The 70,057-nt window shown below is 55.0% G+C and overlaps 2 protein-coding genes across 11 annotated transcripts; both read right to left on the bottom strand.

The window, feature by feature from the left end:
• Positions 1 to 9,770: 9,770 nt before the first annotated feature.
• On the bottom strand, positions 9,771 to 16,828 carry CRYAA (crystallin alpha A). Its single transcript, XM_008532348.2, has 3 exons — positions 13,192 to 16,828; positions 11,715 to 11,837; positions 9,771 to 10,596 (listed from the first exon to the last, which is right to left on the bottom strand). Exons 1-3 carry the CDS (start codon positions 13,378 to 13,380, stop codon positions 10,387 to 10,389), a joined length of 522 nt encoding a protein of 173 aa, XP_008530570.1. The 5' UTR covers positions 13,381 to 16,828; the 3' UTR covers positions 9,771 to 10,386.
• A 4,115-nt stretch (positions 16,829 to 20,943) lies between these two features.
• On the bottom strand, positions 20,944 to 62,036 carry LOC103545475 (cystathionine beta-synthase-like protein). 10 transcript variants are annotated; one of them, XM_070597615.1, is made up of 17 exons: positions 59,289 to 59,410; positions 57,029 to 57,245; positions 55,989 to 56,205; positions 52,499 to 52,605; positions 50,318 to 50,452; positions 48,840 to 48,919; positions 48,615 to 48,749; positions 47,993 to 48,062; positions 46,683 to 46,774; positions 45,726 to 45,851; positions 44,990 to 45,074; positions 43,244 to 43,349; positions 40,857 to 40,934; positions 40,507 to 40,641; positions 39,703 to 39,811; positions 36,181 to 36,265; positions 20,944 to 24,011 (listed from the first exon to the last, which is right to left on the bottom strand). In XM_070597615.1, coding segments are annotated over exons 3-17 (1,554 nt in total). In that variant the 5' UTR covers positions 56,198 to 56,205; positions 57,029 to 57,245; positions 59,289 to 59,410; the 3' UTR covers positions 20,944 to 24,009. The 10 variants fall into 10 exon arrangements, with proteins under 10 accessions (XP_070453716.1, XP_070453711.1, XP_070453715.1 ...); XM_070597608.1 differs by lacking the exon at positions 20,944 to 24,011 and adding an exon at positions 32,262 to 32,896; XM_070597613.1 differs by lacking the exons at positions 20,944 to 24,011; positions 59,289 to 59,410 and adding exons at positions 33,651 to 34,423; positions 59,917 to 60,042.
• Between the last annotated feature and the right edge of the window lie 8,021 nt (positions 62,037 to 70,057).

The following is a 70,057-nucleotide window of genomic DNA, read 5'->3' as shown; positions in this document are numbered from 1 at the left end:
GGCCCCCACTCCCCAGCACTTCTTGTCCCATAGGTCACTTGGGAAGGCAGATCTCCGCCCCAGTGTGGCCTCCCGTCTAAGTCTGGCTCAAGTGGTGTGACGCCAAGACGGGAGGCAGCCACAGGGTCTGAGGACGTGGGGGCTGTGAGGCTGCCCCGGGCCATTCACGCCCACTGCTCAATCCCCACAGCTGTGTCTCCTGCCCTGCATGTGGCAGTGGGGCTCAGGACAGGCGAGCCGCTCCTGGAAGGCCGCAGGACCTGAGCGTGTCGCTCTCAGGGCCACCCTGGAACCCGGCTCCTCTCGTCCCTCCGCCCTGGACCACACAGGCACAGGCTGTGCGTTCCCCACACTGTCCTCAGTGAGCCCCCGGCGGAGGGAGCCTGTGTCCCTGCCCCACGGTCAGGGGCGGAATGGGGGGTGCTCCCTCAGCCTTCGCTCACTGATCTCGCAGTGCCCTGTTCCCGCCAGACCAGAGAGACTGTGCTGGGCCCCCTGCCCCTTCCCGGCTCTGGGTGAGGATTTGCGGTTCCCTGTTTTCTAGGAAGGAAATCCTCCTCCTCCCTGAGCTGTGAACACCCTCACGGGGTGAGTTATTGGTTTGCCCTAAATTGCTTTAATTAGCAGAGGCGGGGAAGGTGTGCGAGGTTGCCTGGGTTGGGCAGAGGGAGGGGCTTAGTGAGTAGGTGGGGGTCCGGGGGATCTCAGGGAGAGGACTCCTCAGTGACCAGTGGGGGCACCCAGAAGGAAGGTCCTTGGGGCTGTGACTCAGTGTCCCCAGCTGTGGTGTCCTCACATTCAGTGTCGGGAGAGAAGTCACCCCAGCCTCATACTCACCAGGGGCTCTTCCAGCTCCCCAAGCCCCCACCTTACTCCGCCAGGCAGACCACTAAGCCCCAGGCTCTGGGATCCAGACACGTGTGGACGCTCCCTGGGGTTCCCGGGTGCAGGGGGGTGGGAAGCGCTGAGGTGGGCTGAGCCGGGGCCATGGAGAAGGAGGGAGAGCTCCCCAGCAGAGCGAGGGGGAGAACGACAGGGTGGCCCCAACCCCTCACCAAAGGGAAGCTGTGGGCACCCCACTCCCCATCTTTTTACTTCGACAGGCAGAACCACCCCTTCTGCCCTCCTGGGGCCTCCCCGAGCCACGGCCCAGTCACTGCATCCCCAGGGTGTCCGTGGCTGTCCATCCCCATGGCTATCCAGCCTGGGCTGATGTGACCCAGGCCAAAGGCAAGGACCTGGTCCTCGGTGAAGATGGGCCACGGCCTGGGGCCTGGAGGGCGTGTTCTCTGCTCTCCCACAGCAGGTCGTGACCTGCATCCTGAGATGTCCTCTCACCCCATGGGCAGATCCACCCCCCACAACGCGCCCAACCCTGCGACACCCGAGTCCTCCGGACGTGGGGAGGAAGCAGTGTCTAAGGGCACGCAGTGACTTCAGACCCCACACACACACGGACTCACAGAAACCACACACCACCCCCGCCTCCCTCTCTGCCATTCTCACCAGAAGCATGGGGCTTGAGCCCCTGTCACCCGAATTCCCACCCCAGAGGCGCCTGGTTCTGCTCTCTGAGCCACAAAGGCAGAGGGTGGAGGCGTTTCAGGAAGCTAGCTGGGCGTGTCCCACCCCCGGAGTTGGGGAGGACCCCCAGGCCTTCCCTCCCCCCCACCTCTCCTGGTGCCCAGGGCCTGGACACGACCTCCTTGGCACCTGGCCTTGGGGGCCGGGTGCCCTGAGCAAGGTTCAAGGTCCAGGACTGTCTTGCTGGCAGGGCGGGGGCCTGAACCTGTGACGGCAGCACCCCTGTTCCCTGAGTGGCCCCCGCAGCGTCTCATGGCTCCAGACAGGGGTGTTTGGGGCTCCGTGGGTGGCCCCGGGTCAGTGGCTGCCCCACGGGTCTGTTAATGGGTGAATCATTGATGGACACGAGACATGGAGTTGCCCAAGGGCAGGCATCGTGGGTTGCCATAGAAACGTCTGAAACAGAAACATGGGCCTCTGGTGACAGAATGCGGCTAGGCTCTGGGGGAGCCAGAGTGGGCCCCCAACCACCCCAAATGGGCACAGCCACAGCCAGATCTCGAGCAGAGACCCTGAGGCTGTGAGGAGCACGCGGGGACAGCCTGCTGTGGTGGCAGGTCACCAAATGCAGCACAAGCCACTCACGGTCGCTTATCCCAAAATCAAGGACTCACAAAGGGACCTCAGGCACGTTGCCGTCCACCTCGTGGGCCATGATATCAACCTGAATTTGCCCAGCCAGTGGCTGAGCGGGGCTCCCACCCAGGCCTCCCGCACTCTGGCGCTACATCTCTGAGCCTCAGTTTCTTCATCTTTAAAATGGGCTGGTGCCTGTCCTGCCAACCTCAGAGGCTTCTTTCGAGGAACAAATGCAGTGGTGTACGTGACACTGCCCCGGGGGGTAAGGGCTGTGTAACTCAGGGGTGTCAGTACCAGCTGTGGGTAGAATAGTGGTCCCCAAATGATGTGACAAAGTTCCAAACCCCAGAACCTTCACGTGACCTCATGTGGAAAAAGGGTCTTCACAGATGTCATTAAGGGGAGGACCAAGATGAGAGCATCCTGGAGTGTCTGGGTGGGTCCCAAATCCATGACTGGTGTCCTCAGGAGAAGAGAAGAGACATGCACAGGGAGAAGAAGGCCACGTGACCAGAGAGGCAGCGATGGGAGTGATGCTGCCACCAGCGGAAGATGCAGCAGCACCAGGAACCGGGAGAGGAAGGAAGAACCCTCCCCGGAGCCTTCAGAGGGAGCGCGGCCCTGTCCACACCTCCATCTCGTGCTCCTGGCCTCTGAGGGTTTCTCTGTTCGCAGCTGCCCAGCTTGTGGTCATCTGTCACAGAAGCCCCAGGACACCAACACAGCCCTGTGGGACGCGGGCTGCCCGTCCCAGGAAACACGTTGTACTGCGGCTGCAGGAACAGGCAGTGAAGAGAGTGAGGACGGGACTCAGGAGGAGACAGCTGGAAGTCACATCCTGGCACCCCCCACCCCAGAGCCACGTGTCCTCAGATCACTCAATTAAATCAGGTTTACAGGAAATGGCAGGAGAGTGGCAGCCCCCGGAGGGCCCCACTGTGAGCCCAGGCGTGGATGCTTGCACAGAACTTCACATTGACCCCAAACCTCGCCGTTATCGGCTTCGGCGAGAAACCAGCCTCGAGCCCCTCTGTTGCCCTCTGGGAGCCATTGCTGGCCAGCCTCGGCCTCCAAGTTCTTGCAGCCGTGTGGATGGCATTTGGGGGTGTCCTGTCTCCCACCTCGGTCCTCCTGGTCTGATTGGTCTCCATTGATGGTGCCCCATGTCCCCCGATAGTGATCTGCACACCCACCCTTAACTACCAGCAGGATTCTGTCTGAAGAGGCTGCTCCGGCTTTGGAAAGCTGCGCCTCTGAGCCAGATTATTATTATTTCTGATTGATTTCCTGCTCCTGGTGGGAGTCAAGGCAGAATGCTCATGGGCTCCGTCAGGGCAGCTGACAGCTCTGCGGAATAACGAGCCGCCCCTGCTCCGCACTGCTCCTTCCCGGTGACCTTGGGGTGCCCTTGAGCACGCTGCCCCACCCTCTCTCTTGCCAATCTTGAGCATCGAAGGTAATCAGGTGCTTTGAGCAACGCAAAGAATGTCAGGTGTCCCCAGAAGCCCCTCCCTGTGGAAGGGTCTGCTGACCGCACGCGAGGGAGACGGCTCCCTCGAGGCGGAGAACAGGTAGGAAATGTCTTTGTGTGATCGTGTCTTTCAAGTTCAAGTATAAATCCGACAGAGAGGGAGGCCAGGGCAATGAGAGTCAGGAAACAGAGCCTGGAGCTTGCCCGTGGCCATTGCAGGCTTGTGTGTGTGCACAAACATGTCTATATGTGTACATGTGTGTATGTGTGCATGTGTGTGTGGGTATTACGCACATGTGCATACCCGAGTGCATGTATGCAGCCTTGTGTGCGTGTGTATGCCTATATGTGTGTGCATATGTGCGTGTGTGTACTTTATGCTGTGCACATGTGTGTGTGTCTGTGTGTTTGTGTTTGAGTGTGCATGTGAGTTGCACTGTGTGTGTGTGTGTGTATGCATGTGTGCGTGTGTGCATACATCTTCCATTTTGTTCTGTCTTCCTGACAGCAGCCTGCACACCCAGGGGCCTGCCCACCTGCCCTGCTAGTGTGGACTCAGTCCCCAGATCTCGGAGGAAACCCCGTGGCAGCAGAGCTCCCGGCAGCCAGGGAGCTGGCCTGACGGGGCCCATGCGGGGGCTGCAGTGTTTGGCCAAGCCACCCCTCACCCCGCCCCCAGCGTGAGCACTGCCCCACTTTCTACGTCCCCACTTCTGTTCTGGAGGCAGAGGGGAGTGTAGGTGGCAGGCTCTGCCCCGGAAGGCAGACCCGGCTCATGCCTCTGCTCCAGGCTCTGTCGGGGGCCTGTCCCTTGCAGTGTCTGGCCAGCAGGACCTTTGACTCCGGGCCCCTGCCATTTGTGTCAAGCTCCCCGTCCCCAGGGCCGCTTCCTCCCCTGCCCCACCCCACACGGGCCTCAGGGCCTTGGCAGGAGGCGGCAGGGCAGAAGATGTTCTCGGGCTCTTCCTGGGAGAGGCCACGGGGAAGAGCAGGCGCGGGGGCTGGGGGGCAGCACAGGGCTGACCTGCCAGGCAGTGATTTCTCCTTTTGCAAATGATTTTACAAACAAGCAAATGAAACAAAAGCTGCTTATTGTAAAGAAATACCGCTGTGTGGCTTTCTCTCTCTCTCTCTGTTCCAGACTCCAGGGCTGGACACCGGCCCCCTAGGGTCAAGGTGGGGTCTCCCAGAGCTCTGCATTGCCAACCCAGCCCACAGGAGCCCAGCCCTCTGCAGCTGTGTTGCAGCTGCTTCCCGCGGTCTGTCCCCGTGAAGGTGACCTTTGAGACAAGCTCGCGCCTCCAGCCCATGAGTCCTGGAGGCCAAGGCAAGGCCTCTGCTGCCACCTGGTGTTGAGACTTGGGATTGCAGATGGTCATCTCTGGGCTAGACGCCCCCGGGGAGCGTCCAGTCCACCACCCTGAACTGACGAGGATGGGAATCTAATCCTCAGAGGGGCTGACAAATCTGCCCAAGGTCACACGGCAAGTCACCATCAGAAGAGGACCAGCCTGGCTTCCTCAGTGCCTCCTGATGTACGGGTTGTCATACCCACCCCTATAGGGGTTCAGAATGCTGCCTTAAGTCAAGCAGACAGGGTGGGTCCTGGCCAGGTCCTCACCCATGGGGAATGCTTGGAAAATGACTCAGCTTCCAAGCCCAGATCTCCTCCCTAACAGAGCAGCCCATTGCAGGCTGCTGGGCGGTCCACATGGGCATTGCCAGTGTGGCTGGCATGATGCTAACACACAATAGATGATCAGTTAATGCTTTCCCTGCTGCTGCTGCTGATGTTGATGCTGCTGCTGCTGATACTGATGATGCTCAAGATGAAAACAGGGTCCCAGGATGGGGAGGTAGGGAGGAAGACTTTTCCTCTACCTAATGTGGGTTTGTCAGGCTGGAGAACGAATTAAATTCACATGAGACAGAATAGCAGGAGAAAATTAAACAAAGCTTTATGAGGACCATGGCCCAGGGCCTTTCTTCCCAAAGGAAGAAAGGGCACCGAAGAAGTGGAATGCACAGAGTGGTTATATCCCCCCAAACAGGATATTTCACATATGATTGAAATGTCCCTCCCACAATAGTCACAAGATTGCCCTGTGGGCACAGCGCTTGATGGACACAGCAGGTAGTGGTCTGCTGTCTCAGAGGGCGCAGCAGGAGGCAAGTCTATCGTCTGGAGCTGGGTGGTCACAGGTGAGCGCAGCAATCAGTTCCTAGCCTAAGGAAAGATGCTTAATCCTTAAGGGAATGCCAACATTGGGAGGGGGACGGAAGTCAGTTACAGGAGGTTACCAGACAAGCACAATAAACAAATACAGATTTAAGTCCTTGCCTTCCCCATTGATTAAGAGTTTCTAGAGACAAGGTCATCTCCTTTCTTCTTCCTGGTACAGAGAGGGAGATATCTTTACAGATGGAGAGTTCCTTTACAATGTAAATGTCTCCTAACAAAGGGCAAGCAAGTTCCACTCCTCAGAGCCTCCTTCCCTGTCCCAATTTATCAAAAGCAATCAGCCTCAAATAATCCTCATGACAAAGAGACATATCTTGGCCAAATCCAGGTCCCCACAGGGACATGGATCATTCTTGCTCCATGTACGTACATTCAAGTCTCATTTTTGGTGGAAGAGAGGGGCCCACCTAGAGACCTAGAAGCGAGACACTGAGGCAGAAAAGGCAGCTTCAGGAGAACTTTCCCCCTTCACTCACCCACCCACCCATGGAAGCAGCCTTTGTTATTCCAGAGCTTCCCAAATTTGCCTGGTGGTAGGCACCACCTGGAGAAATGCTGAGAGCACAGACTCCTGGACTCCAGCCCTGCATACTCCGATCTGGTTGATCTGGGGTGAGGACCAGGAATCTGTATTTGCACAGCCCTCTGGCGGGGGGCGGGGGGGTCCCACGGGCCAGCAGGTTTGGGGATGCTGGCCAACCCCATCTTTATGGTTTCTGAAGTGGGGACACCCACATGTCCTAGAGTGGGCAGGGCCAGGCTACGGTTGCCCAGGACTGTCTGGGGAGTGTTCCCAAGGAGAGATGCTACCAGAGGTGGACAAGGCAAGGGTGAGGGGGGGCCGGCCGGTAGAGACACAGACGCAGGTCAGTGGAGGCTGTGCAATGGCGCAGGTGCAGAGCTCCAGGCCCTGCAATAGACAGACAGAGAGGGGCTTGAAAGGAGTGGGAAGGGAGCTGATACTCCTCTGGGTTCAGAAATTCTTCCTGCAAGAGCCTGTGGGACTCACATTGGATGGGAGTGCCACGGTCAACAGCCTCTGATGACTATCGTACCCCAGGAGCAGGAAGAGCCGATGTGTGCAGCGGAGGAGTTCGGGGAATCCTGCCATGGGGGGTTTTGGGGGGCAGGTTCTCTGACACGACCTCTCGGCCCCCTGCCTGAGCTGGGCCCCAGCGCTCCCTGCAAATCCTCAAGAAGCAGGATTCAGGGTTCCGTGAGCTACCACCGCACACCCCTGGCTGAAGGGCCCAGCCAGCCAAAGGCTGTGTCCTCAGGGCTGTCTTGGTCAGCTCAGGCGGCTGTCACAAATGCCACAGATGGGGAGGCTTAGACAACAGACGTCTGTTCTCTCACTGTCTGGAGGCTGGAACTCTGAGATCCAGGTGTCTCAGGGCTGCTTCCTCTGAGGCCTCTCTCCTTGGTGTTGTGGGGGATTGGAATTGGCTACCCCAAGATATGTCTCTTTGGCATGAGGATTATTTGAGGCTGGTTCCTTTGCAGGCAGGAAAGCAACTGAAAAGCAGAATTTACTTACCCTTTGTAAGAGACATATACATTGTAAAGGAACTCTCCATCTGTAAAGATATCTCCCTCTGTACCAGGAAGAAGGGGAGATGACCTTATGTTTAGAAACTCTTAATCAATGGGGTAGGGAAGGACTTAAATCTGCATTTGTTTATTGTGCTTGTCTGGTAACCTCCTGTAACTGACTTCCCTCCCCCTCCCAACGTTGGCATTTCTTTAAGGATTAAGCACCTTTCCTTAGGCTGGGAACTGATTGCTGCACTCACCTGTGACCACCCAGCTCCAGACAATAGACTTGCCTCCTGCTATGCCCACTGAGACAGCAGACCCACTACCTGCTGTGTCCATCAAGCGTTGTGCCGACAGGGCAATCTTGTGACTATTGTGGGAGGGACATTTCAATCATATGTGAAATATCCTGTTTGGGGGGATATAACCACTCTGTGCATTCCACTTCTTCGGTGCCCTTTCTTCCTTTTGGAAGAAAGGCCCTGGGCCATGGTCCTCATAAAGCTTTGTTTAATTTTCTCCTGCTATTCTGTCTCATGTGAATTTAATTCATTCTCTGGCCAGACGAACCCAGAGAAGGTAGAAGAAATGTCTTCCTCCCCTACAGTGTGTGGACACCGTCTTCTCCCTGTGTCCTCACACAGCCGTCCCTCTGTGTGTGTCCGTGTCCTGATCTCCTCTTCTTATTAGGGCACCAGTCAGATTGGAGTAGGACCCACCCTAATGACCTTCACTTTCCTTAATCACCCTTTAAAGACCCATCTCCAAATACCGTCAACTTCTGAGGTGCTGGTGGTTAGCTCTTCAACTTAGGGTGGACACGGCTCAGCCCATTACGAAGCCTGAGCAAGAACTGCAGTGAACACAAGACCATCAGCATCTAACCTATAAGGCTCAGTTCTGGCTGCAGCCAGACCCCACAGGACCCCAGGCCACCAGACTTCTGGTGCAATGATGCACCAGGCTGTGCGAAAGTGAGCGCCTCTTCTAAGGACAGCCGGTCTGAGGTGGATCGGGAGGGGCAGGAAGCCTCAGGGACTCTGATTTTCCAAGATATCCAGCCCTAGCCCCAAAGTGCAGGGGTCCTTCTTGCCGCCAGCCACAGAGAACCCCCAGTTCTTTTGATGTGGTTGAAATGGCAGGACAGCCCCGGGGGGCGGGAGAGGGGCTGGGGGGACTTCCTGCGGGAAGGAGATTGTGGGCGGTGGTGGGAGGGAGTCTGGGGACCTCCCACAGAGTGAGGACCCTTCTCTAGAGGGGAGCCAAACCCAGAGTGATGAAGGAGAAACACGGTGTGTGTGTGTGTGTGTGTGTGTGTGCGCGCGCGCGCGCACTGCTTGTGTGCACTGCTTTCCACTTAAATTGAAACAACGGCACACTGTTCACTGCACGTGGAGCAGGACTCACTGTCGGAAACTCTTCTCTCCTGTGTCCTCCCTTCTTGGTGTCCAGTTTCTCTCAGGAGGAGTGTGGGCGCCACCCCAAGGGCCATCTGCTGAGCTCCATCAGGGTCCCCAGCACCCTGGCCTCCATTCCACGGGAGAAAGCCCGTTACATGGCCTGACCACACCAGAAGCACCCATCCAGCCACTCCTGGAGGCCACATCTGCCCACCCACCTTGCCCTCTCCATGGTCACTGTGCAGCTGGCAGGGCCCCTGGCTGAGCCACCTGCCGGCTTCCCCGTGGAGGCTGCGGGCCTCCAGGCCTTTTCTCCTCCTCAGCTCGGGGAGTCGGGGCCGACAGTGAGAAGGCCTCCCTCTCTTGGTCAGGGATGCCCAGCCCTGGTGGCCAGAAGCTCCCAAGGGCCTGTGACATTCCAGAGAGGTGGAGGCAGCGTGCAGGGGCACCTCCCCGACGGGGAGCCCAGGGCGTGGCGCCTGATGGAGGTGGACACTTTCTGCCCACGCTTGCCCGCCCCTCCTCATCCCTTCGGAGCGATGGGGCAGCTCCTCAGCTGCAGCCCCCAAGGAGCCAGGAGAGAAGCCCCCAGAGGGAGGCCAGCAGTCAGGGTGGTGGGGCCTGGCTGGCACCCCAGTTCCCACACAGGGCTAGAGAAGGGAGCCCCGGTCTTCTGCCTCCCACTTGCTCCCGTCCTTTCCCTCCTCTCTCCATCCCTCACAGTCCAAGAAAACCTTCTCCTTCCTGCGCCTGCCCAGGTCAGGGGACGCTGGGATTGGGAGCGAGGAAGTGACCCAGTCACTTTGCAACGGCTGGGGTGGAACGGGGACAGACGCTCCCCAGTGTCCTTCCCTCCCCTCGGCGCGCCCCCCTGCACCCCCACTATGAGTGGTGTCGCCCCTTCTCCATTGTTCTCCAAACTCCCCCGATGCAGACAGCACGGCCACCAGACGGCAAGTTGCTTTTGTCACCTGCTCTTTATTGACTGCCACGGGCTGCATTCTCCTGGGTGACCAGATACCCCAAGAGCATTACTACACGGAGGAAGTGGGAGGGAAGGTGGTCTGAGAGAAGCGGGCTGCCGAGACCCAGGTGCACGCACGGAGCCTCTGCCAGATGGACCTCACGGAGCCCGGGGAATGTAGGCGGGGTGCTCTGCGCAGCCTCAAGGCAGGCGCCCGCCGCCAAGGGTCAGGATGCCCCTGGCTGGCCCTGGAGACCCAGGGCTCGTCCAGAGATGCTCAGTGAGGGGGCGTTCTTCTTCTGACCCCTCAGTAGAACCAAGACCAGCCTGCATCCCCCGGGAGGACAGGGCTGTGGTCTAAAGAAACTGGGATGGCCCTCACTTCCACAACTGGCTGGTGTTGGGACCCAAGTCTCCCTGAGGGCAAAGCACCTCAGGCAGAGGCCCCAGGATCTCTGGCTACTCCATCAAACCCTCGTTCCCTCAGAGAAGAGGAAAAGGAAATGAAAAAGAAGAAAGCAAAGGAAGACAGATGCCCCACTTTCTGGGGTCTCCCGGATGGGCGGGTGGCAGGGGCAGCAGCGAGTGGCAGCCAAGGCTGAGGCCGAGCTTAAGACGAGGGTGCAGAGCCGGGCTTCTCCTCCCGAGACACGGGGATGGCTCGCTCGCTGTGGCCGGCGTCCATGCCGGACGGGATCTTGGGGCCAGAGAAGGTGAGCATGCCATCCGCGGACACGGAACAGGAGAGCGCCGTCTGGTCCACATTGGAAGGCAGGCGGTAGCGACGGTGGAACTCACGGGAAATGTAGCCATGGTCGTCCTGGGGAGGGGACAGGGATGGCACCATCAGAGACGCCACTGCAGCGGGCGGCCACCAACCCCCCTTGGAGAAGGCCCTCCTGGACCGCACAAGGGTCAAACCCATGGCGCTCTCGAGGGTGAGGTGGGGAGGCTGGAGCTGCGGCAAGGGCTCCTCCAGGCAGGCCTCCCCCCATCCCTGTGCGGGGGATCCAGGCCTGCCCGGGGCCCTCGCTGCCGTGGAGGTGGCTCTTCAGACTAATTTCTCTCCAAAATCTTCTGAATGGTTCTGCGCCTGGGGCAGGTGTTCCTTTTACCTGGGACCTGCCCAGATTACTCAGGCTCAGGGGCCCTGTGATCCATTTAATGGGGTCAGAAAGCCACGCATGAGCAAAAGAGCGTCCCCTCCTCCTACATGGCCCTAGTCCCAGCCTCAGCCTCTGACTGGACCCAACTAACTCTGCCTCCAGGTAGAAGGTCGGAGAACGGAGAACCGAGATCAGGAGGGGTGGTCCCAGGGCTGTGCTGGATAAAACAATAGGGTCAGCTCTAGGGGGCCCAGGATGAGGGGCAGCAGACATGGAGCTGGGGTTTCACCCCCGACAAGAACAACCTCTCCAGCCACCAAAAGAAAACTCTGGCCTCTGACTGCCGGCTGAGAAGCCGCCCCACCCTGTCCTGGCTGTGGGACCTCCCTGAGCCTGGCTCTGTCACCTGCCAACTTGAGATAATAGGGATGCTTGTCTCGAAGGGCTACTGAGAGGCGGCTGTGTCAGCACACACAGAGCGTTCGGAGCATTGGTAAATGCTGGCCACACCATCGGCACGGCTCATCGTCCCAAGTTAGGTTTATGTGAAAACCTACGCTGGCTCGGAGCCCGCCACCGTGGCGCTGGGCATTTGCAGGGTCCTTCCTAATCCCACAGCCCAAGCAGTGCCCGAGTGGCGGTCCCGTCAGGCCCCCACTAGCCATTGGCCCTGCTGCCCGGGCCTGCGGAGGGCTCAGAGTGACCTCCCCGGTCACTGGGAGGTGGCCCTGCTTAAGTGGGTGTGGCTCCTCCCTCCAGGAGGAGGGGGCCAGATCTGGGGCCCCAAGAGCTTCCCTGGGCCTCCAGAAGCGGGCGCTCGCCCGGGACTCACCTGCCTCTCGTTGTGTTTGCCGTGGATCTCCACAAAATCCTCCTGCACCTTCACGGTGAGGTCCTCGGGAGAGAAGTGCTTCACATCCAGGAAGATGACGAACTTGTCCCTGTCAGACCGGACCTGAAACCCAGACGCTCGTGTGAGTGTCTCCCGGGGGCCACGGCTCTGCAGGGCTGGCCAGAGTGGCCCACATGGAGTGACCGGTAGCTCAGTCCCCAGAGATTAGAACAGAAGCTGCAGGTCACCACTCTAGCCTCTCTTTCTACATGCCCAGAAGACAGAGGCACCCACCCAGGACTCAGGACTGCGGACCAGAATCTTGGGGTTGAAGGCAGTGGGTGTCTGTTGACTGCCTGTTGGTGATGAGTTGACTGGCTGGTTATGGGTTGGCTGGATGGTTGGCAATGGGTTGATGGGCTGATTATGAGCTGGGTGGCTGGTTACAGGTTGGTTGACTAGCTGGTTATGGTTGGGAGCCTGATTATGGGTTGGTTGGCTCGCTGGTTATGGTTGGTTGGCCGGTTATAGGTTGGTTGACTAGGTAGTTATGGTTGGGAGGCTGTTTATGGGTTGGTTGGCTGTCTGGTAATGGTTGGGGGCTGACCATGGGTTAGTTGGCTGGCTGGTTATGGTTGGCGGGCAGGTTGTGGGTTGGCTGGCTGGCTGGTCAGACTGGGCACTTGGAATAACGGTGCTGCCCTCAGCTTCACCTCGTCTCTCTATAAACAACCCGGGGCCGTCTTTCCCAGGGACTGCCTGACTGCCTGCCCAGGGCTGCTGGCTGCGTTGCACACAAAGCGCTTTTGTGCTCCTCCCTGTCACTTCTCTCGCTCGGAACATTCCTTTAGGCTCCTTTGCTCCATGGAGTTGGTTGGTGTTGCATCAGCTCTGGGCAGGCCTGAGTGTTTCAGGCAGTGGTGAGAACTAGCACTCTGGCTCTCTGGACCAAGCGGCTTGGGGAGGGAAGGCTGGGGGCCTGGTTGCCTGCCCTTTGGGCCCGGCCTTGGGCACCTGGGCAAACTTGGGAGGAGCTCTCTCTGCAGCTCTGCAGGATGGGCCGGAAGGGCTTCAGATAGGAGGCCCTCCCCTGGGGCCTCGCCAGCACCGCCCAGCCCCGGCCTCCTGCTGGAGGGAAGGCCAACAGCTGCGAACACAAAGCTCACGCCTCCCGTCCAACCTGCCTTAGCGGGGTCGTTCTTGGGGTTTCCAGCAAGTGGTTGGTGCATTGTGGACCACATGCGGGTCATGATGGGAGGGAAAGACAGTGGCCAGACTCAGGCTGCTGGGGGGATGGCCACTCCGCCTCCCACCAGCGTCCAGTGGGAAAGTGGCTCCCCAGCCATCACCATCAGCTCCATGAGCTGATGAGATAAGGGCGAGCATGCAGGTGCCTTTGCTCGGGACCAGCCCTCAGAGGTCCCGCTCCCTGCCCAGCCTGACCCGGGCCCTCCCTCTGGCAGCAGCTGGGGCTTACCTCAGAGATGCCGGAGTCCAGCACGGTGCGGAAGAGGGACTGGCGGTAGTAGGGGCTGATGGTGGAGGACAGGAAGGGCAGCAGGTCATACTCAAAGAGGCCCTCGCCGAAAAACTGGTCGAAGAGCCGGCTGGGGTAGAAGGGGCCCAGGGCGCGTTTGAACCAGGGGTGCTGGATAGCGATGTCCATGTTGGGCGTTGGCTGCAGGGACCAGGGCTGGAGGGCAGTCAGGGCAGGGGCCTCTGGGCAGCGCAGTGAGGAGCTGGGATGCCGGCCCTCCCTATATACGCCTGCGACAGAATAGAGGCGTTAGGGGGATTTCTCTGGAAAGCGTGAGCTCATGAGGGAGGCTGTCCAGTCAGCAGAAACGTGGGCTGGGCTCAGCCCCCGCCCCTCCCGGCCCCGGGCAGCAGCACTGACAGGCAGGGAGCCCTGGACACAGGGAGGACAGACATCCCCAAGCAGCTTCTCTCTGCTGGCTCTGCCCCCTCAACTCGCCCAGGGGGAACGGCAAAGACTTCCATCTCCCCGTTACTGGGCGAGGGCGCTACGTGCCAGCTGTCTGCATACACGGTCCTGTGTGATCCCACGGCCACCTGACCAGTGGGCACTTGCACCCCTGTTTCACAGAAGAGGACACTGAGGCACAGAGGCTGGACGAGTGGTCCCCTAATCTCACAGGTGAGGGTGCATCGTTTTCCAAAACAGAATCGCTTTCTCTTGATTACAAAAATCACACACACTCACTGTAAAAATCTTGGGAAAGACAGAAAGTAGGAGAAGAAACTAAAAAACACTGCAGCTCCGGCTCCAGGGGAGCCCTGTTTCAGGGTCTGTGTGCGCCCACACAGGAGGCAGGGTTGCTTTCCAAACCTGGAAAACCGCACCCTGGCCTCTCCTCCGTGCGGCTCACCCTGAGCGTCGTCCCCACAACAGTCATCCTCTCCTCCATGGACGACACCGCGGTCCTTAAACCACGTGCTCCTGTCAGGCTTGCAGCTGGTCCCCGTGGTCACTGTTGTCGGCAAGGCCTGGCGACTTTTGCCCCTCTCTCTGTGGCCCCGTGCAGTTATTCGGAGGCATTTCCAGAGTGGACCTGCCACCGGTCAGGGCACTCCCAGTTTTAAGGTTTCTGATCTTTTCCAGTAGCTTGGCCTCTGGGGAGCATTATTCTAACTTCCACCGCAACTAGGAAAGCACCTCTTCCCACGGCCCTTAGGGAACGGCTTCTTTAGTGCACGATCCAGACAGCGGGAAGGTTCTTACTCACCTTTGTGCCTCCCCAGGCCCCAGAAGCACAGCTTCGAACCACATCTGCTTCGCGTTTGTGGAATGAATGCATCCTCAAAACACTCAGGGATCTTTGCAAATTTATCTCCAGCCCCTGGACTTGGTCAGGAAAGAACAGACTTCCCCGGTATTTAAGTAAGATCGTATCTGACACATCTAAAAAGGAATCAGCGTCAAAGTGGGAATTTCAGAGCCTCCCTCCCATGTCTCCTCCCTGACTAGCAGTACTGGGTATCAAATCTTTCCACCTGTGTTTCTGAGCACCTGCTCCGGGCAGAGCACCAGCCGGGTGGTAAAGGGCCCTGAAAAATCTGGAAATGCCATCCTTTGTCCTGCAGGTTTACAAATTCAAGGAGTGATTCCCCAGAGTTTCAGGAAATAAAGGCCAAATTAGGGTGCAGATAATCCCACCGCGGGGAGCAGAGGGTGCCTTCCCCGCCCAGGCCTGTGCCAGGCAGTGCTCTGCGGGTTTCCTCGCAGCCGCCCTATAGGGGATGTAGGTCCCAACATCCCCCCACTTTGTAGACCAGGAGACTGGGGCTTGGAGAGTTGAAGTTCCTTGCCCGGGTCACTCAGAGTGGAGGAAAGGGAGGGGGCTTCGACACAAGCCGCCTGCCCGGCCGGGGTTCAACATGGGAGAACAGTGGTGGGGCTGTGGGCGGGGTGGTGGGTGGCCTCACCCAGCGCTGGCTGCCTGCTCCTGGGCGTAGGGAACGGGAGGAAGCTGGCTGGGGCCTCTGTGGAGAGGGTCCCACAGGGCCAGGCGTGGTCGGGGCTAGGCAGAGCCACACAAGACCTTGAGACAGAAGGAAAGGGCAGCAGCACTGATTCTGTCTTTGTTTAAAGTTTTGATATTTTATTCATCGCAGATTTTTTGCATTCAAGTTTTTGAAACATTGCATTAAGACATGGTTTATCCTGAGGACTGCGTTCTGTGGTGTCCCCTGACGTTTGGCACCAAGGGGAGTGCCGTACTCTCCTCCCCCTACACCTGGCCCTCCATGTGGTCGTTGCAACAGGCTGGGACTGCAGGCAGGGATGAGCTGACGTGCCAATTTGGGGCTGGGCACAACCTCATCCTATGGGCCACATGGTTCAGGGCACCCAAGGGACCACCAAGGTCCTTCAGTCGTGCAGGGGTGCCCAGGCAGTCACTCAAACCCTTTACACGCCTGCCCTTATTAGGGTTGGGAACCCCATGTGCTGTGACCATGGGGAACAGGGACCTCCGTGGGGCGTGGTGGCACCAGTCGCAGAGCTGGCCGGGCCTGTAGGGGTGGCCTTCAGAGTGAGCCAGCACCAAGGCTGCAGGGATGGGAATCGGTGGGGGATGGGCTGTTTTCAACACATGTGTGCAAATTCACCCTCACCTGAACCCCTGCCTCAGCCTAGCCCCACCCCTCACCACCTGGATTCTGGAAAAACAAGACCCTTTTGCTCTGTGCCTGTGTTCCTCCTTGAATTCACTTTGAAGATGTCACTTCAAAGCCATGATGGTGCAGAAGGAGCTGTTGGCGGTGCACTGAGGGGGTGCAGTCTGCAGAGATTTAGAAACGAGAAAACCACCTAAAAGTTTGCATACTTTTCATTATCCCCAGGCACTGTCAATTCTGAGTAGGTCAGTGCAAAACATGCCTCCCCTTTTGTCAAAGTTCTAAGCAGTAGCTGCATAAACACTATTGCCGATTCTCCTTGTTCACAGTAATGTGCTACAAAGTTGCTGTGGACAAGGAGTTAGCGGCGACTGAACCATGTCGCCCATAGGAAACATGCATCAGGTTCCTGCCAGTATCTGGTTACAATACTTTTGTCAGCCCAACAATAGATGTGTATCGTTGCGTGTTTCTGTTTAAAGACACCTAGTTTCACACATGCTGTTGATTCACCAACACCGACCTCAGGCCAGCGGTCCTGTAGCTCACGTCTCAACGCAGGTCATCCAGGACACGTATTTTTTTCCTCATGCACATCACAGCCTTGTTACTCTTGCAACATGAGACGGCTCTTTCGCATTGCACCTGGGGGCCATTTTAAACAGTGGAAATCACCGAGAAAAAGCACAAAAATGAGAAAAACGTGGCACTACGTAGACTGCGCAGAGGACCCTTGTTCACAGCGGGAGCTGGAACAAGAAGGGGGAGGGTCACCTTGTCCCTCCTCAGCTGGGAACGAGCACATCGAGTGACTCAAACTCTCCACCTCTCGACCACTCTGGTCCGTGAATGACTGTGAAAGGGCCGTGAGGATCGATGTTGGGGTCACAAATAAATTTTAGCGAGTGGGTGGTGTGGGCTGGATTGTCTCTTACCCAAAATTCGCGTGTTGAAGCCCCGACCCCCAGCACCTCAGAACGTGACTGCGTTTGAAGACGGGTCTTTAGAAAGGTCGTTAGGTTAAAGGAGGCTGTTAGGGTCAGCCCTGGACCAATAGGACCGGCGTCCTTACAAGAAGGAGACACCAGGGATCCTCAAATACCGTGAAAAGACTGTGTGAGGACACAGAGCACACGGCGTCTGCACACCAAGGACTGAGGCCTCCGAGTGACCAGCCCTGAGACACCTGGATCTCGGACCTCCACCTCCAGACTGCGAGAGCAAATGTCTGTTGTCTAAGCCGCCCCGCGTGGTATGTTACAGCAGCCTGAGCCGACCGGCACAGCAGGCAAGCTCTCAGATACAGAATCCACGCACAGTGAGGAGCGACTGCATTGATGTAATCTTCAGATAGGCAGAGTTTTCTTTCTTATCCTTCTATAAACACTTGCGAGGTGGAACCCATCCAGACAGCCCCCGTCACACAGCTGGCCCCCCACCCCCACCCCGAGGCGGACTCCGCCCTGTGCGTGTTTTGGAGCGCGGCTCCGAGTCTGGGAGGGGTCTGGCTCACCGGGGCCGCGTCTCACCCCCCGCTCTTGAGGTTGGACGTATTCCTGGGCTTAAACAGGAGATTTCAAATCAACAATAGCCCACGTGAAGACTGCAAGCTGGAGTTATTTCTGTTCTTGTTCTGTGTGACTTCTTGGAGTTTTTATTGCGTGTTTAAAATTTGAAACTGTGAAACCAAGTGCAAACTGCGAGGTGCATCGTCTCAGTGCCAACGTTAGTTCACACATGAAATACTTCACTGAATTCGAATACCTCTAAGATTGAAGCATGTTCTTTTTTTACTGTTAATTGTTTGCTTTTAAGAACAAGTCAGGAAAATCGTGATTATTCCGTGATTGTACTAGAAATAATTTTGCCATGTGGAGGGTAGAGTGTGCAAAAAGGGATCTGCTCTGGGCGTCAAATGCACCAGGTATGCAGCTGGCTTGGGTTCCTCTGGGCTGCTTGTCAGCATTCCAGAAGCTTCTTGCAGCTCAGGTCTGCAAGGGTGAATTGGACTCCCTGGTTGCCCAAGGCAGACCGGAAGCCAGCCACACACACGCCCCACTCAGAAGCTGTCCAGCAAGGCCTGGGGTGGACAGCGCTCTCAGGGCCCCCTGGCTCGGATCTCAGCCCTGCCTCTGTGAGGCTTGGGCTGCAATCTGCTTGGTCACCAGCAGCTTTGGGACCCACAGGAAGAGAGGATGCATGAGGCAAGAGTCCACCCCAGGATGTCAGAAGACTGAGGTGCCACCCCTCCAGTGCCTCCCAGTGGGGTAAAGCAGCCTGGGGCCGCAGCTCCAGCCCCAGGGCCCTTAACACTCCGCACTGACTAGAACTCTGAGGACCGCCCGCTCCTGAATGTCCCTTGGCATCCACAACCCTCTGTATTGTCTTTTTTATGATTCCCACATGCAAAAGCTGACTTTTTGACAAGGAGATGCTTTTTCAAGAAGGTGTTTTGAAGTAAGTTTTTAAAAGAGCCGATGGGACCATTGACCCTGTGAATTTTATTTTCTTTTAAATAACATTTTTATTATAAAAGTGATACATTGCCATTGTTCGGAATTTGAACAAATCAAATAAATCTAAAAGTGGGGGGAAAATACCCATAATCTAACCAAATCCCGAGTATTTATTAAAGGCTGTCTCAGAGATGAGGGGTCTTCCCCGTTTTGTTTATCGGGGTCTTGGGAGCCAACCAAAAGGGGTACTTGAAAGAAGATGAAGGGACAAAATTCCAAAAGCATACTCATCAGATGATGAGGGGCGGGCCTGGCTGAGGATGCCCCCAGAGGCTGGGGTCCTGGGTGCCAGGCGTCAGGCACGGCCACTGGTCCTCTCTGTGACAAAGATGCCCCTGTCTCAGATCGGTGCCCTCTGGCTGAGCCGTGAGTCTGACCGCCCTGGGCATGCCCAGACACTGGGCCTTGACCAGGACAGGCTGTGTTTCTGGCTGTGTGTCCATCCTTCCTGCCTGTCCTGGAGACCCTCACAGAGGTGTTCCCACCTGGCCCAGTCATGACACCTCAGGCCGCCGTGCTGACCCCAAGGCCACCCCCAGGATAGCCGAGGGAGGGAAGAAATGCCCAGGTGTGTGTCTCTGACTTCTGGGCCAGGTCTGTGCAGGGCAAGGTCAGGAAGTGCCCTGGAGCTCTCACCTGGGGGGGGGGGGGGTGCAGGGAGCATGGGGAGACCAGGCCCAAGGTGGGCAGGGAGGAGAAGGGCGGGGGCAGAAGGCCGTCCCTGCGCAGGGCCCAAGTGAGAACAAGTGCTCACTCACTGGTTGGCCCCAGGCGCTACTTGGTGCCTCTGAGACTGGTATCCTTCCCCGGGATCTGTGTGAAGATGGCATGTGGGCGACCTTCACTCACCGTCTCTTGCTCCCACCACCCCACCCTGCACACAGCTCCCCAACCCTGGGCTTCCTGGAGAGTCGCTGTCACCCTCCACCCATGCCCCAAACCAAGACTCTGGAGGGAGCATGACTGGCCCCGAGAGGGGCCCCTGCCCAACCGATGAGGCCACCTGGGCCTGAAGGGGGGTGACGCTGGCGTGGGGTGGGGAGGGGCCTGCAGAGACAGCTGCCTCCTGCAAATGAGAGACCGGGAAGTGACAGTGAGGTATCCCCAGGAGCCTGCACGGCCTGGGGCTCGGCGAGGCAGTGAGAGCCAGGCTCCCGCGTGGCTCCATGCAGATGGTTGACCCTCCGCACACACACCCCGAGCTCCCTCTGCCCTGCCACCCAGGCCCAGAGGCTGCAAGGACAGACTGTGGACACTGCAGCTGGGTAGTCTGCTCCTGAGCGAAGCCCCGGGCCTGGCACATCTCATTGAGCCCAGGGTGGCCACAGGCTCACCCAACATGGCAGGTTGAAGAGAAGTATGAGCTGCCTAAAGATCAACAGAAAAAAGGCATCTCTCCCAAAATGAAGAGAAGGAGCTGAATGCATAGATGATGCCATTTATTTCAAGACGTCTGGTGAGGTCCTGCTGTGCCTGTGTGACACGGAGGCCACCCATGAATTCGAGGGAAACTGCTGCCCAAATGGAACCTGTGTCATGGGGGAGTTTGGGTATGTCACACGCCTGGAGGACTGAGGCAGAGGGAGGAGGGGCTCCCCAAGGTGGGACGATGAGCTGGGGCGGCCAAGGGGCCTTGAAAGCCGCCTGATGGGCAGAGCGCTGGGGAGGGAGGGCGAGAGAGTGAAGGGACCAGGGGGACAGAGACCTGGGGAGCCGGGGCTGTGAGGGCAGGCCCCCTGGCCAGGCTCAGTGTGTGTCTGTGTCTGTTTGTATGCATGTGTGTGTGCATGATGTACATGTGTATGCGTGATGGACACGTGTATGTGTCTCTCTGTGTGGTGTGTGTGTTTGGGGGAGTGTGGCACAGTCCCTAACATCATCTTTCTCTGATATCTAAGCAAACGGTGACCTGTCAGGAAGTTTTTGTCAAACCCTCGCAGAGCCCTGTGGGAAGAGGAAATGCGGCCTTGGGGATGATCCCTGTGAGATGCGCTGTCCCCTCTGCATTGTTCCCCCCGGGGCCCACGTGAGCCTGTTCTCAGCAATTTGGCATTCCGCTGCATGCGAGCTCAGTGCCAGCCCTTCTCACACAAAGGCCGGTATTTGCTTTATCAACAGGATTCCCGTGACGTCAGCAGTTTGCCGGCGCAGTCACAAAGCCCCAGCACCCTGATTTTCCACTCCAGGGCCCAGGGCGGCTCCCCCACAAATCCGCGCTGTGTAGGCCGGCGGGCATTGCTGTGGGTCAGCAGGAATGTGCCTGGGCTAAGCCCTCGCCTGACTCTCCATCTGCATGTGGTCAGCAGGCTGATGGGACGGCCCACTGCCCACCCCACCGCAGCCCTCGGAAAGGGGCGAGGGGCCAGCCATGCTCTGCCAGCCCCTTCCGGGACAAAGTCATCAGGAGACCCCGCCGACACCCTCCCCACGCTGCCTGAGGGGCACGAGTTCAGCTGGACAGATAGAGGTAGTTCTGCTCCACTACACGCTGGGTCCCGTCAGGCCGCGGACGACGGCGACGCCCGCTTCTGCTCACCGACGCTTGGTATTTTCAGGAATTTTTGCCATGGGAGTAAAGTGCTATCTCGTTGAGTTTATTTTTATTACAACATGTTTCATACACTCTCAAAAGGAGAGAAAATGGTACAGTGAACTCCTTATACTCGTCAGCCATGTTCCACAATTATGAAGATTTGGCCCCATTTTGCTTCATCTGTCTTTTTTCTTTCCTGAAGTATTCTAAGGCAAGGCCCAGACTTCATGTCATTTCACCCCTACACACTTCAGTACTTAAAAATGGGAACATTTCCTTATAAAGCACAAATTCTATTTCATCTTTGACGGCATTAATAGCCGTTTCTTGGCATCATCTAAAACCTAGACCCCTACCAACACTCCTGAGGGTCTCAAACGATCCTTTTACAGTTGACTTGTTCAAATCAAGATCCAAACCAAATCCGCTCGGTCCTTTGGCTGTTATGTGGATGTTTTCTTCTTAAAGCTTTTTCTGCGTTATTAAGATGATCGTGTGTGTTTTTCTCTTTTGATCTGTTCAGATGGTGAACCATATGACTTCACTGTCTAATGTTAGCCAATCTCCCATTGCTGGAATAAGCCCAGCTGACTCTTATCCTAAGCTTCCCAGAAAACCAAGCTTGAGGCAAAGTGTGGGTGTTAACACTTTGGTGGGAGGTGCGACCCCAGGGAGGCAAAAGTGAGGGGAAAAGTAAAGCGAGGAAGGGAAGGATGCAAAGAGAGCACAATGTAAAGTAACATAAAGTAATATAATGTAACGTAATAGAATACAATATGATATAATGTAACATAATATAATATACTGTAGCATAATATAACATAATGTGATATATTATAACATAATATCATATAATGTAACATCTAATATAGTATAACCCGATGCTTTGTGGAGCTGGCCACAGCCCCTCATGAGAGCACGGCTGGTACAGTGGTGCATCTCAGAACAGCAATTTAACTGCTGGTCCCTTCCTGCTTCCTGGCTCCCATTGGCCAAATCTGCTCCAAAGGGCATTCACTCCCCCACATTTCCCACCTGTCTTTCCCGGGAAGTGACTGGGGAGGCACAGCCCCTTGGGAGCCGGGCAGGTCAGCCTGAGAGCCAGAGCTGCCGCAGCTCCCACCATGCTGGGGTGGGGGACCCTGAGCCCAGCCTTGCCTCCCGGGGGGTGTTAGGAGACAGCCAGCGGGTCCCCTTTGCTCGGTTATGTTTAAGATTCTGCATCTATGCTCTGAAAGCATCTGGCCTCTAACTTTTCTTCCCTGAACTGTCCTGATCTGGTTTTGATAGCAAGGTTATGATTGCCTCATAAAATGGGGGCACTTTTTCTATTTTTCTTTTCTCTGGAAGAGTTTCTATGAAATTGAAACTATTCCTTCAATATTGGTGAAACTCACCTGTAAACATCTGGGCCTGATGTTTTCTATGGAGAGACTTATTTTCTACCAATTCAGTTTTTTTTAATGGTTATGGGACTTCCTTTTCTATTTTTTTCCTGAGTCACTTATGGCGAGTTGTAGTTTTCCCTATTTTTTTAAATTTTGTTTTGCGTTTAAGTGTTCAAATTTATCAGCCAGCAGTTTCTCATCATATACTCTGATTAATCTGCTGAGCATTGTGAGCATGCGTGGTTAGTTCTCTTTTTCATTCTTGTTAATCTTTACTTATGTCCCCTTGCCTTTTTCCTTGATTGACCTGGAGAGGTTTATCAATTTTATTAGATTTTTCAAGAATCCACTTTTGGCAATGTTCTCCCCTCTCCAGGGTATGCTGTTTTCTATTTCATTAAACTCTGCTCACATTATGTTCTTATGGATAGATAGATACATCGATAGACAGACAGACAGATACAGCATGAGATTTATGGTAAGGATTTGGCTCATGCCAAAGTCTGAAGTCTGCAGTGCAGGCCAGGAGGCTGGAAGTTCAGGTATGAGTTGGTGCTGCAGTCTCGAGTCCGAGTTCCACTGGGCAGCAGGTGAGAAACCCAGGCAGGGTTTCCATGCTGCAGTCTTGACGTAGACAGAATTCCTTCTTCTTTGAGAAACTCAGTCTTTGCTCTTAAGGCCTTTAACTGATTGGGTGAGGCCCACCCACGTTATGCAGAGTCATCAGCTCTCCTCTGAGTCCACTGACTTAAATCTTAATCTCATTGACAAAACAACTTCACAGCAGTATCTAGACTGGCCTTTGACCACACAATCAGGCACACGGCCCCGTCAAGGTGACACATGACATTAACCATCACACCTGGGGGGACTGCCTGCTGTTCTCAAAGCCATGGGGAAGGCGAGTGCTGGGGCCGAGGACAGATTTCCTCCGAGGTGACGGCTACTAACAGATCACCACGACCCCACGACCACGTGCGAACGGTTAATGGGCTTTTCAGAGTCTGTGTCAGTCCAGAGACTCACGTGTGGTGAGAAAGAACACGGTGGCCCCTGGCGTCTGGAACGGATCTGGCCCTCATGGCCAGGCCACAAGGCTCTCCTCTTGGACATAAACAACCTCCCAGAACGCCAAGCCCAGACAGGATGCTCCAGGTCATGAGGCGATGAGGCAAAGCAGGGCCACTGGTCATGGTGTCTGAGCCCGGAAGCAGGGTCGCTGTGCACCTGCAAGACCCAGCTGCCTCCTCTCCTGCTGATGAGGGATGCTCGTTACCCAGGCAGAGTCTCACCAGGCCTCCGACAGCCTCCAATTAGTCACAAACATCGCCGCCTTCGAGCCGTCTCAGATCCCAGCCAAGCCCAAGCCCTGTGACAGGCCCTTCCTGACACCCTCTCACTGAGACGCCCCATGGTTCCCCAGGGACAATGAGTCACGGAGCCACCCTGTCCACCTACAGGTGCGTCCCCTGGTCTCCTGCGGAGGCCCTGTCAGTGGTCAGCCAGTGAAGCCAGTGGTAACGAAACACGGAGGGACCACGAGCCAAGCCCGTGCTGGGCCCTGGTGACACATGGTGAACAGTGACTCAGCCTTCATCCTCAAATCCCAGAGATAATGGGGTGCCCAGGGGACTCTGGCTCGTCTCCAGTTCCCCCTCCAGTCAGGTTCTGTCCCCATGACTCCTCCAAAGCCTCTCTCCATTTGCCAAGTGGTCTGTTTCTGAAATAATAAAACAGAATAACCGACCATCACAGGCTCTGAGCAGGGTGTATGCCGAGCCTGGCAACCACCCAGGAGCTATGACAAACTTCACCTGGGGGCCCGGAAGACACCCCCCCATCCCCCAGGGATGGCTGTGGCCAAAGCAGATTCCAATTAGCAAACCGTGTTTTGCAGCGACATCTGAGCTGTTCTTCAGGCTGCAGCTCAGCTCCTCACGCATCACCGTGCAGCAGCCCCCACCCCATGCCCCAGGTGCGCCCCTGCCTCTCTTCACAAGCCTAGCAACCGCTGCCACTCCGCTGCAGAAACTCAGAGAATCCTACTGCGGGCATTTCCGGTTCTCCTTCCCCGTGTTGTTAATTAGCTCTTTGGGTCGGCAGCATACTGCCCCCTCCAAGACGCCTGAGTCCGAATGCCCAGAGCCTGTAACTATGCGACCTTGTAGGCAAAAGGGACTTGGCAGATGCGACTAAGTTAAGCATCTTGAGATGGGTAGAGGATCCCGATTATCCAGGTGGGCCCAATATCATCACAGGGTCCTTAATGGAAAGAGGGAGGCAGGAGCATCAGAGAAGCAGATGTGAAGAGGCAAATGGAGGTTGCAGCGACGCAGGGCCGTGAGTTAAGGAAGGTGGGCAGCCTCTAGAAGCCTCTAGAAGCTGGAAAAGGTGAGCTTGTCTGCCAGAGCCTCCAGAAGGAATGCAATCCCGTAAACCCCTTGATTTGAGCCCAGTGAGACCCATTTTGGTCACCCGACCTCCCCCATAAGCAACACATTTGTGTTGTTTTAAGTCACTACGCCTGCGTAATGTGTTACAGCAGCGACAGAAAAGTGACGTTGTCCTGGATGACAGAATGTTAATTCAGACCCGGCTCCACAAGGACATGCAAAGCACAGCAACCAAACCCAAGGTGCGGATTCTGATTCAAAGAAACTTGCTATAAAGAGACATTTTGGGGACAGTTGGGGAAATCTGGACCCAGACTATTATGTGTTATTGAGAAGTTACTGCCAACTCTGTTAGGTTCGACAGTGGTGTAATGGTTCTGCATGAAACGCTCTGTGCATAGAGGGTTGTCCTGAAGCAGCTGGGGAGCGAGGGCGTGATGTCAAGATTTGGATTAAAGTACTCAGGGAGGGGGGAGCTGAGGGGCATATAGACATTTTGATGACTACTGCATGTACGTGAGGCTGCAGGGGCTTCATCACACTGTGTGCCTTTGTGGGAGTGACTTCTGGTCTCACGGGGATGGGATCACAGTACACTGAGCATTTGCAGCCACTTTGTCACCACCAGGTCATTGCATCTACCTTGCTAAGAGCCAATTGAGTCTCCACTCCTTATGTGCATATGAACGTGCCCAAGACTTGCCTTGTGAGAAACACATAGGGAGCCTCCAGTCAGGCTTATTATAAACAACATCCCGGTCACTATCTTTGCACCCACATTTCTGTGTGAGTATTTCTGTGAGTCAAACTCCCAGACGTGAAACTGCTGAATCAAGTAATCACATTTCAGTCAAGATGCAAACTACAGCTCCCTCCTACTGCTTCCTGTAAACTCATAAAAGCGGACGTAAAATGAACAAGCACAATGTTTATATTCTCTTGTTTCCCTGGAGAAATTGTACAAGTGAATTTCTCTAAATCTAGTTAGATAAGAGTGGCGTCCTTCACATGTCGAAATAGACGAGATTGTCTGCAATGCTTTTTGTGGGTTTATCTCCCCCTATTAGAAGGAAAAAAGAAAAACACCCCATGGTGGCCGGTAGCACAGAGCTGGCGCCTCCATTCTGCTTTGGCCGCTCCCTCAAGACGGATCCTGGCTGGTAGGGGGTGGCCAGGCCTTGTCTTTGACCCTCCCGTGGACACAGTTTTGGGCTATGGGAACAGACAAAGCATTCTCTCCCTGTGACTTGAGCCTCTCTCGAAAACCAAGGGGGCTGACCATGGGGGAGGGTCTTCCCTGCTCCAGGCAAACAGTGGAGCAGGTGGCCCCACAGTAGCATACCCGCACGTTAAGAGTCTGGGCAGAGAAATTCAAGGAGCACCATTGTATTCATGTCTCCATCCCCAGGAACTGGTGCACAGCAGGTATTCAATAAATCCATTCTTTGGTGAATGAAAGAATGTTTCTTTAATTCCCCTGAGTCCACATTCACCAGTAAGTATCTTCCCATAAAACGTGGACAGTGAGGAAGAGAAATTTCTGGTCCAGTGGACATGGTCAGGTGGCCACTTTGTGGCCAATCCAGGAGCACCATTCCCCTTTCCACCCATCTGCCCCCACCTCTGGCCGAGGCTCGCCCTTGGGGGCTGTTGGACCTGAGCGGCCAGCACCTGCCAGTCTAAGCAGCCAGAGGCTTCCTGAAGCCCCAGCTCACAGCATCTTCTTCTTTCTACCTTCCAAGCCCGCCAGCGCCCATCCTTCCAGAAGGAGTTACTCCCCCTCCTCCTGGGCCGTCCTCATCTTGCTGCGCCAGGCTGGTGGCACCCGAGCAGAGCTGCCCCCTTCCTTCCCTCCCGCTGGCCAGCATCAGCCTCCTTCCCATTCATGTCCCACACAGACGCCCACAGCCTCCTCCAGGCCCCTCAGCTTCTCCAAACCGTTCTGAGAACAATCTCCCTGGAGTTTCCACCAAGTTACCCTCTCTGTGTTCCCAGGTGTGGTGTTTCTCTAGAGCCCCTGTCTACACTGCCAGCTCATTCACCCCTGACAGTTCATGGAGGTCCAGTTGGGTTGATTGACCTGGGTTGATTGATGTCCCCCCAAAAAGATATTTTCACGCCCTAACCTCCAGAACCTGTGAATGTCATTTGGAAATAGGGCATTTGACATAATCAAGTTAAGATGAGGTCCTACTGGATTAGGATGGGCCCTAACCTAGTGGCTGGTGTCCTTATAAAAAGAGAGAAATTTGGACATAGAGATGCACACAGAAGTAGGAAGCCATGTGAGGATGGAGGCAGAGATCAGAGCGATGCTGCCACAAGCCAGGGAATTCCAAAGCTGGCCAGCAACCACCAGAAGCTGGAAGAGTCATGGAAGGATGCTCCCATAGGGTACTCAGAGGGAGCGTGGCCTGCCAACACCTTGAATTCAGACTTCTGGAGTCCAGAACTGTGGTAGTCGGACACGGACAGAAACATCCTCTGGGCAGTCTGGGTAGGTTTTATCTCCATTTCTGGGTCTCTGTTTCCTTGTCCATAAGACAAGAGGCTGGACCACCAGGTAGAAGGTCCCCTCCATCCCAGCGTCCCTGGTTCTGAGCAGGTCCTGCACCTTGTGGGCACAGAGCACAGTGTCACCAGCCCACCCTCGCTGGGAGGCACAGGGATGTGTGTCCTTCCCAGAGTGCGCCCACATCACAACATGGGTTAGGCAGAAAGACGCATGCAGCCTGGCCCTGCCCTGCCCCGTGAGGGTGGCAGACGCCCACGAGTGCAGTACAGCACAGATCCTGGTCCCAGCGTGGCCCAAGCATCTGGGGTGGCCTCCCAAAAGTGGCGAGGGAGGACCAGCATGCAGCGGCACGGCGAGTGCACACGGACACGCAGTCAGAGTGGGACAGCTGTGTGGTCAGTTTGGGGTGGGCCGCACACCTGTGGGGCTTGGGCTGGCACCCAGCATGTGGTGAGGGCCGAGAGTGACGGGGACTGGGACCACCAGGCAGGCAGGCCTATCTGACAGAGAGCCCTCGCTGGGGGGAGGGAGGAGCAAGCACAGCTGCCCGTTGTCATCACCGAATGCAGACCTGCGTGAGGTCAGGTGGTCCAGTCATGGCGACTGGGGCTCTCGTTTACCTGGATAGTGGGGAGTCCAGGGAAGAAGGAGTGGGAAGCCCACTCTTGTTGGGGGTTGGAGGTCAGAGAGGCAGGTTGCCGGATGTAGTGCTGACTGCGGGGGGACCCACCAAGAGGTGGCATGGTGGGTGGGGGAACTGCCCAGTGAGGGCTGAGTGAGTGCAATGAGGAGGGCTCCCTCCAAGCCCAGCCCAGGAGCCCTGCCAGCCTCACTGCGGTCCCCGCCTCTCTGCCACTCGGCCCCTCCCAACCTATCCCCAGAGGCAGCCCAGTTCCGCACCAGCATCTCCCCAGCCGGCAGCCCCCTGGCCACTCTGGGCTCCTTCAAACACCCCGAAACCTCGAAGCCCTGGACACCCGGGGAGGGAGGGTGGCCCCTGCACCTGTTTTGGCAAGCAGAGGGGGAGGGGAGTCTGCACCAGCAGTGGGGACCCCAACAGTGACCCCCACTGACAGCAGGAGGAAGAACTGGGCCCGCCCCTCCTGCAGCCTCCCCACAAGGCTGTGGCCCACGGCGGCATCCCCAGCAGGTGGCTCCTGAGCTCATCTCTGATCCCACAGCCAGGTGGGGCCGTGTGGTCAGTCCTGGTCAACGGACGAGAAGGAGGCCAGGTGTGTCCATCATCAGGGCCACTGTGAACTGAAGGTCAGGGCCACTGGATTTAGACAAATAAATATGCCATTATCTGTTTGAAAGAACTTACCCATAGCAACCCTGGGGCCCCGTTTCCATGGGAACCTAATACATGATGCCCAGAGAGAGCCAGTGGCTAAACAGGGGGTACTGGAGTGAGGTGGGATGGAAGAAGCAATCCCAAGTCAGTTTCCATCTTCCAAACCTGTTCTCTACCCAAAGTTTAAACCACAAATCCTGCATAGCATCTTTAGGAGACACCGATTTTTTCCCCCCATTCAAGAGTCCTGAATAATAAAGCAGCCGCAGAAGCTGAGCACTGGACAGAGCCTTCTTGCGGCCTAAAAGCGGGAGACTCGCGCCCTCTGGTGCCCATCGCCGGAGCAAGGCGGAGTTTCTGCTCCCAGGGCAGAGCGACGGTACTGTCGAAGCCCCAGGTGCGGTGACAGTCTGCAATCTGCAAAGTCTGTCCCTAACTATTGCCTGATAAACACCCACCCCCCTCACACCATCGCCCACGGGATTTGCTGCACCTGAAACCAGCGGCCAAGCGGAAGTGATGAAAGACACAGGGTCATCAAATCACAAAGCCACCTTCCAATTGATGCAGCAATTCCACCCGAAGAAATGCATCTACAAATACATGGGCACATGTGTGGAGTGGCCCCACACGAGCTTACTCTGTGCGCTGTTTGTGACAGCAAAAAACGGACATTAGCTGAAGGCGCCTCGGTAGAGGGCAGGTGTACTAAATTCTGCTGCGTGAAATATTCTGCAACGGTCTAAAACAACGAGGAAACTTGCACACCCGTGTTCATAGCAGCATTAGTCACAAATCCAAAAGGTGGAAACAACCCAAGTGTCCATCGACAGAAGAAGGGACAAAGCATGGTATGGTCTGTTCAAAACCTCGGGAGTTCCCCGGGTGGAATCGGCAAGCAGCCTGCACACGGAGGGCGAGGGAAGACGAAGCAGGACGCGACCACCCCAGCTTGGTAGGCGGCGGGTTCCATAAGGAATCGTACTGAGGCTTTCTTGGGTGGCCTCAAGATGAGGAGGTCTGTGCACCCGCCCGCCAGTCTTAAGAGCGTATAGCGAGGCCTTAACTGGGTTCAGTCATGCATACCGTCCAGATGACCTCAACAACACCTTACTCTCCCACGGCTGTGTCCTTGAAATGGCTTCTAGTGCAGAATGGTGGGTAGAATGAACTTTCCAAGGACAAGGGAGGGGGTGAGGAGCCTTGATAGCCCAGGGCCAGCTCTAGGGGTCAACCGGCAGTCACGTGCTCTGGATGACCTCCCCCAACAGGTCTAGCCACGCAGTGGAATACTACTCAGCCTTAAAAAGGAAGGGCATTCTGACACCTGCCACAACGCAGAAGAACCTTGAGGACATTATGCTGAGATAAGCCCGTCACAAACGGACAGACACTCTAAAATTCCTCTTGTATGGGTCCCTAATGTAGTGAAATTCAGAGACAGAAAGCAGAACGGTGGGTGCCAGGGGCTGGGGTGGGGGTGTTACTGTTTGATGCCGACAGAGTTTCAGTTTGGGAAGATGGAACATTCTGGAGATGGATGGTGGTGATGTTTGTACAACAATGTGAATGTACCCGACACCACAGAACCACACACTTAACAATGGTTAAAATGGTGCATTTTGTTATTTATATTTTATAATAAAAAAAATGAGCAAATTTTTTATCTTGTGATATGGAAATATCTCTAAGTTAATACCAAAAAACTGGGTAGAGAACTGTGTGTGTTACATGCTAACATTTATGTCAAAACAGAGGAAATACACACGCAGTTACTGCATAGACGATCTCTAGGACCAGCAGGAAACCAGTGACGTGACTGCTCTTGGCAGGGCTGTGGGAGCGGCACAGAGCCAGCAGGGGGGTCTGGCTTTCTAGTTTTGAACCGTGAGAATACGTTGTCCTCACACAAAGTCATTAATTAAAGTAAAAATGCAAAGAATAAAGACATAGGGGGCACCGTGGAAGTTGTGTGTAAGTGTGTGTGTGTGTGTTGACCGCCTTTACACTGTGGGAAATAAAGGTGTCCTGGGGCAGGGGCCAGCGTGCAGACCTGAAGCCTCCTTTCAGGTTTAGCCACGTGGTCTGGTCAATGGCACCTGCTTATAAAGGGAAACACACACTTGGGTTTCCTCTGTTGAGACCAGGTTAATGGATGCGCTCGAGAGTGATCATGTGATCAGAGTGATCATGTGTCATTGCATCAGAAGGCAGACCAGGACCCATCCAGGTCTCTTCGCCCTGCATCCCACCCGCCTCAAGACCCGGCTGTGCTTCTGGGCCACCAGGGAGATGGAACCCTGCCTTCCTCCTCCACATCACTGGAGAGTGAAATTTTATGGCTTTCCTCACACCGTGCCAGGGCGGTTAGATTCCGTGTCACAAAGTCACAGAATTAGGGTCTGAGAAGGGACCTTAGGAATCAACCAGTCCAGCCCCATTTTCTAGACACACAGACCAAGGCCCACTGGAGGAAGTGACACAGAGCCACTGACTCCCAGCCCTTTAGTAAACCCTGTCACTCAGGCCAAAAACCTCTCCCTTGATTACCCACACCCTCCACGGCCAACCTGCCAACAAGAGCCGGCACCCCCACCTCCCAGCGCCTCCTGAATCTGTCTACGCTCCACCTTCTTGCCCTCACCCTGGTCCGAGCCGTGTCACCCCCATCAGCTCCCTCACCAGTACCCCGCTGCTGCCCACCCCCAACCCTCCAAGCTCTACTTTTTTAAAAGACAGCCTTATTGAGATATAATTCACCTACCATAAAGTTCACTTTTTTCAAGTGTACAAACAAAAGGTTTTAAAAGTATTCAGAATCGTACATCATCACTGTCAAATTCCAGACCATTTTCTTCACCCCAAAGAGAAATCCTATATCCATGAGCAGTCACTCCTTGCTCCCCTCTCCCCCCGCCCCCCAAGCCCTAGGCAACCACTCCTCTACTTCCTGTCTCTGTGGATTTACCTATTCTGGACATTTCATATAAATGGAATAGTACAATATGTGGTCCTTTGCATCTGGGTTATTTCACTTAGCCTATTGTTTTCAAGATTCATCCATGGTGTAGCATGTAACAGAATCTCCTTCCTTTCCATAGCTGAATACCAGTCCACTGTATTAGAGCACATTTTGTTTGTCTACTCTTTCAGTGACGGACTTTGGTTTGTTTCCACCTTTTGGCTATTGTGAATGATGCTGCTGTGAACATTTGTGTAAAGTTTGTGTGAGACTGGGTGTCATTCTAAAATCAATAGGTGCCAACGACATACTCTGAGACTTTTACAAACATGAGTCAGGTCTCACTTCTCTTCTCTCAGGTTCAAACTCCCCAGTGGCACCTGTTTATTTTAGAATGATATCCAATGTGGGTGTCCCAGCCCACCTGACCTGGCAGGGACAGGAGCAGCTCCCCACACTCAGCCAGCCTCAGCTTGCCCGCTCCCCCCCCCCCCCACGCTCATTCCCCCTCTCGACCTCTGCACTCACCATCTCCTCCACCTGGATTGTTCATTCCCAACTCTTTCCATCTGTGAGGTCTCAGCTCAAATATCATGACCCCAAGTGGCCTTCCCTGCTCATCCTAGCTGCTGAGGCCCTCCTCCCACGCCCACCTGCCCTCCAAGTGTTCATTCATTCTCTTCGCAGCTCTTAGCACAGTCTGATGGTAGCCAAGAACATACAATGGAGAAAGGAAAGTCTCTTCAATAAATGGTGTTGGGAAAACTGGACAGCCACAAGCAAAAGAATGAAAGTAGACCATTACCTTTTGCCACATGCAAAAATTAACTCAAAATGGATTAAAGACTTGAACGTAAGACCTGAAACCATAAAACTCCTGGAAGAAAATATAGGCAGTGCGCTCTTCAACACTGGTCTTAGCAGCATATTTTCAAACAATATGTTTACACAGGCAAGAGAAACAAGAAAAAATAAACAAATGGGACACATCAGAATAAGGAAACTAGGAACAAAATAAAAAGACAACCCACCAACTGGGAGAAAAATATTTGCAAATTATATGTCCAACAAAAGTTAATTTCCAAAATAGACAAAGAACTCATATAATTCAACAACAACAAAATGACTCCAATCAAAAAGTGGGCAGAGGATATGAACGAATATTTTTTGAAAGAAGATATACAGGTGGCCAACAGGCACATGAAAAGATGTTCAGCATCACTAATTATTAGGTAAATGCAAATCAAAACTACAATGAGACAGGCCAGCCCCGTGGCCGAGTGGTTAAGTTCGCGTGCTCTGCTTTGGAAGCCCAGGGGTTCGCTGGTTTGGATCCTGGGCATGGACCTAGCACCGCTCATCAGTCCATGCTGAGGCGGCGTCCCACAGAGCACAACCATAAAGGATCTACAACCAGAATATACAACGATGTCCTGGGGGGCTTTGGGGAGAAGAAGAAGAAAAAAGGAAATTAGCAACAGATGTTAGCTCAGGTGCCAATCTTTAAAAAAAAAACAAATTACATTGCGATATCACCTCACATCCATCAGAATAGCTGTAATTAACAAGACAAGAAATAACAAGTGTTGGAGAGGATGTGGAGAGAAGGAAATCCTCTTACAATGCTGGTGGGAATGCAAACTGGTGCAGCCACTCTGGAAAACAGTATGGACATTTCTCAAAAAATTAAAATAGAACTACCACACAATCCAGCTATCCCACTACTGGGCATTTATCCAAAGAGCATGAAATCAATAACTCAAAAGGATTTATGCACCCCTATGTTCACTGCAGCACTATTTACAATAGCCAAGATGTGGAAGCAACCCAAGGGCCCAGTGACTGATGAATGGATAAAGAAGATGTGGTGTATATATACAATGGAATACTACTCAGCCATAAAAAACTAAACAAATGTGCCATCTGCAACAACATGGATGGACTTTGAGGACATATGTTAAGCAAAACAAATCAGACAGAGAAAGACAAACACCGTATGATTTCACTCACATGTGGAAGATAAACTCGCACATGGACAAAGAGAACAGATTAGTGGTGACCAGAGGGGAAGGGGGTGGAGAGGGTGAAAGGGGTGCAGGGGCACATGTGTAGGTGAGAGCTAAAAAGTAGACTATTGGCGGCAAATATATATATAATAACGTACACCCGAAATTACACAATGTTACAAGTCAATATGACCTCAACACAATACTTTTTAATACAATGTGTCTCACTCCACTTGGCTAGCTTTTTTTAAATGGGAGGACCGTTTGCTGGTTGTATATCTGAGGACCTCTGATGTGCTGAAAGGAAACAAGGAAATTCCAGGGCATGTGCCGTGGGCTTCTCTGTGGGTGGGCCTGGCAGGGCGGGATCGAATCATTGTGGCTGAGAGCTGACGAGTCGGCTGTAAATGGCTTAGGGAAGATGCTCAGTGGTTTAAAGACTTTTTAGAGATAAAACCATAAGGAAAACAGAGGGCTCGCATCCTCCCCGTCTCATCCACGCTGCCCATTCCCTGCCCGGGTTTTGTCCACCTGGCTGAGTTCTCTTTTAATGAGATTTCCTTGTTGAAACATTGTAAGAGAAAGTTAAAGAAAAGCACGTTTGATCTAACAAACCATAAATACATTCATTCAGGTAGCCAGATGTTACTAAAGGGAGACTAACACTTGAGCTGGCCCCGGCTACTCGATACTTGTCACGCTAGAGCGATGCCCAGCGCCAGGTGGGGAGAAATCGCACATCTGTTTGTTTAGTGTTGACGAAAAGCAAGAGAGCCTGGACCCTGAGCCGACAGTGGGTGGGTGTCAGGGCTGGGCCGCTGCCCCCGCAGCTCAGGGATCCAGGGCACTTCCTGACTTGGTCTTCTCGTCCCGCTCCCGGGCAGCCACGAAATTTAGCAGGTCAATGGAAGTGACCACCCCGAACACTGCCTGCCTCTTACTGGACTTCCCGTTGCTGTGGTCTGAGGAGGGAACAGGGGCAGGTTTAGAGGCGCCCGTGTATGGAGCTGATGGAGTCCCCCCACCCACCTCCACTGCCAGAGGCTGAGCCCAGACTGCTGCCTGGGGGCCCGGCCCAGGCAGGGAGGGCTCCCGAGTCCCGGCCTGAGCCTGCCCGAGTGTGGCACCCAGGGCAGCCAAGGATGAATGCCGCCCTCTCCTGACTCGAGCTGTCTGGGCAGAGCCACCCAGAGCAGCCTCCTGCCTCTCTGAGCCACACCCACCAGCAGACGCCCGCCGAGGCCTCATCGATTCCAAACCGCGTGCGGCTCTTCCTCGGTGCCCAGGGCTCGAGTCTAGGCAGGAAGCTCCAGCCCTGCCCACATCCGTGACCTGCATCAGCTCCCATCTCTGGCCTAGGATTCTGACTCCACCCACGCCTGGTTCTCAGGCTCAAAACGAATGCCGGCCCCCGGGCCCCACCCCATGCAGCCCATGGGCAGAGAGGGTCGGGGGATGGTTAATTTTATGTGTCACCTTGACTGGGCCACGGAGGGCCCAGATACTTGGTCAGACGTATTCTGGGTGTCTTTGCACGAGATCCACATTGATCGGGTAGACTGAGTAAAGAGGCCAACCCCCCACCAGTGTGTGGGGGGGCCACATGCAATCAGGTGAAGGCCCGAATGGAACAAAAAGGCCGACCCTCCCCGAGCAGAGGGAACTTTTCCTGCTTTGGACTCGAACCGAAGCACTGGTACTTCCTCAGCTCGAGCTGCCCACTCAGCCTGCAGACCGTGGCACTTGCCAGCCTAATCCTGGAAGCCAGGTCCCTACCATGGGTCTCTTTCTCTGGATACACACATCGCATCAGTTCTGTTTCTCGGGAGAGCCCTGACGCATAGTTGTCAGGAAGCACCCAGAGGGCCAGAGCGAGTGGGAAATGCGGGGTCGCATCCCATTCCGTCCGACGCCCTTTGCCAGCACCTCCGGGGCCATCTGTCCCTCATGCCTTTGGGGGCAGAGGTTGCACAGGTGGGGATGGGGGGAGGCTGGGCATCCCACCGGCCTACTCAGAGCATTTCGGGAAAAACAAGGGGACACAGAAGAGACCAGCCACCCGCACTTCAGGGACTTTCGGGCAGGGGGCGGCTGTGGAGAAGCCCGGGCAGGCCACTTCCTTGCTGCTCGTCCCCGCGGGGAGGGCCGTGTGCAGCAGCCCCGGAACCTGGCCCTGCCAACCCCTCGGGAGACCCGTCCAGAGCCTGGGTGGGCAGACTTTCTGCAGAGGGCCGTGCAGTCTCAGGACCACTCGGCTCTGCCAACATGGTGGGCAAGCAGCCTGGACAGCGAAATCAAGCACGGCTGTGTCCCAGGAGACTTGATTTCTGGACTGTGAGACGAGAACCTGTCATTTTTCTTGGAGATGTTCAAATACAAGTAAATGCGAGACAAAGAGGAAGAACCCTCCCACCCAGGCTGGGGGTCCTGGGACACTGGAGGCATGCCCTCCTGTGCTCTCGGGGGCTACATTCTGACTGCAGCCATGCACAAGGGGCGGGTGGTGGGGTGTACATACCCGCAGCCCCCCCAACTCCTGACCAGCCCTGGCCCCGCGCTGTGGAGCCAAGGACCAGGGAGGGGCTGGATGCGGGCTGCCCCAGGACCCTCCCAGTTCTCCTGATTCCTACGAGCCTCGTCCTTCCCAGAACCAGGACAGCACCCCTGGCCTACAGAGGGGCGCTGAGGAGGCCGCTGTCCACCCCGTGGTCCCACTTACACTGGATCTGCTCGTGGACCACCAGGGCGAAGTGGTCCACCTCCAGGATGTGCGAGAGCTTGCCCAGCGTATCAGTCAGGACAATCTGGAAGAGAAGCCATGGTCAGCGCTCACCAGGGGAGCCCAGCTAGGCAACAGGAGAGGGTGGGCATTGTTCCAGAAGGTTCTCTTGCTGATTTAGAAACTGAACACAAGCCTACAAGTCACCACCAACTGACCCAGAGGCCCTGATCCTTCCACTGGGTCTGGTGGGGATACGTGTGGCCATCCCCTTGGGAAAGGCTGCCAGACCCCTTCCTCCCCCAACATCCCAGCGCCCAGCCTGCAGTGCCTGGCCCAGCTCACACTCAGGAAAGACCCTGGGGATGTGGGCAGCAGGGAGGGGATTGACCCCAGGGCCCCTCTCTCGGCCCAACTGCATGGAAGTGGAAGTCACAGTGACCAGATGCCCAGAGGGAGGATGTCTGCTACTGGGGAGAGGCCGACGCGCCCCCAGTCTGTGTCTCCATCTTCGAGAAATAAGTCTGAGGAGGCCGCCCCGGTTCCAGCCTCCCTGCCCTCGGGAGGGTGTTCGTCTCACTCCCGGCATTTCACATGTCAGAGCACAGGCGGCAGTAGGTTCAGGTGAGGACAGAAACCATCCCCTCCTCTTAAACCTTCAATCAGGCTTAAGGTGACATCTCTGCAAGTCGAAGTCGTCTGAGGCCATAATTCATTTCCAGAGATCTTTCTGGTTTGGAGTGACGCAAAGGGCAAAGAAAGCAGTAGGCGGGGACAGAGGAAATGGAACGAGCTTTCCACTCCCCACCCAGCACTGTGAAGGGGATGGACACCGGCAGACCTGGGCAGCCTGGGACCCCACCCGCTCTCACCACTGGCCACAGTTCAAGGTCCTTAGACAGGTATTTACAGACGGAGGGCACGGGCAGTGAAGCCCTAGGCCACACCTGGTGTTAACAACCGTGTCAGGTCACCTGTTTCCTGTCCCTGGACCTGGAGAGTCCTCCACCCCGTGGCCTTCCCTGCTTCAGTTCCCTGGGGAGGGTCAAGGGCTGGATGACCCCCTCCTGGGGGCGGTGAGGGCTGCCCATCAGACGTGGCTGCACAACCCCCAAGGTGACTTCCAAGCACAGTTAGCCCTGGAACCTGACTGGGCGCCCTTCCCATCTCAACCGTGGCGACGGGGGCGATGTCTCCATACAAAGCCATGCACTACAGGGCTGGGTGAAAGGTCAGCAGGCTTTACACAGTGTGATGACACATTTGGGAGTCAGAGGGCCATTGAGCCCGCACACAACGGCCTCAGTCTCTGGAGACCAGCTTCCCCCCAACGCTCGCTTTTATTACATCAGATGCTGGATGGGGTCAGAAGACCACAGGAGTCTAGATTTTTCCTGCCCCTGGGAGAAACACGGGGTGAGGAGAGCCACGGCTCCTGGGGACCTCCTTACGCCTCCCACTGCTGGGCGACCAGACCCCAAGGGGGCGGCAGGAAGGGCCCAGCCTGAGCAGGGTGGGTGTGCCCAGGAGACGGGACCCACCCGAGTTTATATGGTGGTGCCCAATTCTCCTGCGGGCAAGATCTGGAACAGGGAAGCCTGGGTTCCCCGCTGAAGGACATCTGTCTCCTCCATCCGCACCGGCCCCTCAGTGCCCAGAGCAGAGCAGGCACAGCATGGCCCCTGACACGTTTGGCCTAGCATCTCAGTGACAGGACATGGAAGACCCTGTGTTGAGAGCCCGGGGTCTTGACAACACCGGAGCCCAGCGGGGCCTAGGGGCTTGGCTATGCCCTGGAGGAAGGTGTCCCTGGAGGTGTGACTTGGCCTCTGATGCAGGTAGCAAAACACAGACTTGGGCGTCAGCTGTGGCCGCCAGCTCTGCCCTTTGGCCTTCAGCTCTGCCAGCTTGAAAACAAAACAGAAAATCGCAGCGCCCACCAGAGCAGAGACCTATCCCGGCAGAGAAGGGCAGCGGAGCCAGAGGAGGCCTGGTCCCGGGATGCGGGATGCAGGAGCGCAGGCTCAGGCCTTCCCTGAGGGAGGGGCCAGGCACACACGGTGGAGAATCAACACGAAGGCCAGAGACACAAGGGAACCAGACTCTGCCACGGAAAGGAAGGGACAGTGTGCACGCCTCGCTGTAGATGGGTCTCAACACCGTGCTGCGTGCAAGAAGCCAGGCAAGGGGTCCACACGTAGGGCTGTGTGCAGACACCGTCTACCGTGACAGGAAGCACATGAGTGTGCCCAGGGATGGGGTCAGGGAGGGGCGGAGGCTCAAGGGGCACGAGGAAGCCTTTGGGGCCACGGAGACGTTCACTCTTGAATGTGGTGATGGCTTCGTGGGTGTACATTCATGTCCAAATCAGGAGAGGCCGAGGGCCTCTCCCAGGGGGCTGCCAGGGCCGGGAGAGCAGGACCCGCCCCTGTCTTCTGTGGTCTCTCCAGCTGCAGGAGCTGGAGGAGAAGGGGTGAGGGGTCTGCAGGGACCACGCGAGAGGCAAGGGCAGCGGGGGTGGAGATGGTGAGAAATACATGGATTCTGGTGACATGTCAGCTGTGGGTGTGACGGGGAATGAGGAAAACCAAATTCCTTCCCAGATTTGGGCTCAACTCCTTAGCCTTCCTGATATGAAACAGCCAACAAGGGCCTGGCCCAGTGGCCAAGTGCTTAGTTCACACACTCTGTTTGAGCGGCCCGGGGTTCACAGGTTCAGATCCCGGGCACAGACCTGCACACTGCTCATCAGCCATGCTGTGGTGGCACCCCACATACAAAAGAGAGGAAGATGGCACAGATGTTAGCTCAGTGACAGTCTTCCTCACACACACACACACACAAAGCCAAAATAAGACCTAAAACACCCCAAACAGCCAACAAGCTGCCAATGCTGCTCACTGGCAGGTGGGAAGGGAATATGGTTATGAAATGTCAGGTGCCACTGGGAGAGTGTCCTGACTCCCCCACCCTCAGGGACACCAAGAGCAGCGTCCAGGTGGTTCTGCTCAGGCCCATCAGAGGGTGGCCACCATTGTCTCAGGATGACCAGGTGGTCTGACCAGCCCTGACACAGCAAGGGGTGACACCAGTATTTCCGGAACATTCTCGTTCTTACTAAATAATTAGGCATGCCAGGTATTCTTAAATGAACGCATGCCCTGGAAAAATTAGGGCCAAACGTTATGGAAACAATCACGCTGGCTGATGCCCCACATGGCTGAGAGGATGGTCCCCGGGCTGGGTTTGCTAATGACCCCCAGGGATTGCAGAAACACAGTGGATGCTGGTGAGCCCCCCCATGAGAGCCCCTCCCGACCTGGGCGCCTCCATTTGCAAAGTGGGGGTGGGTCCTCAGATTTATGGGTTTGATGGAGGTGTAGCCAGCATCAGCCTGCTGACACCCCACATGGTGCTGAAGGCTGGGGACACGGCCCCCTCGCATGGGAAGCACTGCGCCGTGCCTTCGAGGACAGAGCCGGATCTCAGGCACCCACGGCTCGAGCGGAACGGAGCCCGTACCTGTTGGAACTGCTTGTAGATGATTTTGCGGACCTCGTCCGATGGCCGAATCTTCCCAGCGAGCAGGGACGACAGCATGTTCCCAAGAGTCACCATCCCCAGGATCACCCTGCAGCAGGGGGCCGGGGGGCAGAGGGCAGGGGGCAGCGGTCACTGAAGGGGCCTCTCCCCAAACAGCAGAACACACCCACAGCCACGTTCCGCGTCCAAGCAAGGTCTTTGGCCAAACTCGGAACTAACTCCTCTGAGAATTCAGCAAGTATCTGCAGAGCGCCTCCATGCGGCGGGAGCACCGCGGGGACCAACGCCTGCCCCTGGAGCTGCCCCCAGCGTGTGGAGACAGTAAACTGAGTCCTTCGGGTATTTCCCTTCTGACAGATGTCAAGGGTGACCAGCCCACCGGTGTCCTGGGACACGGGACTTTCAGGGCTAGAACAGGGACGGTCCCAGGGAACCCACATGGTGGTCTCCCAGGCAGGCCTTCCTGTGTTGACAGCCTCAGAGTGAAGCCACTATCTACCACCTGCGTCCTGCATGCACACAGCGAGTGCAGCAGGCCGGCACAGGGGCATAAGCCCTACGGGTCACTACGGCAGGCCCCCCGCCCCGCCAGTGCCCAGGGACAAGACATCCAATAGGCGGTCTCATGCAAGGACATCCTGATGCAAAGTGACCAGGGTCAGCCAGGCAGCTGTGGGGTCCACATGGCTGCCCTGCCCAGCATCGCTGACACAGAGGAGCGTGGAGCCCAGGTCCCAGCAGAGCCCAGTGGGCAGAGCTCGGATGGCGGTGCCCAACACTGACCCCGATTCATCGACCACGGGTGCCTGGTCGAAGCCCTTCTCGTGGAGAATCTCCATGGTGTGCTCACAGGTGACCGTGGGCAGCACCGTCAGCGGAGCCTGCAGACTCAGCTCCTGGACTCTGAGGTGCCACCACCTGAGGGAAGCGGGCAGGGCAGGGAGGGCCATGAACTGGGGGGCGGGAGTCAGGGACAAACACACTCACACACACAGGCAGCATCACAGAGGGGGACCGCGGGGATGACCCGTCAGGTGTGGGGCGCAGCACAGGGTCCCCAGGTCCCAGGGACGCGTGTCTGCAAACACCACAGGTGTTTCCAGGGTGGAACCTCTGCTCAGAGGCGTGCTCACCATGGCTTCTTCGTCAGGACATCTTCCTCCTTCAGGAAGCCCTTCTGCAGCATCCACTTGTCGCTCAGGAACTTGGACCTACAGGTGCCGGGGCCACCAGGACCCAGACAGAGGGTCTCACCACCACCTCTGCCCAGGCCGAGGGCACACTGTTCTCAGGGGAAGCCCAGCACTCCTCCCCGGACCCCGCAGGTCCAGCAGAGACCCCAAGCAGCTGGCTGGGGCTCCAGGGAGAGGCCTGGGAGCCAGACTCCAGAGAGACCCCAGCTGGGACCCGTGGGTCGATGGGGCACCTGGTCAGCCAGGGCACACAGGCCTGCAGCTGGATGGCTCAGAGCACTGAAGGTTCTGTCCAGGGACCTTTGCCATCAGGCCCCCCGGGGCTCCCTGGGCCTCTGCCCCAGCCCCGCTCGAGTCCACTCTGGCAGACGGAGCCTGTGCCACCTGGGGTCAAAGGACACCAGAGCAGGCCAGGGGACTGCCATGGCCCTACCCTAACAGGGTAAACCGAGGACCAAGGGAGTAGGGAGCAGAGAACCCACCACCAAGACATGCTGAGTGAGCACACAGTCATTCACGAACACACACGCCATCTCACACACCCACTCCATGTCTCACACACTCTCCATCTCTCATGCACACACTCCATCTCTCACACAATCTCCATCTCTCTTGCACTCTCCATCACTTACTCCATCTCTCACACTCACTCCATCTCACACACACTCCATCTCACACTCTCCATCTTATGCACTCTCCATCTCACACACTCCTTCCATCTCACACACTCATTGCATCTCTCACACACTCATTCCATCTCTCACACCCACTCCCTCTCTGTCACACTCTCCATCTTACACACTCTCCATGTCACACACTCATTCCATCTCACATACTCATTCCATCTCACACACTCATTCCATCTCTCAAATACTCATTCCATCTCACACACCCACTCCATCTCAGAAACACACTCTCAATCTCACACACTCCATCTCTCATACTCACTCCATCTCTCACAGCCACTCCATCCCAGACATACTCCATCTCTCATGCACACTCCATCTCTCACACCCACGCCATCTCATACACTCTCCATCTCACACACTCATTCCATCTCTCACAAACACACTCCATCTCTCAGTCATTCCAACTCTCACACACTCATTCCATCTCTCACACTCATTCCATCTCTCACACACACTCTCCATCTCTCACACACACACTCCATCTCTCACACATTCCAACTCTCACACACTCATTCCATCTCTTACACACACTCCATCTCTCACACTCATTCCAACTCTGACACACACTCATTCCATCTCTCACACCCACTCTCCATCTCACACACTCATTCCATCTCCCATGCACACCCCTACTCTATCTCTCACTCACACTCTATATCTCTCACATACACTCATTCCATCTCACATACAAACCACACTCATACTCACACTTTGTTACTCACTCACTCTCTCACACACACGTGTGCATGCACAGCAGGCCAGCTGAGCAAAAGGGGAAATGGGCATTCTCACGCACTGAGCAGGGTAGGCAGGAACCTAGCTCAGGGCAGCCTGGCGATGGGCACCCAGATGTGAATGCCTCCACCCTTGGGAACCCAACTTGGACCCCACCACCGAGGTCCCTGGAGACACGCAGCCCTGCAGCTGGTGCAGGCAGGAGGCAGCCCCGGGGGGCGGGGAGGGCAGGCGGGAGTAGGCCTTTAGGTCCTGGCGCCTACTGCCCCGAGGCCTTCTGCAGAGCTAGAGTCGCTCAGTTTCAGCCGGTAACCCCAGGCAGGGCCCTCACCCAGGGGACAGGAATTCACGGCAGGAGGCTGTGAGCTGCCACATGAGGAGCACAACCTGTGCTCCAGCGAGTTTGGACCTGAAGCGCACAGCGCTCGGCACCGGCAGACGCGAAGGGCCTCAGACGCCGGGCACACACATGTCACAGCAGGTTCTGAGGGGTCGCCGAAACCCTCGCTGGGCCCTCCTCGCCAGTGCAGGGGAAACCACCGAGCGAGTAGGGGTGGCAAGGAGGCGCGCTTAGGGTGGCGCCCCCTCCCCCTCCCTCGGCTGTGGCTCTCAGGGCAGGGGGGCTCGGGGCTGCGATGGAAGCAGAGCCGCCTGCACACGGGGCTCCACCAGGCACGTGCCCGCTGCCACCGCGAACGTGAGCTGCCTTTGAAATGCGGATCTTAGACCCAAGGGGACAAGGTTGGATGAAGAAATGAGCGCCCCAGCCTGGAGGGGCCCGGAGGGAAAAGCAGAGCTCCCAGACCCGCGGACCCCCACCCCGCCCTCCTTCTTGCTGTCGGATCTCAGGGAGCACAGAGGGAGCAGCAACAGCTCCGAGGACGGCGCAGGAGGGAGGCTCACATGTAGTTGCGAACCGAGTCGGGCAGGATCACCACGCAGCGCTGGCCCTCCTGCAGCTCCTGGGCGGCCTTCACGGCCCCGGCCATGGCACTGCCCGAACTGCCACCTGCCGAGGGGGTCGTGAGTCAGACTGCAGTGTGCATGTGTGCACACGCATCTGCACGCACACCTGCACACCCGGACACGTGCTGGAGGGATCCGCGGGGAACCTGCTGCCGTGGCTGCCTCTGGAGGAGGCGCTGGGCTCCGTGCTGGGAGGACCCAGCTCCTCCCCATCCAGCTATGGGCCTCTCGTCCCCCTGAGTTTCATGTCTGCTCAGGATTTCATGACTAAACCCTCCCCAAGGAAACAGAGCCCCTGGAGCCAACGGGACGCCGCTCAGTAGGGCGGGGCTGGTGCCCCCAGGAAAACGCCGCGAGACCCACCCAAGCACCAGGGAGCCCAGCACGGCCTCATGTCACTGACCGCCCACAGCCGCCCGCCAGGCAGACGACGCCCTTCCCCACTTTGCAGACCAGCCATCCCCGGCCCAGGAGCCCGGGTCAGAGGCAGAGGGACGGATCCCGAGAAGTGACTGTGCTCTGCCGTGCGCCTGCAGCCCCTCTGGGCCGCGCTAAGGAGGCGCGACGGAGCCGCCAAGAGTGCACCCCGCAGGAAAAGGGGCCCTTCCTCCTAAATGGTGGAGGCGGGCCTGCTGCCAGCATCCACGCTCAGGCTCCATGCGCAGTGACGACGGGAAGCGGGGACACACCAGGAGCACCACACGGGCAACGACTACGAAGAACAAAGTTGCCTTTTCACGACAACATCCTTTTGGAAAGGTTTTTCCAATCACAGGGGCTGGTTTCCGATCTCTAAACTGGGGCTCGGCTGTCCAGGGACCCGGCCACGCTGAGGGCTGATTTCCTTCCATCTCCTCTGTCCCCACCCCCGAGGTGACACAACACGGAGCAAAGGCACATCTCAAATGACCTCCTGCTATATTCCCGCGGAGATTTAAAGCGGATTCGCTGTGCATCCTCTTGCACGCAAGTCCCCTGGATCGAGGTCGAGCCTCTTCCCTGTGGGGCCCGGACGGGCCTCGGGGCTCCCAGAGGAGGGAGAGTGCGTGGGCACATTGCCCGTCTCCTTCCGGCTCAGACGCCCGAGTGACCACACCCTCCAGCCTCTCCCACCCCAGTCCAGCCCCGGACCCCCGCGGATGGGGAGACCCCACCCCAAGGTCAGTGCTGGTCTTGACTGAAAACAACGTGTCCCAAGAGCATTGGCCTCACCCCAAAACCCACCGCACAGAGGCCCATGTTGCCAGGACAGTCCTGGGGGGGAGGCGGGGCCAACGCCACTCACCCCCAGCTCCAGGGCCCGCTCTGCAGGGGGGCCAAGGCCCCAGCAGCCTACTTCGTCTCTCAGGCCAGCAGGTCACAGACCCCAGCCCCCTCACATCTCCTGCTCTTTCCCTCTCAGGTCTGGGTGCCATGGCCCCCTCCCCAGAAAAGGTGTTACACATCAAAAACAGAGCATGTGCACCCCAGGGACCCCAGGAATATGGACCCTTCTCCTCCACACACTGGAGGGGCGTTCGATGCCCCTGCCCCATGGCCTCCTGCCCACACCAGTGCAGGTGACCCAGCCTCGAACTGGAGGAAAGGCAGGCCAACCTTATGAAGGGCCAGGGCAGATGGACAGCACCCTGTCTGTTCTCTGCACCCTGTTGCCACCCCACAACCCACCCGCCTGCCGCTCACCGCACAGCAGTCCCTCCTGCGAGATCAGCATTCGGGCGAAGGTGAAGGACTCCTCATCATTGCTCTTGAACCATTTGTCCACCACCTGCAGGCAGGACCCAGGGGACAGGCTCGGGAGTGGCTCCAGCAGCTGTGCGGTGGGGGTGGGGGCTCCACAGCCCACGTTTGCAACCTCACAGACGACCTTGGTCCAGGCAGCCGCGATCTTCCGTGGACACAGCCCCTCTTCTGGAATCCGGGACTCACGTACACAAACCCAGAACTCTACCTCTCCCTGTTGCAACACAGCAACTAAAACCACCGCACCCGCCCCTCTGCACTGCACGGCCTGGTGTCCCTGCAGGGTCCGCTGTAGGTCCCTCAGACCGAAGCACCCTTTAGGGTCCTTAAAAAGAGCCTGTCCTGGGTCGTTACTTCCCCCACCCTCCTGCTCACCTGCCCCACTGCCCGGCGCTCCCTCCCTCTGCAAGTGCCTGCCTTGTGCACAGGGCTGCACACTGGTCGCCAGCTGTCTCGGTGTCTTTGCTGAGCGGCGTCATGGCACCTACTCAGTACAGCACTGCCTGCTACCTAGTCTGGACCTTGCAGACTACGCTTCCTCTCCCTGCTGCCACAGCGCTCACTTCTCTGTTCCCACTCGGGAGGAAAGCTGGGCCGGCTGCCTGTGGTCAGGCGTGCCCTGAGGGCCGGCTGGTCACCGCACCCGCCCTGCAGAGGGAGCGCTCCGGCCACCCACCTTCCGGTCCAGCACCGTGGGGACGAAGTCATAGCCGATGCCCTCCACCTCGTAGGCCGTCTGCTCCGTCTGGTTCAGCTCCTCAGGCTCTGCCAGGATGGAGCCTACGGGATCCACCCCGACGATCTGCAGGGTGGGTGGGAGGAGGGATCAAGTCTGGCAAAAGTCGCACCTGGACTTGCCCAGCGACCATCAGGGCGGCCAAGCCTGCCGCTAACAGGTGCCAGTTAACGATCTGTCTCTGGGATGCCGGCCTTGTTCCCAGGCCTCTGGGGCAAGACTCCAAACTGAGAAACCCAGGCCCAGGCCCTGGGAGATCACAAGGTAAATGTCCAGCTCGGGGCACTCAGGGGACGCCGGGGGGAAGCGGCTTCCCAGGGGAGCTCCTCCTGTGCAGGGCACCCCAGGACAGCCCCGAGAGACCACCCTGGGGGACAGCCGGAGTCGTGGGGACGAGAGGCGGTGCTAACACAGAGCTCTTCCTGGACGGCACAGGAACCGTCAGAGGGAGAAGATGGGCCCAGCACATGAGCTGGGTATGACACAAGCCCTCCCAGGTCCACACTCAGCCTCAAATCCAGGCCCTTCCCCGACTCTCAAAGCCCCAGGTGGGCAGCCGCGGGACCTGAGCCTAAGAGCTTAGAGCTTCTGGAATGATCCTTGGAGGCCACTCAAATCCACTCTCCCAATCTGGGTCGGGGGTTCACTGGGTCCTTTATCTCCCAGGCAGGTGCAGATACACACCCTGTATAGGATTTGAGGCTGCCTAGGCAGAAACGTCAGGAACGAGCACTTTCAGCTCTAACGCAGAGTCCCCTCAGGGGGCCAACGCCAAGGACTCGATGACTGAGCCCCAGCCGCAGTTCAAGCCACAGGTGGGCAGTGCAGGCCGTCCAGCCTGCCTCTCCTGGGCAGGGCCGCGTGCCTCCCCCGGCCCCCGCCACCCCGCTCACTCACTCTGCATCCAGGGCACTTCTCCTTTAGCTTCCTGCCAATGCCCGTAATGGTGCCGCCCGTGCCCGCTGAGATCACCAGCATGTCCACCTTCCCTGTTGGGAGGAGAGCCCATCAGGGAGAACATTCTCGGGCTGGAACCTGGCCGGCCCACCACTCTTAATAATAACTGAAAACATGCTCAACCAAAATGAAGGCAAGTTACCAAAAAGTTCAAAATATAAACTATTCTCAGAGGTCAACAGCCTCTCATCACAGTCCTTTATCTCTAAAAAGCGTTCACAGTGACAGGGACCCAGTGACTTGCACTGAGTCTTTTCTCAATGACATGCAGCCACCGAAATCCTCCTGGTTTGCTATGGATCCACAGAGCCCGTCCAGAGGCGTGGTGGCACAGGGACAGGGCACAGGTGGCTCAGGGACGAGCCGGGCTCTTCGCTGTGCACCATCTTAGGCTGTTCGGTTTTGGACGATGGGATTAAGTGCACTGAATTATCAAGGGAAACACACTCAGGCACTCGGGCTCGGCTCGGAAACCATCCTGCTCTCCGATTGCAGGGCGCCAGCTCGGCCTCCTGCAGACAGGTCGGCGTGGCACCTGTGCCCGGCAGAGGCTGTGCCAAAGGGAGGAATTCTCACACATGAAGCCCGGGGCAGCAGATGCCTGGACTTTGCCGCCTGGCTTCCGGGCGAGGAATGAGCCTGCGCTTCGGGGCAGCACCAGGCTCCAAACAGTTGCCAACCCCAGCAACTTCTGCCTAAAATCTCCCAGGGAAACAGCCTGTCCAAGAACATCACGACCCCGAGGGCCGGGGCACCCGAGGTGAGGAAAGGCTCCCAAGAGACGCAAGTCCACACAGAGAGTCAGCCAGTCGCTGACGTCACCACCCTGGTTCTGGAGACGAGAAAACCCGAAGGCTGAATTCAGCGCCCAGGTTGGGGCTTGACGCCGAGGGCCGTTCAGTAACTAAAGCCCTGGCTGCGAGCCCAGCACCAGCCTGGACCACCTCGCACCCTGCACTCGGGGGTCCCACGGGTCTGCAGGACAGTCTGCTGGGAAAATCAATACGACCGAATGGTACGTTTGGTGTTACAGGAGAGGCCAGGCAAAGTCCAAGAGAGCACAACAGAGGGAGGAAACTGCTCTAGGGAAACGTTCTACAGAGCATTTCCCAGAGAGCGGACATCGGAGCTGGGTTTGGAAGGATGAATTAGGAGTTTACCAAGGAGGGGGTAAGTGACTTGTGCTCTCCCAGGCAATCAGGGATTGATGCAGGCAAGATGGACAGAGGGGTTAAGACAGAAATACACACCGTCACACTGCTGCAGGATCTCCTCAGCAGTGGTGTCATAGTGAGCAAGGGGGTTGCTGGCGTTGCGGTACTGTGCAGAAAGAGAGCAAAGAGGTCATGAGGGAGGTGAAATACACTGACCCGGCAGCAGCCCCAGGACAGCAGGCAAACAGCTCAGTGCAGGCCGCAGGGGGCCCAGCAGCTCAGGGAGAGGGGCCAACGGCACAGGCAGTTTCAGGACCCTCAGCAGGTGCAGAGCATTAAACCCAGCTCCAGCTCTCCAGAAGATGCGATTCCAGAATTAGCCCAGAAGTGAAATGGGTGAGACAGAAGAGCTTCCGGTAGAAAGGTTTCTATGCATCTTATGCCTGTAGAGAGCTTTAGGGCCTCTGCAAAGGGCAGGCCCAGCCAGCATGCTGAACTGAGCCCGCGGAGGCTGGCACGGACAGAGAGAGCCACGGGCTCAGCCCATCCCGCCAGCTGCATGCCAGAGGACCTGACCCGGCCAGGAGAAGCCAGCGCCCACGTGCCTGAGCACCAGTCACTTCTGCAGCCCCAATCCTGGAGAGGCGGCCCCACCCCCAAACGCCGACAGAGATCCCGCTGGTAATGCCCACATTGTCCCCCAGGCCCCGAGCCTCACCTGGTCCAGGATGTGAGAATTGGGGATGTCGTTCTTCAGCCTCCACGCCACACCCACGTGCGACTCAGGGGAGTCGAATCTGGCGTTGGTGGGCGTCCGCACAATCTTGGCCCCCAGGGCCCGCAGGACGTCCACCTGCAGAGGAAGCCGCTGCGTTCATCCGCCTGCCAGGCTGCTGCTCAGGGGCAGGGGTCCCTGGGAGACGGCACCGCCCGGCCCGCCTACCTTCTCCATGCTCATCTTCTCCGGCATCACGATGATGCAGCGGTAACCCTTCACAGCGGCAGCCAGGGCCAGCCCGATCCCTGGGGACAGCACACAGGGTAAGGGGGACCACGGAACCCCTGGATCCTGCCCCGTGCACCTGCAGCCCTGCCCCCAGCTGTGAAGGCCCTGGGAGATGGCCCTGCAAGATCCCAGAAATGCCCACGTCATCCCCTTCTGCCCCCCAGTGAGGGGAGGAGAGAGAATGCTGGAGGTAGAAACAAAGAGGTGAGTGAGCTCAGAGAGGAGAGGCAGAGGGGAGAACGCAGGTGGACTCCAATTCCTCCAGCTGTGGCTGGCTCCAGGCCGGGTCCTGAGCACTGCAGGAGATGATGAAACCCACACAACGAGAGCAATAAGAGCCAACACGGTGGAGCTCACTGTGAAAATGCAGGATCCTTCGAGAGACCGAATGAACCTGAGGGGGTTAGATGTCAGCAAGGCTGCCACTCCCACCACGGCCCAGAGGGCACAGGCCCGAGGTGCCTCCTCCCTGGTTCCAGAGGGGTCAGGGCCACCATCCAGAGACAGCGTGCTGGGCCCAAGAGCATGGCTGTCAAGCCTGGAGTCCTAATGGAGTCCGCCCGCTGGGTTCCACACTCGCTTGGGACCTGTCGCTCCTTCACTTCTGAAATGGGAACGTCCATCATGCCTGTCCCGCCACCGTACGTTGGAAGCACATAACTTGTCCTGTCTCCCGGGTTTCCACCTCAAGGGGAATTCCACCCAGGATGAATGGCGCCTCCAGTCTCACCCCTCTGATGGAGATGAGATTTAGATGAGATTGTGGACTTAGAGTAGATGCCGGAATGGGGTAGGACCTTTCGGGGCTGTTGAGATGGGAGTGAGTGTATTTCGCATGAGAGAAGGACAGGAACTCAGGGGGCTAGACGGCAGAGTGTTATGGACAGAACTGTGTCCCCCAAATTCATATGCTGGAGTCCTAACCCCAGCACCCCAGTGTCACTGCATCTGGAGACAGTCTTTGAAGAGGCGATCAAGGTTACATGAGATCATACGGGGGGCCCTAATCCCATATGTCTGGTGTCCTCGTAAGAAGAGACCAGGACACACACACACAGAGGGATGACCAGGTGAGGACGCAGGGAGAAGACGGCGTCTACAAGGAGAGGCCTCAGGAGACACCTGGACGGCGGACTCCAGGCCCCAGAACCGTGAGAGAACCAGTCTCTCTGGTTGGCTGAGCCCCCAGGCTGCGGCAGTTGCCACCTCCGCTCTGGGACACGAAGACACACTTTCAGTCCCAGCGTAGCTGCTCGTGAAGACCCCAACATCATCGACGCAGGCCTGGGTGGCAAGACGGCAGGGAGGCGGGCTCCTGCACACCAGGGGCTGAGGAAGCTGCCAGGAAGGAGGCCAGCGCACGCGGCAGCAGGTCACCCCAGGCCAGAGGACCTCCTGGCTTGTTCAGCACCCACCTGTGTTCCCGGATGTCGGCTCAATGATCGTGTCCCCAGGCTTCAGAATCCCAGCCCGCTCGGCGTCCTCGATCATCCTCACGGCAATGCGGTCCTTCACACTCCCGCCCGGGTTGAAGAACTCGCACTTGGCCACTGGGAGCCAGAGAGGAATCACGAGGAGGAAGAGGCCGTGAGCCCAGACTGGTCCTGCTCTCCCTCCCCAGGACCTGACGCCCCCCGGGAGGCAGAGACAGGCCGGGTCTTTCTGGTTCTGTAAATCGTCCCCTCTCCATTGCCACCTCCCACCTGCACCTGCACGAGGGTGCTCGCCCCTCGGAGCCTCTCCCACCCGCCCATCCCACCTGCCTTGGACCACGTGGCAACTCCGAGTGGATGACACAGAAGCATCCCAAGGAGCCCCCGCTGGGTGGATGGATCAGAACCCCCCTCCCGAGGGGCAGCCCAGTCCCAACAGTGACTTGTTGGCGTGAAAGGGCCGCTGAGTTGAGCCCCTGAATGCGGGGCAGATGGCCCAGCCATACCCAACGGCCCTGCCAACGACTTGATGTCCTGCAGCCACGGCCCCTGGATCACAGCTCCTGACCGGGACCTGCACACCCTGCAGGCCTCCTCCCATCGTCCTCCTCCCCTGGGACAAAGGCCCAGTGACACGGGGCTCTCTGTTCTCCCCGACCTGGCCGACGAGACATCCTCTCCTGGGCCAAGGCCTTTGCTTCTGTCTTTCCTTGTGGGAGGATGCCCTCCCATCCCTTAGAAAGATGCCGTGTTTGTAAAGGGGGAGACACTGCATCCCACGAGACTGGGAGGACCCAGGGCCGGCCAACAGCAAAGGAAAACCACCTCCCTCCTAGTTCGTCCTCGTTTCTGAAATCCCACCACTGGACAGACTTTCTCTCCCAGAAGCAGGAGAGGGCCCGGCGGGGACAGTGTGCATGTGTGCACATGTGTGTGGGCTCCCCAGTGCCTGACCCCTCAGCAGGACCCACGCCCAGGACCTTTCCAGCTCCCACACTGGAAAGACTTAGTCAGACAATTCTGGCTCTCCCCTGGGAAGGCCAGCATGCAGCCGGGATCTGCGCTGACCTGTCTGAGCCTTGGTTTGTCCATCTGTAAAATGGAAACACTGACACCTACTTCAGGGGCTACTGCCAAGCTGATGCAGCAGGCCAACCCCACTGGGCACTAGTTAATGGTCTCTACTATCTGATAAATAGCACAGAGCAGGCGCCCCTGGGCTGGGATGGTCTCCTGGGGCCATTCATGCAGTCTGCGTGTCCAGCCGTGCCGGGGGGTGTGGACTGCTCATTGCTTCTCAGAAGAGTCTCTCTCCAGAGGTTTGGGGGGATCATCTGAGGATGATGCCCCAGGGGAACCAGCCATCATGGCCGTAGCCCTCCCCCCAGTGGTGCCACTCCCAACAAGCTGACCCTGAGGGCCTGCTCATGCCCACCCCACGCTCTTCTGGTCTGTCCCCTCGAGCTCACTTTGCCCAGCCCACTACTCCTGCTCCTCCTCTGTGGCCTCTTCACCTGCCACTTCCTCTGTGACAAAGTTGAAGTCTACTGGGGCTCCGTGTCGGTGAAGAAACCCCCCACCCTCTGTGTTCCCGGAAACAGCTTCCTGCAAAGAAGCCCCTTCCCCATATGACTGAGGTAAGATTCCCAGGTGACCCCCTTGTTCACCTAGGACAAGGCCAGACACCCCCCCAAATTCCCATTCTTTGTCTCATAAATGACAGATGACCTCTCTGTGCCCACAAAATGAGGGGAACAGAGATAACCACTTCTGCCCAGCGGATGCCTGAGACCATCCCGTGGTCCCACAGCCCGGCAGCAGCTGGTCTATCCTCCCCAGAGAAGTCTAAGGTGGAACAGCCGCTCCTCGGGTCTGGGGTCCCCCTCCTGCCACAGCTGAGTAGGGCCAGTCTCCTCCGCCTCCCGGGTCTGGAACGCTCTCTCCTTCATCCTGGGCACGGTTCACGGGAAACCTGGTCCCAGAGCGGCCAGCTCAGTCACCCTGTCGGATCATTTTCGGATCGTACCTGATGTGTCTCAGTCCTTCATTAACCAGCTTGTTTCCTGGCCTCTCTGCCCCCAGGAGGGTCTGAGGGGCCCCCGCCACCCAGGCCCATTGAGTCGCTGCTGGGCCAAGGGTAGGACAGAGGATCCCGGTACTCACGGAGCTCACACTTCAGGCCAAACTTCTTCCGGATCTTATTGATTTTCACCATGGGGGTATCCCCAATGTTCTGCAGGATATCTGGCAAGATTTTAGGGGCTTTTGTCCTAAAACGGAGGAATCTATGATTATTCAGATAACAAATGAAAACAGGACCAGCCTTGGCTGTCCAGCGCATTGTTTCAAATGAATCAAGAAATAAATCAAAGAACTGGCTTTGATGTGGGAGCTGAGTGGTGAGGACACACACCTACACATGGATGGAAGGTCACAGTCACATTCGCACACACACGTGCGCGTGAGCATGGGAGCGCGCCTGGAAACCTACGGAAACGAGCAGCGTCTGCAGCTTAGGTGACGCAGCCACACCGACGCTGTTCCCCAGGTTTGAAAATGCATTGCGGTCACTTAGGACGTTATCGGGGGCAGCTGGGTGATCGGGGCACAGGACTTATTATTTCTGCAACTTCTGGTGAGTGTTAAATTATTTCCAAACAAAAAAAGGTAAACTAAATGAACACTGACTTCAGGACAACAGGCCCCGGTCCGTCCATGTGTGACCTCCAATTCCTCTCAGCTGTCAGCACCTAAGCCCTGGGATGTCCCACTTCTTTGATGGAAAAACTGGTGGCAACCCCAGGGCAGAGACCCTTCAGACTGTGTGGTCACCAGGCAGTGACGGGGGCTGCAGAGAGCCGCCCAGATGCGTGGCCTCACTCGGAAAGGGTGGGACACGGACGGTGTGAACAAACACCCTGCCCGGGGTCACTGTGGCCCTTGGGGTCAGGGTCAGGACAAAGCCGGGGTGGGGGCGCCTCCAGGGTCACAGTGGGCTTCCTCCTCACGGGCCGTCTCCCTCACATTCCAGTGACCAGTCCCCTCCCCCCAGGTTCCTCCACCCGACAAGCTGGGGGCAGGTGACAGGTGAGGGTGGGACAGCTGCAGCTGGGCAGCATCTTATGTGTGTGCGACTGTGACACGGGCATTTCCTGAATGGCCCCCATGAAGTTTCCTCTGTCATCACCCTCAGGGACCGCTGTCAATTCCACACTCTCTCCCCGTCTGTGCCAAGGATGCGCTCACCAAACATTCATCTGGGAAGATGCACAACTGACCTGCGTTTCAGGACAGGCCATAGCTTCTCAGCCCCCTGATTTCTCAGTTACCTTTCCGCGGTTCTCAAACTCGAGGGAACCCCAGTCTCCGGCACAGGAACCCATTAACCCCTTAACCCGGCAGCCTCCTTGCGCAACCCCTAAGGTGGTGATCCAGCTCCCCTGGGCCCTGCGGCAGCTAGGGAACACTGCATTCCACCCCTCGGCCCACATAGGTGGCTACACGCAGAGCTGGAATCCACTGCATCCTTCCAAGGTAGCGAGGAGCTAAAGGGACACCCCAAGGCACGCTGGAGGCAGGCTTGGCAAAGAGAGCTGCAGGATGGGATGGTAGGGGGAACGGAGAGCCTGGGCCTGGGGCGAAGGGCTCCTGACCCCAGCCCTGGAGGGAGGCCAGGCCCTCGGCGTGACACCTGGGTTGATTCATCAACTAGATTAAGCCGCGGCAGGACACCTGTGGGGCAGTAACCCAGGGCTGGCAGGTGGCTGCAGAGCAGGGCATGGAGAAGTCTGGGGTCTTCACTGAGCACCGGGCCTTGGGGGCGGCCACCTGAGAAGCTGGCCCGAGGTGCTCAGGGCAGCAGCCCCAGGAAGGAACTTACCAGGGAGGGGCCCGGAGTCAGCTTACCTCCACTGTGATTACTTTCACAGCCCAGGAGGCCTCGGGAGGCCGACCCCACAGCATCTTAGAACAAACCCAAACTCCTGACCAGGGACGGGGCCCTGCCTGGCCCTCCCCCTCCACAGCCCCTCCTCTCTGCTGCTTCCACTCCGGTCCTCTTTCTAAACCCACCCTCCCTCGGAACTCGCTGGAGTTCCCTCCCCCCAATATCCACACAGCTGCAGCCTTCCGCCTCTCCAGGTACCAGTTCTGAGGCCGTCCCCAGGCTGCCAGGCCCGTCACTGCTCCCACCATCAGGCTCCCTACGACCAGCTCCTGCAGGGGACCTTCGTCTAGTGTCCTCCTCACAGATGAGCCTGAGCCCAGCTCCCTGAGAACCGTATGCCTGAACCAGGACACGCGCTTCCTAGATGGAACAGCAACCCCTGCAGAGCTTTCTAGAGGGCTAATTCCACCACTCTGTGAAGGGTAGATGCAACACGATTTATGACCTGGATAGGATAGTGTCTTTCCAGCCCAGGCCCGAGGGTTAGAAGCTCATGTGAAACCTGGGGGATCCACGGCTCTTACCCCCCCGCCCGGTCCCCAGCAGCCACACCTCAGCTTCGCACAGGCTTTCCGCCCACTGCTCCCATTTGTTTCGGAGTGACGGCTCACCCCGCCCGCCTGGCAGCCAACTCGGCCTCCTGAGCTGCCGGCACCCGGAGGCATTTAATGTTCGGAGCGTCTGGATTTGCAGACCTTCATTCCTATTACGGGCCCACCGAGGAGCGCATCTCCCTACCCGCTCCCAGACTGGATGTTAAAATCAATGATCGTAAACGCGGCAGAGCAGTGTATACGGAGTAAGAGTCAGACATCCAAAAGGCATGTTCTTTGACTCCTTCGTCCTACTTCTGGGAGATTATTCTAAGGAAATCAAGATCATCCTAAGACTTGGCGAGCGTGGTTTGAGTTTCACGATGATCAGGCATTTGTGTCTTTTTTGCCTCCCCACGATCGATCTCCTGCACCTGGAACATGGCCCAACGATGGCAGGTGATCAATCAAGTCGTTGATGCACCGACAAAACGGACATGGTGTTTCCTACTGCAGTTCACAAGGAGAGAACTGCAAACATCTAAATGCCCAACAGATGCCTTAAGAGTTAGTTTATTCACCCAACAGTCTCTGTGCAACCACGAAAAGAGCCCACCATAGAAAAGTATTTCCTGCCCAGGAGAATGGTTACGACCTAGAGTTATGTAGAGAAGTGCAGGCATGAGGCTAATTACTGAAAACACGAGCACACACCTCAAACGTGAGCGTGCAGCCAGACGCTCTGGATTGGAAACCTCACCCCTACTCCGTCACTCAAAGTGTGTGACCTGGGCACATCCGTCTACTGATTCAGCATCTGCTCTTTTTAGGCGCTGACCTAGGTGCTGGCCACAGGCACACAAGCCCTGGCCTCTCTGGGCCTTGGTCAACTCATCTGTAAAGATCCTCGCACCAGGTCACCACCCACCCAGAGTGATTACAAGGAGTGGGGCACACCCCAAGTCCACCCGGCCGTGTGGCCTCCATATAACAAACTCTTCCCCTGCAGGTAAGGGATGGACCGTGTCAGGATCATAAACCAGGGACTTGCGAGGCAGTGTGGTGATGTGGAGGGTCACACCCCAGGTCTACCTAGCTATGTGGCCTCCAGGTAACAAACTCTTCCCCTCCAGGTAAGAGATGGACCATCTTAGGATCATAAACAGGGACTTACGAGGGAGCATGGTGATGCGGTGAGTCAGCAATCAGGCTTCCCAGCTGCCAGGAGCACCTGCTGGGGGCATCTGGGCGGATCCACAGGCACTCGTTGGCTTCCTTGTCCTCTGGGGGCTCCTCCTCCAGGCCCCCTTTCCCCGAGTGCACCCCTGAGAGGTGGGGGCATTCTGAACACCCTTCTTCAGCTTGGGATGTCTTGGAAAGCATGCTGGGATCTGTCAAAGGGAGGGGGTGGAGATGTCAGTTTAGCTCACCTCAAACAGTGCCAAGGAGTCTGCTCTGATGTGGTTGCATCCAGGGAATTCTGCTCAGCCACCCCCTCTGAGTCGGGGGCTCCACTCATTCAAAGAGCTCAGCAAGAACAGGCATAAAACGTAGGCACCAGCTGTGGTCGACAAGAGTTTAGGGGTTTCTCAAAAGGCTAAACACAGAACTACCATGAGACTCAGCAATTCCCCTCCCTTGATTGTAGTGATCTTTTCACCATATATAGAAAAACCAAGTTGGACATCTTACATCATACCATTTTTATATGGCAAAGATATCTCACTAAACTTGTTTTAAAAAGACTACATTTATATGATAGAAATAATAAGAGGGAAATGGAAATATAATAAATATATTTTCACCCTAAAAAATAAAAGGAATGAAGTTTTGATATACGCTACCACACGTGTGGGCCTCGAAAAGGTTCTGCTTAGTGAAATAAGCCAGACCCAGAAGGACACATACTGTATGATTCCACCTACATGAGGTCCTGGATTCATAGATGGGAAGTAGAATCGAGATCACCAGCAGCTGGGGTGGGGGGTCACTGTCGAATGGGTACAGTCTTTGTTAGAGATGATAGAAAGTTTTGGCTACAGATAATGCTGACGGCTGCACACTGTGAGTGTACTTAACCCTACTTACATATGGTTAGCATGATAAATTGTGCGTTACGCCTATTTTATCGCAATTTTTAAAAATCATGTGGAACCTTAAAATAGATGAGACAGGAAACAAATCAAAACAAGGAAAGAAAAGGCGGGCCCATACTCAACGGTGAGGCTGCAGCCCTGCCGCTGCGTCCAGCCAGCACCGGCCGCTCTTCGGAAAGACCCTGTGCTGCCTCCTCCGACCCCACCCTGGAAGGAAGGCCAGGCCACCGCTAAACGCAGCCACCACTCTCGGACCGAGGACTGCAATTCACCCCAGTTCAGACTCGGGAAGGAGACGCGACAACTGAATGTAATGAGGCCCCCTGGACGGAATCCTGGAGCGGAAAGAGGATAAAGGAAACTGAGGAAATCTGAGCAAGGATGGACTTCAGTTAACAGTAGCGAGCAGTAATTGTAGCAGAGGTGGCACATTCATACAAGACGTTAAAACTCGGGGCAACTGTGTGTGAGGGGCAAGGATGTGGGAATCCTCTGGGCTACCTTCTCAATTTTTCTGTAAATCTAAAAACTCTCTAAAAGACAAAAAAATAAAGACTCTAGAGCCCTGTGAGCTTGGAGGAGCTCCTGCTGGGGGAGGTGGCTCAGGGTGTTCTCCAAGGGCAGCGCCCATGCCGACCCTGGAAGCAGGAGGGACCCCAGCCCCAGCCTTGTACCTCCTCTGCTCCCCAGGACACTTCGGAGGCACTTTTGCTGTGAAAAGGTCGAGCAGCCCAGGCGGATGGAGGCGGCCCCAGCTGGTTCCCCTTCTTCAAGCGCGGGTGACCAGATGCAGACCAGCGCCCACAGATGACCACAGATGCCCAGGCCAGAGCCTGTCCACAGGGAGGCAGCGACCTCCCTACCCTTTGCCATTTGCACCCCTTCCAAATTCACCAGGCTCTCCGGGCGAATCTAGCCTCCCAGCCTTTCTGCCCCACAGACAGCCTTTCTGTCCTAGAGTGGGGATTCTTTCTGGTCTGGGATCACGCTCTTCTTTTTCAGAGGTTCGGGTCCCCCTGAAGCCATGCAAGGATGTCCCGCGGCCTTCTCCTCCGCCCTTTTAAAGGGCTCCACCCTAAGCGGAACAGCGACTTCTCTCCGGGTGCGCCCGGGTGGCCCGCAGGGAGGGGCTTCTCTCATCCCGCAAAGCCCCCTCGTCCAACGCCTCCCTCCCCATCCGAGGCCTGCAACCCCCACCCCAACCCCCGCCAGAATCCCGCGTAGCCGGGCCCAGTAGACGCGGCACCCGCGCGCCTCCTTTTTGGCTACTTGCCTCGCCGCACGCAAACTCCGGCAAGGTAAGGGGCAGCTGGGAACACAGGTCGCAGCCGACTCAGTCTCGCAAGAACACAAAGGCACTCGGTGGGACGCTCGCACGGCGACCCGGTTGCGAACCCGGGGGCTCCGGCCCACCGGGCCGGGCTCGGCTCTCCCGGGCCACAGCGCCTGGCGGGCGGACGCACGTGCGTCCCGGGAAGGTGGCCTCACCTGGCGCCGCCCGGCTGGCTCCGGCCGCGCCTTCAACCGCAAGACCCTGCTGGGGTCACGACGCCGCCAAGGGCACGCTGCCCCCTGCACGCCCGCACCCGCCCGCCGAGAGGGTTAGGTTAGGGCCGGAGGTGCGGACGGTAGCACTCCTCTTACAAGGCGGGAGGTTTTCGGAGGCAGATCGAGACCCTGCAGTCGATCTGGACACCGCTGGGGTCACCCGGCTTCGGGAGGGGCACTTTGGGTCACCCCCAGCTGATCCTGGGGAGGCTGAAACTTTTGCGCTCCCGCCCCTCCCCCACAGCCCCCTCCAGCTCCCCAGCTCAGCTGAGCCTCGCCTCGCCCAGGGTTCAGAGATGTGGGGGATCGCAGGGCACCTTCCCTTCACCCCCTGAGAACGTGCCCGGGACAGGGCCCCGCGTGCCCTGCGCCCCTTTTCCCCACGGCCACCCACCTCGCGTGCCGCTCGCCCAACTCCGTCAATGTTTACCCTCACCCCATTCAAGAGGCGGGAAAGAGCAATTAGCGAAACGGCCACTTCCCATCCAAAATGCAGCGAAAATTCAAAGATTGGCGCATCTCCCAAAGAATTCCCTCCCCGGGTCCCAGCTGGACGCTCCCGCTCGCAGCGCTCCAGGACCGCTCCGCAGCCGCGGGGGTTGGAGTGGGGGCCGGGGCCACGTGGGCGCTGAACCTCCGGCTTCAGGACCATCTGGATGCGCTGGAGGGGGAGGGTCCGGGGCGCGGGGGGCGCCGGCTCAGCTCCGCGGCGTCCACAGGCAGATGATGCAACTCCGGGGGAGGAGTGGGGCGACCCGGGAACCCACGGCCGGACCCCAGCCCGACTCCTCCGCCCAGGACGGCGTGGGTCTCGGCCCAGGGGTGCTCACCTGGACAGACACGCTGGAAAGGGGCGGGCCTGGCGCGTCCGGGCGCGGGGAGCTGAACCCTCAACAGTTGCGGGCAGAGAAAAGACCCCCGGACCCGCCGGCCTGGCGGGGACCCAGCGGCCGAGACAGGGCGGAAGGCGATTGGCCGAAATACGGGGGCGGAGGGTCGGCGCCGGCCAATCCCGGGATGCTGAGCGCCCTGCCCGCCGCAGCTCTCGTCCCGCCCCCGAGCTGCCCCACCCCCGCCTGCCGCGCCCCTCTGCCCAGCTGCCGGCCGCCCCGCCCCCCAGCCCATAACAACCCCTGGACCCCGCCCGGGTTACTTTGGAACCCTGCCCGCCCCCAGATCCCCAATCTGCCCCCGGGACCCCGCCTCCACCCCACCCCCACGGCCCCGCCCCCATGCCCCACTCTCCATTGACGCAACCAGGGGCCCCCATCCCCCTCTTCTCTCCCCCAACCTTCCGGACCCCTGACGGCCTCTTCTCCCGACCCGGACCCATGCTTCCCCTCTCCGCTCCCCCGGGACCCTGGCCCTATCAACACTACCGCCCGCCCCCGCACCCCGCCGGACCCGCGAAGTCCTGGCCTGGTGCCACCGCTCTGTACCCGGCGTCCTGAGGGTTACCTGCTCTCTCTGCGGAGCGTAATGAATATTTATTCATGAGGTTTTTTTTCTTTTTGAGGAAGATTAGCCCTGAGCTAACATCTGCTGCCAATCCTCCTCTTTTTGCTGAGGAAGACTGGCCCTGAGCTAACATCCGTACTCATCTTCCTCTGCTTTATAAATGGGACGCCTGCCACAGCATGGCTTGCCAAGCGATGCCACATCCCCACGTGGGATCTGAACTGGCAAACCGGGCCACGGAAGCTGAATGTATGCAATTAACTGCTGGGCCACCTGCCTGCCCCTTACTGATGAGTTTTAAAGCGTGTGGCCTCCGGAGAAGGACCGGTAGGACAGGAAGGACCGGCCCTGCAGCGGCTTAGCACGACTCACTTCAGGCCCTGGGCTTGCAGGTGCCCGGAATACTCAGTGCCTCGCCATCCGAGCTCCCTGTCTGCTGGCCCGGTGACCGCTGCCCCGGGGCAGGGAAGGCCCTGAGCCTGAAGTCCAGAGCCGCCTAGAACAGAGATGTCACGCAGGCTCTCCCCATCAACCGGACCCCAGGGGCTGCGGGAGGACAGTGCCCGAGGCCCTGGGAGGGCCGGAGCTCACAGTATTCCAAACCCACGTGCTCTTGACTTGTAAGGAGCCCATATCTCGAGGTGACTGCGGCGGAAGGGAGGACCCCTGACCCCTGAGTTTCTCAGGCACCTGGAGTGACTGGCAGTGGAGGGAGGTGTCGCCAGGCCGGGCACAGGGAGGCGCAGAGGTATTTACCAAGCACCTTGTGCTTCCGCTTCATCCTCAATTACTTAGCAAGCCCGCGCCACGGGCCCGCCTTTGTACCAGCCCTGAAACAGCGGGAATCCAGACAAACCGGGCCCCTCCGCTGCGCTGTTCCCATTCCGGCCGACAGGCTCAACCACACTGTCATTTTATAATAAAATTTCCACGAATGAGAACTGATGTGAGGAGCGACCAAGCCGGCAACGTGGGAAGAGACGGGAATGGGAGCCAGTCTTAGATGAGGCGGTGAGAAGTCCTCTGGACAGGCACTGGTGCGGCCTGAGGAGCCAAGTCTTGCTCTGGGGGAGGAAAGCTGCAGCCATGAGAAGTGCGGGGGCAGGAACAAGCTCAGGGGGCTAGAGGAAGGTGGGAAGGTGACGTGGTTAAAGTTGGGGGGGGGGGTCAGGGCGGGGCAGGGGAGGCTCCTGAGGGCCTGCAGGCCAGGGGCATCTGGGCTTTAGCCTCGGGGAGGGGACACTCTTGGAGGGTTTCCTGCTGCGGAGGTTTTGACTATGCTCTGAATTATTTTATCTTGGCATCACTTCAGACTGTGTCACAAAAGTGGCAAGAATAGTGTAAGGATTCCCAGATTCTCAAATGTTAGACTTTTACCAGCCCCTGGAAACTGTGAGTGGGACCTTATTTGCAAATAGGGTCTCTGAGGATATAATCAACTGAAGATGAGGTCACACTGGGTAAGGGACGGGAGTGCTAAACCCAGTATGACTGGTGTCTTCATAAAAACAGAAATGGACGTGGGCCCACGGAGAGGAGGAGGCCATGTGAAGACAGAGACAAAGATGGAGTCCGTGGCCAAGGCAAGCGCTGCCAGCACCACCAGGAGCTGGAGGGGCAGAAAGACCCTCCCCGGAGCCTTCGCAAGGAGCAAGGTCCTGCTGACACCGCCAGAAGCGAGAGACAGCAAATTTACGTGTTTTAAGCCATCCGTGTTTGTGGTAGTTTGTTATGGCAGCCCAAGGACCAAAAAAAGAAAAATTTAAAAAGATTTTTGACATGATTTCTGACTGTCAGAAAAGTGGCAAGAAGAGTACAAAGAATTCCCAGATGCGCTACAACCAGCTTTTCCAAATGTTAGATTTTTATTACATTTGCTTTGTGCTTCTCTGTCTCTGTCTGTGTCTCTCTCTCTACATATAATACCGATCTAAGTATCCATCATCTATTTATCTGTCATCTATCCATCTAGTTTTTCTGAATGGTTGACAGTAAGTTGCAGACAGGATGTCCATTTATCCCTAAAGACTTCAGTGTGTATTTCCTAAAAACAGAGATGTTTTCTGTAACCACAATACAACTGTCAAAATCAAGAAGCTAAAACTGCTTTAAAGAAAATAAAGTCTTAAAAAAATAAACACACAAAAAGGTCAACATTGCTACAAACCTATGATCTAATCAACAGACCTTACTCAGACTTTGCGAATAGTCTCAACAGTGTCCTTTATAGCAAATCCACCCTCGGTGGCCGTGTTTCTCTAGTCATTCTTTGTATTAAGACACTCACATTTTTGAAGTGTACAGGGGAGACATTTTTCCTCGTGGTTAGACCCAGGGGATGCGCTTTTGCTGGAAGACCACGGGAGGGATGCTGAGTGACTGTGACCTGTCGGGCACCCGCTGTGTGTCCCATCTCTGGCAGTGTTAACCTGGGCCACTTAGTTAAGGTGCTGTCTGCCAGCTTTCTCCACTGTTGCTTTTGTTAGTAGTAGCAAAACTTACCGTTTTTACTATTTGCCACTGATAAGTATCTGTAGGGAGATACTTTGAAACTATGTAAATACTCTGTTACTTCGCAAACTCTCACTCTCTAGTTTTAACATCCTTGGATGATTTGTGTCGGAACCACTTTAGACTAAAATGGTTGCCAAGTGGTGATTTTTCTAATTCCATCATTTCTTTTATATTTATTGTTTGGCATTCCACTATAAGGGTTTTTCTTCTCCCTCCATCATTTATCTATTCATTTTTGTATACCAGTGTGGATTCATAGATTTTTTTAAACATATATTTTACCATTGAAAGCACACAACCCAGTGGTTTTTGGTATACAAACAATAATATTTAGTATTCATGGAGTTGTGCAACCATCATCACAATTTAATTTTAACATTTGTGTCACTCCAAAAAGACACCCTGTACCCATTAGCAGTCACTCCCCATTCCCCCTCCCAACCTCCCAGCCATAGGTAAAACATAGCTCCTTGTTTGCATTTCTATCAGTTAGATTCGTGGATTCTGGCTTTATTATGTAGGTTATAATAAATGTCTGTCGTGATGGAGTTTGCTGCCACTGCATCCAAGTTCCCTAAGGGCCAGCGGAAGGGCGTGAAGCTCAGCAAGTGGCAGGTGGTTGCGGCAGATGAGGGAGGTGTGTCTGGGAGACGCAGGACCCGAGGCTGCGTCTTCCCGGTACAGGACAGGACAGCAGGAAATGTTTCTGCACCCACAGGGTAATAAAGCAAACAGGAGAAGAGCTAATGAGAGGAGCAGCCTGCGCCTCTCCCACCGGCAGTTCCAGGTCTCAGAGGTGATGTCTTCAGCCATTTCTTTTTTCATTCCTATGGTATTCATCTCCATAATGCAGACAACATCCTGCATTTCTTTTTCTTGATTGATGAACTTTAGACAATATCTATTTTATACAATAAACATAAATGCTAGTTCTTGTTCCAATAACATTTTTTCATAAAAATCTTTGAAAAATTTTATTGAGGTCACTTATAAATATATATGCACCCAACACAGGAGCACCAAATTTTGTAAAGCAACTATTAACAAAACTAAAAAGAGATATCAACAACAATACAGTAATAGTAGGGGACCTCAACACCCCACTAACACCAATGCATAGATCATCCAGACTGAAAGTCAAGAAGGAAATTGTAGAATTAAATGAGAAACTAGACCAGATGGACTTAATAGATCTACAGAGAACACTCCATTCAAAAACAGCAGGTTATACTTCTCTCAGGTGCGCATGGAACATTCTCAAGGATAGACCGTATGTTGGGAAACAAAGCAAGCCTCAACAAATTTAAGAGGATCGAAATAATATCAAGCATCTCTTCCGACCATAACGCTATGAAACTAGAAATCAATTACAAGAATAAAGCTGGGAAAGGGGCAAAGATGTGGAGATTGAACAACACGCTACCGAACAACCAGTGGATCATTGAAGAAATTAAAGGAGAAATCAAATATTATCTGGAGACAAATGAAAATGAAAACACGCCATACCAACTCATTTGGGATGCAGCAAAAGTGATCCTAGGAGGGAAATTCATCAAAATACAGGCTCACCTCAACAAACAAGAAAAATCTCAAATAAGCAATCTCAAACTACACCTAACAGAATTAGAAAAAGAAGAAAAAACAAAGCCTAAAGTCAGTAGAAGAAGGGAAATAATAAAAATTAGTGCAGAAATAAACAATATTGAAACAAAAAAGACAGTAGAAAGGATCAATGAAACAAAGAGCTGGTTCTCTGAGAAAATAAACAAAATTGAGAAACCCTTAGCCAGGCTAACAAAAAAAGACTAAAATAAATAAAATCATAAATGAAAGAGGAGAAGTCACAACAGATACCACAGAAATACAAAAGATTCTAAGAGAATACTATGAAAAACTATATGCCAACAAACTGGACAACCTAGAAGAAATGGATAAATTCTTAGTCTCATACAACCTCCCAAACTGAATCAGGAAGAAAGAGAGAATCTGAATAGACCAATCACAAGTAAAGAGATTGAAATAGTAATCAAAAACCTCCCCAAAAATAAAAGTCCAGGACCAGACGGCTTCTCTGGAGAATTCTACCAAACATTCAAAGAAGGTTTAATACCTATCCTTCTCAAACTGTTCCAGAAAATAGAGGAAGATGGAGCACTCCCTAATACATTCTATGAAGCCAACATCACCCTGATCCCCAAACCTGACAAGGACGACACAAAGAAGGAAAACTACAGGTCAATATCACTGATGAACATAGATGCAAAAATCCTCAATAAAGAATTGGCAAACCGAATATAGCAATACGTTAAAAAATCATACACCATGATCAAGTGGGATTTATACCAGGGACACAGGAATTGGTCAACATCCACAAGTCAATCAACGTGATACACCACATTAACAAAATGAGGAACAAAAACCACATGATCATCTCAATAGACACAGAGAAAGCATTTGACAAGATCCAACAGCCATTTATGATAAAAAAAAAAAAACACCTCTCAATAAAATGGGTATAGAAGGAAAGTCCCTCAACATAATAAAGGCCATATATGACAAACCCACAGCCAAGATCACACTCAATGGGGAAAAACTGAAAGCCATCCCTCTGAGAACAGGAACAAGGCAAGTGTGCCACTCTCCCCACTCTTATTCAACATAGTACTGGAGGTTTTGGCCAGAGCAATTAGGCAAGAGAAAGGAATAAAAGGAATCCAAATAGGCAATGAAGAAGTGAAACTCTCGCTATCTGCAGACAACAGGATCTTATATATAGAAAGCCCTAAAAAATCCATTGGGAAGCTACTAGAAGTAATCAACAATTACAGCAAAGTTGCAGGGTACAAAATCAACTTACATAAATCAGTTGCATTTCTGTACTCTCATAATGAACTAATAGAAAGAGAACTCAAGAACACAATCCCATTCACAATCACAACAAGAAGAATAAAAGATCTTGGAATAAATTTAACCAAGGAAGTGAAAGACCTATACAATGAAAACTACAAGACTTTCCTGAAAGAAACAGATGACAACATAAAAAGATGGAAAGAGAGTCCATGCACATGGATTAGAAGAATAAATATAGTTTAAATGTCCATACTACCCAAAGCAATCTACAGATTCAATGCAATCCCAATCAGAATCCCAATGACACTCTTCACAGAAATAGAACAAAGAATCCTAAAATTCATAGGGGGCAACCAAAGACCCCAAATTGCTAAAGCAATCCTGAGAAAAAAGAACAAAGCTGGAGGCATCACAATCCCTGACTTGAAAATGTACTACAAAGCCATAGTGATCAAAACAGCATGGTACTGGTACAAAAACAGGCACACAGATCAACGGAACAGAACTGAAAGCCCAGAAATAAAACCACACATCTATGGACAGCTAATCTTCGACAAAGGAGCTGAGAACATACAATGGAGAAAAGACAGTCTCTTCAACAAATGGTGTTGGGAAAACTGGACAGCCATATGCAAAAGAACGAAAGTAGGCCATTCTTTTACACCATTCACAAAAATAAACTCAAAATGGATTAAAGACTTAAAGGTAAGACCTGAAACCATAAGACTTCTAGAAGAAAATATAGGCAGTACACTCTTTGACATCAGTCTTAAAAGGATCTTTTCAGACATGTCTTCTCAGACAAGGGAAACAATAGAAAGAATAAACAAGTGGGACTTCATTAGACTAAAGAGCTTCTTCAAGGCAAGGGAAAACAGGATTGAAACAAAAAAACAACCCACCAACTAGGAACGAAGATTTGCAAGTCACATATCCAACAAAGAGTTAATCTCCATAATATATAAAGAACTCACACAACTCAACAACAACAAAAAATCAAACAACTCGATCACAAAATGGGCAGGGGATATGAACAGACATTTCTCCAAAGAAGATATATAGATGGCCAATAGGCACATGAAAAGATGCTCATCATCACTGATCATCACGGAGATGCAAGTGAGAACTACACTAAGATAACACCTTACACCCGTTAGAATGGCTAAAGTAATCAAAACAAAAAATAAGCAACGTCGGAGAGGTTGTGGAGAAAAAGGAACCCTCATACACTGCTGGTGGGAATGCAAACTGGTGCAGCCACTATGGGAAATAGTATGGAGATTTCTCAAAAAATTAAAACTAGAAATATCCATATGACCCAGCCATCCCACTACTGGATATCTACCCAAATAACTTGAAATCAGCAATTCAAAGAGACCCATGCACCCCTACGTTCATTGCAGCGTTATTTACAACAGCCAAGACACGGAAGCAACCTAAGTGCCCATCGGCTGCTGACTGGATAAAGAAGATGTGGCATATATATATATATATATATATATATATATATATATATTGGGAATATTACTGAGCCATAAAAAAGGATAAAATTGTCCCACTCACAACAACATGGATGGACATTGAGGGTATTATGTTAAGTAAAATAAGCCAGACAGAGAAAGACAATCTCTGTATGACTCCACTCATATGTGGAAGATTAACAAACACAAGGACAAAGAGAACAGATTAGTGGTTATCAGGGGGAAGCGGGGTTGGAGGGTGAGCATAACGGGTGAAGCGGTGCACCTATAACATGACTGACAGATAATAAGGTACAACTGAAATGTCCCAAGGTTGTAAACTATCATAACCTCAATTAAAAAAAATTATTGAGATCATATTGGTTATACCATTGTGTAAATTTTAGGTGTACATTATGTTTGTTTCAATAACTTTTCATTTGTAACAATTTTACTGATACAATTCACATACCATGCAATTCATCCATTTAAAGTGTACAATTCAATGGCTTTTAGTATATTCAGAGTTGGGGAACCATCTCTAGTCAATTTTAGAACATTCTCATCACTGTGGAAAGAAACCTCACACCCCACACCCCTTAGCCAATGCTTCCACACCCCCAGCTCTGGGCAACACTCATCTTTCTGTCTCCAGATTTGCCTGTTCTGGACTTTTCATATAAATGGGATCATATAATATGTGACCCTTTGTGACTGGCTTCCTTCATGTGGCATCACATTTTAAGGTTCATGCATGTTGTAATACAGAAGAGTACTTCATTTATTTTTATTGTCTAATAAAACACTATCATATGGACATCCCATGGTTTATTTATCCATTCATCAGTCCATGGACATTTATGTTGTTTCGACCTTTTGGCTGATTAATATTGCTATGAATGCTCATGTACAAGTTTTTGTGTGGACATACATTTTCATTTTTGGGGGGTATAAACCTAGGAACAGAAATACCTGGGAAGAAACTGCCAAACTTTTCCACAGCAGCTATACCATTTTACATTCCCACTAGGAATGTATGAGGGTTCCAATTTGTCCACACCCTCACGAACACTTGCTATCATTTGCTGGTTTTTGGTTTTGTTTTATGGTTTTTTTGCTGAGGAAGATTAGCCCTGAACTAACATCTGTGCCAATCTTCCTCCATTTTGTATGTGGGTCGCTGCCATAGCATGGCTGACAAGTGGTATAGGTCTGTGCCCAGGATCCAAACCGGCAAACCTGGTCCGCCAAAGCGGAGCCCACTGAACTTAACCACCAGGCCACAGGGCCAGCCCCTATCATTTGTCATTTTGATCATAACCATCCTATTGGGTTTGAACTGATATCTGACTGTGGTTTTGATTTGCATTTCCCTAATGACAAATGGTGCCGAGTATTTTTCACGTGTTTCTTGGTCATTTGACTTCTTTGGAGAAACGTCTATTCAGATCCTTTGCCCACTTTTAAATTAGGTTGTCTTTTTGTTGTTGAGTTGAAAGAGTTCTTCATATATTCTGGATACTGGACCCTTGTCAGATATATGATTTGCGAATATTTTCTCCCATTCTGTGGGTGTCTTTTCACCTTCTTGATAGTGTCTTTTGATGCACCAAGTTTTCAGTTTTGATGAACTCTAACTTATCTTTTTTTTTTTCTTTTGTTGCTTGTGCTTTTGGTATCATATCTAAGGAGCCAGTGCCAAATCCAAGGTCATCGACATTTACCCCCATGTCGTCTTCAATGAGTTTTATGGTTTTAATTCTTTTTAATTCTTATATTTAGGTTTTTGATCCATCTTGATTTGACTTTTTGTACCTGGTGTGAGGTAAGAACCCAACATCAGTCTTTTGCACGTGGGTGTCCAGCTGCCTCAGCACTATTTGTTGAAGAGACTATTCTCTCCCCATTGACTAGTCTTGGCACCCTTGTCAAAAATCAATTGACCAGGGGCTGGCCCCGTGGCCGAGTGGTTAAGTTCGCACGCTCTGCTGCAGGCGGCCCAGCATTTCGTTGGTTCGAATCCTGGGCGCGGACATGACACTGCTCATCAAACCACGCTGAGGCAGCGTCCCACATGCCACAACTAGAAGGACCCACAACGAAGAATATACAACTATGTACTGGGGGGCTTTGGGGAGAAAAAGGAAAAAATAAAATCTTAAAAAAAAAAAAATCAATTGACCATACATGTGCCCATAGGGTTTCTTTCTAGATCCTCAATTCTCTTCCATTGGTCTATATGTCTATCCTTATGCCAGAACCACACTGTTTTTATTATTACAAGTTTGTACTAACTTTTGAAATCAGGAAGTGCAAGTCTCCCAACTTTGTTCTTCTTTTTCAAGATTGTCTTGGCTATTTGGGGTCCCTTGCCATTTCTTAAAAATGTTAGGATCAGCTTTTTCATTTCTGCAAAAATGCCGTGAGGATTATGATGGGGTTTGCATTGAATCTGTCAATCGTCTTGGGGGAGTACTGCCATCTTAACAATATTAAAGCTTCCCATCTGTCAACACGGGCTGTCTTTCCATCTATTTAAGTCTTCTTTAATTTCTTTCATCAATGTTTTGTAATTTTCAGTGTACAGGTCTTACACTTCCTTGGTTACATTTATTCCTAAGTATTTTATTCTTTTTGATTTGGGCAGTAAGTCTGCTGGCCCATGAACATGGGATATCTGTTTACTTAGGTCTACTTTTACCTCTTCCAACAATGTTTTGTCATTTTCAGAGTATAAGTTTTGGACTCAGTAACTTTTTACACTATCTGTCAACTCTTCACGTTGTCAAACAAGCCTGTGAGGGTTCCTACTGACTCCTCTGCTTGTCCTTCTTCCCACCACGCATATCTGACCCTCAGTTACTAGCACTATTGCTACTAGTAACAACTAACCATATTGAGCACTCACCATGCATGTGCCTGGAATGACGAACTCTACCTTTACCAACTAATGGAATCCTTCTAACAATCGTAGGAGGTGGGTACAATGAGGCTTGGAGAGGTCGAGGGACTGGCCCAATGTCCACAGCTGAGCCAGGATTAGGACCCAAATTCTGACTCCTGCATCTCTGCTTTCCCGGCTGAACTTCATGCCTTTTCTGCAATGACAATCAACACAACCTTGGGATATGTCAGGTTGAACCACATGAAATTGCTGGTGTTGGATCTTTTGTGACCTATAAAAAGCAATTTCATGTGATTCAACATGTTAAAAAAAAAAAAGACGTGGGATTTGAAGCAGGTGTCTGGATGTTTGTGCACCAGGTGCGGGTGGGGATTTTCTGAGCTAAGGCCCTGCTGTGTAGGGTTTGACCATG

Source organism: Equus przewalskii, chromosome 27 (assembly GCF_037783145.1).
Source record: "Equus przewalskii isolate Varuska chromosome 27, EquPr2, whole genome shotgun sequence".
NCBI classification, from domain to species: domain Eukaryota; kingdom Metazoa; phylum Chordata; class Mammalia; order Perissodactyla; family Equidae; genus Equus; species Equus przewalskii.
Note: the sequence above shows the minus strand (reverse complement) of the source record. Positions and strands in the feature narration are given on the sequence as shown.

Excerpts from the sequence above, each read along its gene's own strand:
- CRYAA (XM_008532348.2), bottom strand. The coding sequence starts at position 13,380 with ATGGACATCGCTATCCAGCACCCCTGGTTCAAACGCGCCCTGGGCCCC. Across the intron at positions 11,838-13,191 it reads TGGACTCCGGCATCTCTGAG|GTCCGGTCTGACAGGGACAA; the intron begins GTAAGCCCCAGC and ends TCTGGGTTTCAG. Across the intron at positions 10,597-11,714 it reads GCAAACACAACGAGAGGCAG|GACGACCATGGCTACATTTC; the intron begins GTGAGTCCCGGG and ends TCCCCTCCCCAG.
- LOC103545475 (XM_070597606.1), bottom strand. The coding sequence starts at position 60,049 with ATGTTAGCTCAGGGCCAGTCTTCCTCAGCAAAAAGAGGAGGATTGGCA. Across the intron at positions 45,852-46,682 it reads AGAAGTGCCCTGGATGCAGA|ATCGTCGGGGTGGATCCCGT; the intron begins GTGAGTGAGCGG and ends CCCACCCTGCAG. Across the intron at positions 40,935-43,243 it reads GACTCGGTTCGCAACTACAT|GTCCAAGTTCCTGAGCGACA; the intron begins GTGAGCCTCCCT and ends CGGCACCTGTAG.